The sequence below is a fragment of the Magnolia sinica genome, chromosome 3, assembly GCF_029962835.1.
Source record: "Magnolia sinica isolate HGM2019 chromosome 3, MsV1, whole genome shotgun sequence".
In the NCBI taxonomy this organism is placed as follows: Eukaryota; Viridiplantae; Streptophyta; class Magnoliopsida; order Magnoliales; family Magnoliaceae; genus Magnolia; species Magnolia sinica.
The window spans coordinates 42,387,248-42,459,336 of record NC_080575.1 but is presented as its reverse complement, the minus strand read 5'-3'; the positions used below and the strand labels follow the sequence as shown (position 1 = coordinate 42,459,336).

Here is a 72,089-nt window from a genome sequence, read left to right as displayed (position 1 = left end):
CTAACCAGAGTCTGATAAGCAAGGCCTCATATTCCGTTGTATTGTTGGAGGCTTAAAATACAAATCTTAAGGCACACTACATACATGTAAAGTCTGGGGTCTCCAGGACTATCCCAGCCCCGCTTGCCTTAATATTGGAAGAGCCATCAATGTAGAGCGTCCACTTAGGTGGGTCGGGACAGACTAGGGAGTTGGACGTTTCGACAGCTTGCTGGTCGGTCATGTTCTCTGGCACGAGCCCTGCCCTGCGTGCATTCAGTGTTTGATCAGGCATTAAAGGTAGCTCGATGATAATGTCAGCCATCGCTTGGCCTTTGGTGGCGGTCCGAGGTTGAGACTTGATATTGAATTTGCTTAGCTCAATTGCCCATTTGGTCAGTCTTCCCGAAGCCTCGGGCTTTTGGAGTATTTGGCGCAATTGTTGATCGGTTAGGACCACTATGGTGTGGGCCTAAAAATAGGGCCGCAGGCGTCGGGAGGAGATGACCAAGTCCAGAGCTAATTTCTCCAAGATAAAATACCTTGTCTCCGCTGAGACTAAAGCTTTCCTGACGTAGTAGACTAGGAACTGCTTTCCCTCATGTTCTTTAATTAAGGCTGAGCTAACTGCAGCATCAGAGACGACTAAACATAGCAATATAGATTCACCTAGTATGGGTTTGAAAAGCACCGGCAGCGACCCTAGGTACTACTTGAGTTGCTGGAAGGCTACCTCGCATTCTTCTATCTAGTCCGCGACTTGTTTCCCTTTCAAATGCTTGAAGAATGGGAGACATTTGTTTGTAGCTCAGGACACGAAGCGATTGAGGGCAGCTATTCTTCCAGTGAGCCTCTGTACGTCTTTTGTAACGACCTTGAAAAATTTGTGCTAATCTTTCCTTAAGTAGTTGTTTTTGGGGTAATTAGCGTTATGCTCGATTGCTTGTGAAATTCGCATCAATCACTTTAAATTCGATCTGCATGACTCTAAACTTGTAGATTAGTTAACGTTATGTTACTCTGAAATCTGAGATCCATCGCTAAATCCAGTTGTTCTGGGGAATTTTTAGAAGTTCTGGATCGGACCTGGATCGCGAGGCTGTTGCGGTTACTATGTTAGACTTGACCATCACCTCGAAAATCAAGTCCATGTGATGTTCTGGGTCGATTTGATTGAGTTCGGAGTGAAGAGTGTGAGAACGGTTGGAAATTTAATAAGCTTTTATGAAATCTGAGTCGTGTCGCTTGCGCGACAATTTTAAGCTATCTGACCGTTGGATTCTGACCCAATTTCACCCTTTGATTAGGGAAGGTAGCCCAGGCATATCCTTGTGCTTGTGGACCAGATCGAGTTTCCATGACCGTTGATTTGAGTGTGGTCCGCCACAGCCTGACCTAGATCCATGGTCAATGAGCTTAAGTCCGACCTTTCGTGGTTATAGGCCCACCAGAAGTGCTTCGTTGGATCGCGAGAGTCAGGTTTTGGTTATACCTTAAATATACCTTGGCCCTGGGGTTATTTTCATCAATATGAGGCCTATTTATAGTCCTTAAACCCTAGCTCTCTTTTCCATACGAATTTTCTCTAACCCTAGCTTGGAAAGAGAGTGGAAAAGAGAGAGATAGTGAGAGAGAAGTTGGTGAATCATCTTGGATTCTTTCCTATTCTTCTGCATCCTTGAACCTTTACTTTGAATCGTTATTCTGACGATTCTGAGTTCATCTTGGGGTAAGTTAACCTAACCCTAATCTGTGTTAGAGCTTAGAATAGTCTTGGTGTTGCTGTATCTCATTTCTATTCTTTGTTTTAGGGTATTCTATCGCCGTTGACGAAGACAACTCGTCTAAATCAGTTCGGTGTTTCTTTTCTGGCTTAAGGTGCGGACTTTAAGTGTATAGGTTATGGTTTTCAAGGCTTTCAATGCCAGTTAATGATTTATTCTTGTTATGGATGAGATTTCACATGCCAAATGTTATGTTTTTGTTGCGTTCCCGATATGCATGTGTTATATTGAGATTTGTGTATTCTATGTGTATGTATAAAGTACCCTATACGTATAAAATATGCACTTGTGTTTGCCATGATTATTTGTCGTGTATGTATGCTAGATGTATGTATGACAACTCCTTGGTAAAAGGAATTGTCCAAATGCTTGTGGTTTAACATACGTCATGTATGTTGATCATGTATTCTAAGTGTTTGTAGAAATGCCTGAATGATCTAAAGTGTAACTTATTACACTAATTGCGGGCGTTGAGAAGTGATTCTCAACACTCCTATTGATGTGCATGATTTCCTTCTTGCTAGTTACATTCCTTGTTATTTAATTTCAAGCATTGCTTATGCTTACATTTATGTTAAGTTGATATTCTTCAAATACTTAAGTACCACATGAATTGAGTTGTTGCTCCATTACTGTTCTACATTTAATATGATTATCTGTTGTAGTGTACTGTGTTTGGGACCATGAATAGTCCAGGAAATCGGTAATCTGCCTTAAGGTTGTGGCTGATATCGCTTTCGCCACAAAGGACATGATTAGATGAACCCGAGCCGTATTAGAGTTGTCGGCAGTGGTTTGGCCACGCGGAGTGTTTGCGCACTCTATGTCGTTCAACTCAACGTGCGCTCGTGCTAGTCGAGTTCGTCAAGTAACCTGATTTTTCGATGTATGTTCACCATGTATGGACGCTACTGTTTGAATCTAGGGTACCGAACTTACAGTTGAAATCCTAATAACCATGGTACCTTGATCCGCTAAGACTCATGAGCCAGACATGGTGGTATGGGACACCGTGGTCGAGCTGTCGGCCTACGCTGGGGTGACGAGCCTCCCCGTAGTGACCAGTGAGCAACTAAACTCGTGAGCCGATTATGGTGGTATGGGACACTATATTCGTGCTATCGGCCTACATTAATTGGTGACGAGCCCTTTTGTAGTGACCTCGAGCATACTTGGATACCGCAATGAGGTGACGAGCCGAACTGTGGTAATAAAGGTATGAAAGGCGTGCATTAATTGGTGACGAGCCCTTTGCAACGACCTACAACAATATGATCGTATGAGATGTCTAGGATTGACGACCCTAGAATGGATCACTGTTTGGATGGTGATATGAGGAAGGTATCTTAGCTTCCCAATCCTGCTGTATGAAAAGGACTAATAACAACTCGGTAACCATATTCATGCACCGCATTTGCATGTGCTTTGTAGATGTGGCGCACTTTGAGGTGGTGTCATACGTAACGTAAGATGAAGACGCTGAGGGTGTACGCGTGAGGGCACGCATCATTCTGCATGCATCCTTGCATTAATAAGAGTACTTAGGATTTATTTAATTTTCTGCTTTATCAACCTTTGCATTATTGTTCCAGCGAGTTGATCACTCACTCCCACGTTCGGGCGTGTTAAACACCCACCCCTTAGGTTCGATGTGGGAGATGGATGATGATGAGGCTGCTTTCTCCTATATGCAGTTTTCAGACGGGTTCTAGCGAACTTGTTCTGATGCGCGGGACTCTGGGATTATTTTTAAAAATTAAATGATGTAACTTGATACTTGTAATTTTGTTAATGCAACACTTTCATACGACCTGGTTGGTGAATGTACTTCAGGGATTTACACTTGTACACATATATTTCTATAAGTCTTCCACTTGCTTTATTCACTTATCCCTGAATTATATATGTGTTTTGGCTTAATCTATTCCATGTTTTATGCACTAATACAGTCAACATACATCCATCATTAAATATGTTGCATAAGTGATGTTTTGGAACTCGGGAGCTGAGTTATGCTCGACCCCCGAATTTCAAGGTGTTACATCTTTGGTCATTTTCGGTGATTGCATCTCAAGGAGAGCTTTAATATTTTCTAGATTGGGCTCGATCCCTCGTTGGCTGACCAGGAAATCGAGAAATTTCCCCGAGCTAATGCCAAAGGCACATTTATTCGAGTTCAATTTCATTCGATATTTGCGAAGGGTGAGGAACATCTCTTCTAAGTTAGTGACATGGTCTGTCGCTTTTATGCTCTCGATGAGCATGTTGTCGATATAAACCTCCATTGTCCACCCAATTTGTCGGGCGAACATTTTGTTGACTGGTCGTTGGTAAGTAACACCAACATATTTCAACCCAAATGACATGACTCGGTAGCAATAAAGGCCTTTGTCAGTGATAAAGGTAGTTTTTATTTCGTCATGAGGATGCATTGTAATTTGATTATAACCAGAATAAACATCCATAAATCTGAGCAATTCATGTCCCGCCTTGCTATCGACTAGTTGGTCGATCCAAGGGAGAGAAAAACTATCCTTGGGGCAGGCCTTATTCAGGTTCGTGTAGTCCACATAGACCCGCCACTTTCCATTTACCTTCTTTACTAGGACTACATTGGTTATCCAATCTGGATAGTAGGCGTCCTCGATGAATCCGAATTTGAGGAGCTTGTTGACCTCTTCTCCTATGATTGCGTACCTCTCAAGACCGACAACACATCATTTTTGTCAGATCGGCCAGTGGGCAGGGTTGGCATTCAGTCGGTGCATAATGACTTTGGAGTTGATGCCGGGCATGTCTTTATGAGACCATGCAAAGACGTCCACATATCGTCGAAGGAGCGCCATTACGTTCTCACGCAATGATGTAGTTAAGGACGACCCGATTTGAATTGTCCTGGGATTCGTCCAATGGGATCGGAACGAGGTCTTCCACAAGGCGGCCTCTCTCCTCTGACTCTTCGCATGGATCCAGGGAAGCAATGGTCATTACCTCGTGCGGGGTTTTCAGTGTCATCGCATAACACTGTTGAGCATTATGTTGATCGCCTTTCACGGTCCCAACACCTTGTTCGGTTAGGAATTTCATGGCCAGGTGGTAAGTCGACATTATTGCTCGCAGGAGGTTCAGAGATGGTCGTCCCAGAATAGCATTTTAGATAGCGGCTTGGTCGACTATAAGGAAGTCGACCATCACGGTGGTCTGGCTTTGTCCATCTCCGGCTGAGAGGGGGAGCTGAACGACTCCTTCTGGCATGACCTGTCCACCTGAAAAACCAAGCAATGGAGTTTTGATAGGTCAAAGTAAAGACCGACTAACTCCGGTCTTATCGAAGGCTTGGGCGAAAAGTACATCTGCTGATGATCCAGTGTTGACGAGGATTCGAAATACTTTTCGATTGACTATGGTTAGAGAAATTACCAACGCATCGTCGTAGGGGTGGTGGATACCTTGGTGTCTTCTTCAGTGAAAGCTATGTTGTATTTTCCCACCTTTTGCTCTTTCGAAGGTCGGCCGAGGAGCAGAACTTCCTCCTCAAGGCAACTAATGCTTCTTGCACGCACCTTTCGAGCATTATTCGAGTCACCTCCACCTCTGCAGCCTCCAAAGATGGTGTGGATTTCTCCAGTTGGCTGATTATTGATTGGTTGTTCCTTAACGGCTATGATACGATCTCCTCTATTGCTGACGTATTCTCCAAGGTGGCCGTCATGAATGAGCACTTCGATTTCCTGCTTGAGGTCGAAGCAGTCGCTCGTATTCTGACCATGATCCCAGTGGAAGAAGCAGTATTTGTTCTTGCTTCTCTTATCAGGTTTGGATTTCAATTTGTTCAGCCAATGGAGAATGCGTTTGTCCTTAATTTCCATCAAGACTTGCTCCGATGTCTTGTTGAGAGGAGTGTAGGTTTTAAACTTACTGTCCGGCCATTTGTTCGGCCTACGGTTGTCTTGAGATCGGTCATCTTTCCTCTTCTTATTTGCATTGGTTGAGCTAGGCTCGGCCTTCGCATGCTCTTTGGCCGGAAGATTCTTGCTTTGGGCAGCGTCTCATAAGATCCGAGACTCTTTGGCATTGGCGTATTTTTGCGATCGATTCAGAAACTCAGCTATCGTGGCAGGGGGGGTTCTTGTCTAGAGAAAAGAGGAATGACTTATCCCTCAGCTCGCTCATGATAACGTTTAGGGTGACCTTGTCCGAATGCTTCTGAACTTATAGTGCTTTTAAGTTGAAGCGCTTGATGTAGTCTTTTAGAAGTTCGCCCTCTTTTTGAACCACATGTAGAAGATGGGCAAGTGCTTTGAGTCTTTTTTTCCCTCCGATGAAATTCATGACGAAGGCTTGACTAAGCTGACAGAATGAATTGATGGACTTCGGTTTCAGTTACTTAAACCATAGCCAGGCAGCGTCGGACAAGGTTAAGGAGAAAGCTCGGCACATGACCGCATCTAAAGCATAATGAAGTCACATGTAGATCCGAAAGGATTCCATGTGTTCTAAAGGGTCGGTGTTTCCTGATAAGGGGGTGATCTAAGGTAAGCGAAACTTGTCTGGCAGTCGTGCCTGCAGGATGTCAGCAGTGAATGGGGACTCGGTTTCCTCCACCATAGTCATTGTCGCATTGGCTCGGTATGTTTGTTGTACGTTGCCGATCTGATCTCGTAAACTTTTCAGTTCGGCTTTCCATGGTTCTCCACTATCGACAGTAGTTTCGATCGGGGCTTTGCCGCGCCTCTTCCGATCCAACTCGTGTCGTAGGTCAGAGGCGGGCAAAAGGACGATCCCAGAAACGTGAGATGGGACAGGCTTGGTCGAGCTACCTTGTTGGCTCGGCTGGGGGGCAGTATATACGCAGGAAAGTCGAGGACTATGGCTTTGTTGCCCGTCCTCTCCATTAGCTCTCAGTGTATGTTGGGGCTGCATCTGCTCCAGCATCTGTTTTCGTAGCCCATGTTTGCCCTCATGTGTCTGAATTCTCTTTCCAGATTGTTCAGTTGACCGTTCCTGGCACGAGTTCGCTGGCCACGTCTACATGAGCCAGAAGTAACTTGATGCTGCGATGAAGAGCCCTAATGGCTCTCTTGTTATTCTGGTTGTCTTGGCTGCTCTACAGATTGCGAGGCTCGATCCGGCGCAGGTATGGTCGTGATCGGAATCGCCACTGTAGGGGATCAAACCTTCTTCTTTCCCCTATCCATTGTAGAATTTAGGGTGATCGTTGATAGAGGTGGAACGACTTATGACGTTGTTCCCACAGAAGGCACCGAACTGTTGATGCAGTTTTCCGGTAGACCGCCCTTGGTGGACCCTTCTGGACCTACACACGTCAAGAAAAGAGACAAAGGAGACCCTGACTAGTGCAGGGGACCCTCCAATGCTTAAGTCAGGACACTATGTCTTTTAAAGGGGATGATCTCTTAGAAAAGAGTCACCAGATAAGTATTAGTATGAGTATACATACCTTTCAAAGGTTTAGAATACCTTTATTTATAGGAATAAGATGTAGGCGTCGTGATGAATCTTTCTGATAATTTGGAAGGGGATTCGTTTGGATCTGGGATGTGTACAGAGATTTTATCTTAATCTCTTAATCCCGAAGATCTTAGGAGAGATATTTAGACCGTTGGAGATACTTCCGGACTGCTTAATTCGTGTATGGATCGTAATAGGCAATTTGCTATTGTTGAGTTAAAGCCGAGCTATTGTACTGATCCAAGGTTGTGTTTTGGCCGATCTATTACCAACCTATGGGTTTGGTCGATAATTGGCTGTATGAGTGACTTTATGATTGCAATCTTTTCTATGGTCCTTATAGTTACATCGACCTCCTTAAAGGTCAACTTGTTTTTGAATATAGAGGCCCTTATTGGCTCGGATTTTGAGGGCCGTGATGTTTTGTAGAGTTGGTCCATTTCATAAGTCGACCTATCTGACCTGAACTACTTTTATACCCAACAGGAAACATGTGTAGGACCCACCTGGTTTCCACAAGTAAGCCCCAACGGGGCATATTCAACAGTGCTTACGTTTGAAGTACTATACTTATCCAAGGTATGAAATATTCATCCTCTTCCACCACAAGCCCTAAAATCACCACTAAGGGTGTCAACAACCTGGGTCAAGCTTTGTCGAGCCTCTGCTCACGTCATTCAACATAGGCTTGAGTTTGGTTTGGTATGTGATGGGCTAAAATAGGCTAGCCCGAGTCTGACCTGAAACATTTTATGCTTAGTTTGAGCCTAAGATCAGGCAATGTGTTTCTCATATTTGAGAGAGAGAGAGAGAAACCAATTTAAGGTCGCTGTTGTAATGGGCACAAGGCCATGTGGTTGGTCTAGTTAGTGAGAGTGGCGTTAGACTTGAGGCAGATCTCGGTAACAATATGATAGTTTGGCCAGAAGTAATGATTGAATAAGAGAAAAAAAAGTTGTTTTTATATTTAAAATAATACATAAATGTCCTTAGGGTGTGTTTTGGGCGGTGGGATTAGAAGGGATTAGTGGGATGGGATTCAAAAAACATAATTATCACCCATGGCAGGGATTGTCCCTGCTGCCATGGGATAAGATTAATTCTATGCTTTGTTGGTAATATAGTGATACATTGAATGGATATACCCACCATCATTTGAAATGACTGAGAATAACACACGTGTTATATTTAAGCTGTTCATTTGTTTTGTAACCTCATTTTTATGGCATGGACCTAAAAGTGAGGCAGATCTAAAACTTATGTGGCACCAAAGAAGTTTTCAACTGTAAGTATTCAATCCCCGTTGCTTTCTATGGTGGGGTCCACTTGAGCTTTAGATTTACCTGATTTTTTGGTCCATGCTCTAAAATAATCTCGAAAAATGGGTGGACAGTGTGGATATAGCCCACACATTATGGTGGGACCTACACAACTTGCTAACATTGAGTGAAATTGACACGGGACCAATGCAATTCCATCTAATCTAATTCCAAGCTTTTCTATTCTTCCCAAATATAGAGTGGAATTGGCACAGACGAGATGCAATTCCATCCCACCTAATCCCTTTTAATCCCACCGCCCAAACACGCCATAAAAGTTAGATTTAGGTCTGGCTGACAAGCTTCTGTAAGTGGTCCAAGCTGGGCTCATTTAGGCGTCTTTGAGTGATGGGATTAGAAGGGATTAGGTGAGATGGGATTCAAAAAATGTAATTATTACCCATGGCAGGAATTGTCCCTATTACCATGGGATAAGATTAATGGCATGAGATTAATGGCATGCTTTGCTGGTAATAAGGTGGTACATTGAATGGATATACCTACTATCATTTGAAATTATGGAGAATAACACACGTGTTATATTTAAACTGTTCATTTGTTTTGTAACCTCATTTTATGGCATGGGCCTAAAAAATGAGGTAGATCCAAAACCTATGTGGCCTCAAAGAAATTTTCAATGGTAAGTATTCAATGGCTATTGCTTTCTATGATGGGGTCTACTTGAGCTTTAGATTTACTTGATTTTTTGGGCCTGTGCTCTAAAATAATCTCAAAAAATGAGTGGACAGTGTGGATATAGCCCACACATCATGGTGGGACCTACACAACTTGCTAACATTGAGTGAAATTGGCACAGACCCGGTGCAATTCCATCTAATCTAATTCCAAGCTTTTCCATTCTTCCCAAATATGGAGTGGAATCGGCACACCGACCGGATGAATCCCATCCCACCTAATCCCTTCTAATCCCACTGCCCAAATAGGCAGTTAATCAACAGGCTTGAGTTTTAAGCCCAAATCAGGCCTCGAGCTTGATATTGTAGCCCAAGTCTAACCAAAGGTGGGCCAGGCCCAAAAGCCCAATGGGCAGCCAGCCCACCGGCAAGCCTAATCAACCATATCACCGTCACATATCAACTCCAGATAATCAAATGTGCAAGGGGGAGATTTCATTGGAAACTGCCGAGTGGGCAAATTTCATTTTTGTTGATCAAATGGAGAATAATCAAATGTGCAAGGGAAAGATTTTCCAAGAAAAATTTTACTCTTCTGCAACTAAATGCTAGTAGGAGAAAAAATGCACCCTCCATAGCCCTCACGTGGGCAATATTAGTTTAGATGAGGTAGAGCCGTTGAGGTAAAATGTGAAAAGCACCTGTTTGGTTTTCCACGGTACATGTAAGTTTATGGTAAATAAGTAATTAATACTTTTTCACTTGCTTTGAAAATGGGTGAGTTATTCCACCTTGTAAACTGGTTCAAAAGCATTGACTTAAATATCCAGGTCTCATGTAATGTATATGATATATCTATTCCATTCATCCATTTTACAAAAACATTTTGGTATATAAGTTAAAAAATGAGGCATATGCAACACTCAAATGGTCCACAAGGAAGGAAAAAGTGGCTTTAATTTTTCCACCATTGAAATTTATTTCTTTCACTGGGCCTACATTGAGGTTTATTCGTCATCTAACCTGTTCATAGGGTAACCCATACATAGATAAGGGGAAAACACAAATATCATCTTGATCTAAAACTTCTAAGGGCCCTAGGAGGTTTTTAATGGCAGACATTCGATTCCCATTATTTCTTATGGTGTGGTTCACTTAAGCCTTGGATCTGCCTCATTTCTGGCTCGTGACAAACAAATGGGCACGGTGGATAAGCCACATATATTACGGTGGGCCCCACATTCACGTTGTGAGTTTCTAGATTTAGTGTTGAAAGAATATGTTTCTGGTGCATTCACGGAGAAAAAAATGCAGTAATTATCCAGATAAATAATTATTACTCATATACAAGGTAATTATTGTTGAAGCAAAAATTCAAACAGAAAATGAAAATGAAGCGGGCTTTCTGGTAAGTGGAGACTGACGAGGGAGACGGAGCGAGCCCCTCGAGAGGTTTCCATGGGAAAAACGGGAATGGGAGACTTGGAAAGATTGACTTGATTCGATCGCGATATCAACTTTGCCAGTTGTATCCCATTGCTACCCGGTTGCAACTAAAAAGCAAGCACATCTCGGCCGTTCCTTTTCATTTCGAACGCACGCGAGCAGAATCCCAGCCAAAACACGCGTCATCATCCTATACAACTCAAGTTGGCGAGGGGACGCGGAGGCGGTGGTGTGTGATGTGTCAGGCGCTCCGGGATCCTTTGATGTTTATCCACACCGTCCATATCTGTTTTGCTGCATCATTTTACAGCATAAACTACAAAATAAGCAAATCTGTCAGTGGACTAAGCTATGGGAAGTAGTGCAGACAATAAAACCAAGCTATGGAAATCTTCCAGGACTCACCGTGATGTTTATTTGTCACCCATCAGATCATACAAATGAATGAACGGAAAACACAGATATCATATTAATCCAATCACCACTATTTTCTATGAGCCATGAATCTGATTCATTTTTATGTTGATGGCGTAAAATGATTTAAACGACGGATGAACGAACAGCATGGATATAAAACAAATTGATAACGGTGGGCCACCACACGATACCACCTAATCCGGAATTAGGTGGAGTAGCATTGGTGTGGAGATGTGTTGGCTGTGGGGCGAACATGATGTATGTGTTTTATATCAACATCATCCATCCGTTTCACTCCCCATATTAGAGTATGAATCCCAACACAAGCAAATCCAAAGCTCAAGTGGGCCATACCACGAGAAACAGTGGTGATTGAATGGCCACCATTTAATTACTTCTTGGGAGACACAAAAGCTTTAGAGCAGGTTGCTATTTGTGTTTTCCCTTCATCATCTAGATTTGAGTGACCTTATTAAGGTGTTGGATGATAAATGAACATTACGGTGGACCCTTAACAGGTTTCAACGGTGGATGTCATTATTCCACTGTTTCCTGTGGTGTAGTCTTGATCTGCTTCATTTTTGGATCCATAAACTAAAATGATCGGAAAAAATGGATGACCGGCGTGGATATAAAACGCATACACCACGTTGGGCCCCACATCGTCCAACACATCAACAAACTGGCGGTGTTAGCAACACCACTTAATCCGCGTCCAGAGTTGTGATTGGATTATAAGGATTAAGGATCCCGCGTGCACCGTACGCGGTTTGGCTGATGACCCCGATCAGCAAGATAGCTGTGTCAAAGATCTGTGGGCCCTACCATGATGTATTTTTTTTTTCATCCACGCCGTCCGTTCATTTTTTTTTTCAGCTCACTTCAGCATGTGAGCCCAAAATTCAGGCAGGTCCAACGCTCAAGTGGACCATTTCACAGGAAACAATGGATAGAATGATGTCTACCGATGAAACCTTCCTAGGGCTCACATCGATGTTTATTTGTCATCCAACCTGTCTATAAGGTCACGCAGACCTGGATGAAGGTAAAACAACAAATATCATCTTGATCCAAAACTTTTGTAGCCCCCTAGAAGTTTTCAACCGTAAACGTTTTATCTCCATTATTTCCTATGTTGTGGTCCACTTGAGTGTTTGATATTCCTAATTTTTATAATCATGCACTAAATGATCTTAAAAAATTTATGGACGGTGTGGATAGAAACAAATACATTATGGTGGGGCCCACAGAGTTTGACATCAGCTAGCTGGCTGATGTTGGGGTCAGCATCCAAACCGCGTCCTGTAACACACGTTTCATTTGATGGTGCCCCTCCCCCAAGGCTACTCCCGTAATTTCACAGTGGATAGATATTATCGGGAATTTCTTCGGGAAGAAGGAAACAAACGCAGAGAGAGGGAGAGACGGAGAGAGAGAGAGAGAGAGAGAGAGAGAGCATTTTAGTCGTAGTCATTAGAAAAGGAAGGCGGATAGAGCGCGCAGTGGAACGCGCGTACAGCGGCCTACGTCCGCCCGCTGCAAGCTGTTTCATCTCCTCCAAATCGCTGAAGAGTTCTCAACCTTTCCCTTTCTTGTTTTATATACATATTAACAGAAAGCTCGTGTGGGCTGCGGTACACAGCCAGATAAAGAAATGGAGTTGGATCTAGTGATCAAGGTCAATCACCCTCTCTATCTTTTGATTTTCTTTTGTACGTTGTTAGACTTATAATAGGGATTTTTATTTGTGTTGTTTTCCTGATTGTTTTTTGATGTTCTATTCTCTCCTAGTTTTAAATCCCTATACAATCATTCTACATCTCTCAGATGTAGATTTTTTTTTTTTCCTTTTGGAAGATATAAAATTTACTTATTATTTCTTAATAATATTTGGAGTATTTATAGTTTTGATACAAAATCAATCTTTTAGGGGTCGTTTGGATGTCTGTAAATGGTTTACAGCCTGTCCTGTTTGGCTTTAAGTTGTAAATGATTTACAGGTAAATGAATGATTGTCTGTGTTTGGATAGCCTGTAAATTGTTTAAGTCCTGTGAATGGAGAGCCAATCTTTGAAAATATAGCCATTAGGCTGTAAATGGAGAGCCTGTAAATGAAATCCCACCTTTTTCCCTGTAAATGAGATGGGGGTAAATGCTGTAAATCATTTATAGGCAAAAAAATGCCATCCAAACGCCGAGTGTAAATGATTTCTCATTTACAACCTGCTCCATTTACAAGCATCCATACGACCCCTTAAATTTCAATGGTAATGAAAACACTGTATGTGGTTTATCATGTCAATTCCGTTTGTGATATTAATACTTGGAAAAGGATCCCAAGCAAAAATGTGCATCTGAGATTAATTGATTAAAAAAAACAAAAAACAAGTGTTTCATTAGAGATGGAGGAGAAAGGAAATTCCTTTGACATTTCATGAGAAGGGAGAACCCATGTTGTGAATTTCTTTTATTAGGATTCAAAAAGGCGAAGGATACATCTAGGGGGAGTTCCTGGTGAAAGTGGAGGGAAGGCAGTGCCGTCCATTAGCTAAACCATCTGTGACCCAATTTGGCTTTTCTATGAATTTGGTTAAGAGAAATGTTTAGCCTCAAGGAGAGAAGGCAGATTGATACTACCATGGCTAGTCCATAAAATGAAATGATACAACCATGGTCAATTTTTTTAATTAAATATTTTTATACAACCACGGTCAATTAGACATACGAGCACTACATGAAAATAATGAAATAAATCTCATAAAGGTCTGGCAAAACCAATTTTTTCATGCTAAAATCATATAAAAAGGAAATGCGCCAATATAGGTGGTAGGTTGGAGTGGTCAAGTTGAACCTTAATGTTAAGAGCATAACATGCACGGGCGTGACCTGCTCAGATGATTTTGAGATTTGGATGTTGAAGGTGCGAACCAAATAGCATTGCCTTTAGGGAATATGCATGGTGGGACCTCTATTCAATTCACTTTTTGGTGCACAAGGAATTTTTAGACATGGCCTCGTTGGACACTTTAAAGTTGTTAATTGAGCACATAAAATGCATGTGTCACATGCGTACAACATCCAAGCTGCTAAAAAGGTGGGCCCACCTTGAAGATAATTGGGTGCAAAAGTGAGAAAGATCCACCCATTATGTGAGGGTACATTCAGTCAATCCCCTGTCTATCCATTGTTTTCTGCTGTGTGGTTGATTGGATCGATGGATTGGCCTGCCTTTTGCACCCAATTATCTTCTAGGTGGTATCTACCTTTTCTAGAATGCTGTTTTCACATGGCATATTGGCCATAAGCGCTCAATGGATGGTAACTTTATGGACACAGATGGATTTGAACATTCCTCTTGATGCAAATGCTAGTAGGCTCTGTATCATGAAGTGATATGGTAATGGAGAGAAACATACATGATATGGTAATGGAGAGAAACATACACTAGTATATTATTGTTTGGGATTATAATTATTGTTATTATTTTTTGCATATCCATATTTTCACAGATTGTACAACAAAAACAATATGCTAAGAAAGAAAACATGATGTGTGTATCCATTCATTTTGGACCGTATTATGGATTCATTGGTTCAATAACTTTTTCAATTTAAACTAACGTGTCTTGAAAAAGGTTTGTTTTGTGGATAATAGATTCATGGGTTCCAAAGTTGTTCCAATTCAAATCAATGTGGCTCGAAACAATTGGTTTTGTGGATAAGGTAACGGAGTGTCTCTCAACTAATGTTGAAGGCAAAGCTAGTAAAAAGTTGGCTCTTAAACTTAGTCATCTAAATTGCAAGATTAAAGAACACCGGGAAAAGAATTTCGGGGTGATTGAAGAAGTTTAGGATGGAAACATAGGACCTAGATAGAATTGAGGTGAAATGTGGATTTTGTTAGAGGAAGAGAGCCAACCTGTCTTTAGAATCTCGAAGATGAGTACAATAGGCAAGTTTGGAAGAGGAAGTGGAAGTAGTGGTCAAGGAGCAATGGGTTTGAGGGTGATAAAAATACTCCATTCTTCCATGGTATTACGTTAGCAAGAAGAGGTCATAATGTTGAATCTATAATGGGGAAGAAGGCTGGATAAAAGATAAATGCCAAATTTTGAGGGAAGTGTTAAATTTCTTTAAGATATGTCCAATGTAAAAGTTGGATTGCACGAGCTCAGCAATCTTCAATTTGATCAATGTTCTAATGCCCAATGAATCGCTTTGAAAGCCAATTCTTTGAGGACGAAGTCAGGGTGGTAGTGCTGCCACGAGTTGTCTTTGTTGTTTGCAATGAAATTTGGAAAGGGCACTCTTGACAATATGAATCACTTGAAAAAGAAAGATATTTCTTTTGTAAAATATCTATTACGTGATTAACTTGTATTGGCTCTGGTTTGTTTAAAAAAAATGCAATATGAGGAACTATATATGGAGCAATCCAGCATATATTGATACCAATTGCTCAAAATTTGTTACCCGACTAAATTGAAAACCACTTATGAATTGTTTTTCACCTTTTAAGTGTTCGTGCTCCGGGGCTTGGTGATTTCTCGTTCACATTTAATCAATTTTTTTGGAAAGATGTCAATATGGATCTTTTCTATTTCCATTGGAATTCCATGAAAGAGGGAAGTTAGGGAAGGAGGAGATAGGTGCTTCATCACTTTGATCCCAAAAAGGAGGGAGTAGGGGTGTCAATTGGCCGAGTTAGGGCCGGCCCATGCTTTGTCCAACCCCGGCCCACATTATTTAATCTAATCCCAAACCCGGCTCGGGCTCGTGAGGAGCTAAGATATTCTTTGGTGGCCCCTGTAGTAGAGAGAGAGAGAGAGAGAGAGAGAGAGAGAGAGAGAGAGAGAGAGAGAGAGAGAGAGAGAGGTGAGTCTGTTTCAATGACCCAACATGCTGCTACTGGCAACAAGGGCTTGATTGGAGTGTAGAGAGATGAAAGGAGTGGGTTGGAGGAGAGATAGAAATGGTAGGTTGGAGGAGGTGAGAGAGAGGGAGACGGTTCATCGGAGGAAGCTCCTATATTGATAGTGGACAACCGACCAGCTTACTAAAAGCTCTAGAGCTGATGGGAAAGGACCAGTTTATTTGTATATGTAGGTCCTCCGAGGCAAACCCAGGTGAGACCTCCCTGTGGGCAACCCCCGCTTCGCGCGGGTCCTTAAATCACACAGTCCCATAGTGGGCCCTACCTCATGGTCATTTTGCATCACACAGGCCCTACTTCGTGGGTCACCTCACCCTGGCGTGGAGATACAGTACATCCTTGGAATCACACCAAGATGCCCCCGCATCATGTATTATATTTTATTAAGTATTTCTTTTAATTAGAAAGTCCAACCGATTAGGGTTGCCGGCTTAGGTCGGCCCACGATCGTGTTTATATGAAATTCACCCCAAGCACAACTTGTTTCACCTTATGTTAGGGTTCAGGGTCCAAAAATCACCCCTGTCCATATTTCAGGTGGACCACACAATTGAAAAACAATATATAGAGCAACACTCACCCTCCAAACTATTTCCCTTTGTTTTGGCTACCTGAATAATCTATGGGGCTTACATTTGGGCCCCAGGCCTTAGTTTTGGTTTGGTATTGAATGGTTGAAGTAAATTTACCTAGCTCATTATGGTGGCCCCCATAAAAATCAATGGCGGGCATCCCTCTCTCTATTGAAAGCTTTTTGGAAAAAAAATTACGGAAGGCACACCTTGATTTTTATGGGTCCAAACATGATGTCTATATGAGATATACTCCAACCATTACATGTGCAATCCTACCTTAGGCCATGGGTTAAAAAATTAGGCTGACTTGTGATTCATGTGGGCCACACAAAAGGAAACCGTTGCGAGAGACGTCCACCCTAGATTCTTATAGGGACCACTGTGATGATTTTACAAAATTTACTCTACCCATTAGATGTCACACCAATATTTAGGCATAGGGCCCATAAATCAAGCCCATCTATGATTCAAGTGGGCCACACCAAGGGAAATAGTTCAGAGGGTAAGCATTGTCTTATTTATCGTTTCCAACGTGTGGCCCCTTTGAATTACGGATGGTGATGATTTTTAGGCCATGGGCATAACGTGGCGTGACACACTTGATGGTCGGGTGGATTTAACATTAACACTACCTGCTTTTCAAAAATCATATGAAAAATCTAGACCTGTCTTCAGTGAATCCCTAGACCTATTGAAGTGGGTGGATCCCTAATTGTGGGGTCCACCTTGATGTATGTGTCTTATATCCATGTCGTCCATCTGTTTCAACTGCTCATTTTAGGGAATTGGCCTAAAATTGCAGTAGATACAAATTCAGGTGGACCACACCACAAGAAACGATGGTGATCGAACTCCTACCATTAAAAGCTTCTTGGGAGCCATCGAAATGCTTATTTGCCATCCAACCTATTGATAAGATTACAAGACCTGGATGAAGGGACCACACAAATTTTAGCTTGATCAAAAACTTTTGTGGCCCACAAAGTTTTTAATGGTCAATCATCACTATTTCTTGTGTGCTCCACCTGAGATTTGGATCTCTTGAAAATTTGGCTAATGTCCTAAAATGCAATAGCTAAATGTATGGACGGCATGGATATAAGACACATTAAGGTGTGCCCCACAATCAGGGATCCACCTACCTCGGTGGATCTGGGGATCCATTGAAGCTGCGTTCAAAAAAAACTCATCCGGACAGGAGCAGATTAGGTTAGGCTCGACCTCACCTAAGACCTTACCATGGGGCCCCACCTTGATGTATGTATTCTATATCCATGTCGTCCATCTGTTTTTACAAACTAGTTCAGGGCGTGAGCCTAAAAATGAAGTAGATCCAATTCTCAGGTGGACCATACCATAGGAAAAAGTGGTGATTGAACATTAATGGGCCATACAAGTTTTGGATCAAGCTGATATTTGTTTTCTCCCTTCATCAGGTTTATTTGAACTTGTCAACAGGTTGGATGGCAAATAAACACTACGCAAACATTAGCGTGGGCCCTAGGGAATTTTTTAATGGTAGAGTGTCCGATCACCACCGTTTCCTATGGTTTGGTCCACCTAGAATTGTATCTGCTTAATTTTTTTCGGATTATGCACTAAAATGATCTAGAAAAATGGATGGATGGTGTGGATATAGAAAATACGCATTAAGATGGGCTCCATGGTAAGGGCTGCACACCCACCCACCCATGTGATATCTGTGTACGAAATAACTTTCCTCAGGAACCACCCTTTATTTTTTAGGGGACCCACCATGATGTTTATGTGAGATCCACTTCGACCAATGTATGTGCAATCCTATGTTATTATACTAAGGGCCATAAATCAGGATGATCTGTGATTCAGGTGGGCCACACGAAGGGAAACAGTTGGGAGAGAAACGTCCACCCTTGATATTTACAGGGCCTACGCTGATGATCATATAAAATCCACTCCAAGTATTAGATATAAAAGGGGTGAGCATTATGTTGTACACCTTTTCCAATCGTGTTGTCCACCTGAAACACGGACGGGGCTGGTTTTTGGGCTTTCGACCTAAAATGGGGTGACACACTTGGTGGTTGGGTGGATTTTGCACGAACAACATGGTGGGGCCCACCCCAACTGGCAACTCCTTTTGGGTAACTGTGAAATGGCCTTTCCTTCTATGCCTTTTGGGTAAAAGTTGAAATGGTATTTGAATGTTTGAAAGTGTTTTAAACTTTAATAGGCTGGGATGGGTTGGGCTATCAGGCTTTTGGATGTCTTAGTCCAAGCCTGGCTTGATTTAGAAACATGCCTGAAACTTAAGCCCGAGCCTTGCTCTCAACCCTGATACTCCAGCCCAAGCCTGGCCTTCTTGACGGCCCCATTGACACCCCCAGTGAGGGAGTGATTGGTGTGAAAGAGTTTCAGTCAATCAGTCTACTTGGATGTCCTTACAAAAATTTGGCTAAAATCTTAGTGATGAGGTTGGCTAAAGTTCTTTGTAGGGTGGTTTCCTTTTCTTAAGATGCCTATGTTGAAGGAAGATTTATCTTGGATGGGGCTTGATTTTGATTAAAAAGGGGGTGAGCATGGTTACCGCTGTAGGCCCATGGCCCATGACCCACTTTAAGGCCCAACATGTGCTGATTTTGGACCATTTGTTGCTAGATTTAGGACCTAAATATCAAGAATTGCAATTTACTATTTGTGAAAGATATTGGAACTGATTTGAAGATGTGATTGAAGATTTTGAGGATTATTTTCTAGATTTTATGGGAACTGATTTGAAGATGTGATTGAAGATTTCGAGGATTATTTTCTAGATTTTCTTTTGCTATTATTAAGCTTGTTGCTGTCTTGGGTCGATTGGATTGATTTGAAATAAATTAAGATTGATTCAAAATCAATCTAATAGTTAGGGGGATTTTCATTAAAGATTCATAGGGTTGTCTTTTGGATCTATAAAGGAGGATGGTGTGGGAGGTAGGCATTCTACATTTCTTGAGTGTGAGTTTTCGTAAAGTATTGTAAGAGAAGTTTGAATCTTAGTAGGCTTTTCAGCTAGCAAGCAACGATTGCTGTAAGTTATTTCTCCCTCTATGTTCAAATATTTTTTGTGAGTGTGTACTTGTTCATCTGTTTGTGATTTGGATCGAGATATCATTGACTCGATAATCGGCCTACACCATTTTGGTATCATAGTGGGTCATCTTTGGGGATTTTTGACTCTATATCATCCCCTAATGGCTTTAAAGGGGGTGACATAGGAAGAGTTCAAGCAACCCAATTGATCCACGCTCATAGAGTGAGTGGAGGTAGATCCACTCTTGCATATGGTAGGCAATTTTACTTACTAATCAAGTGGGAGAGCTCCAGTGTGGAGGGAATTTGGAGATTGCTATTGGAGCATGTGGACACATAGGGGAAAGTTCTCATAAAGTTCCTAACCAACGATGGGTGGCCTGGCTTCCGAAGACACCAATGACCTAAATCCTTAGATTGTTTCAACGTGACAGAGAGCTCAGAATTAATGTAGGAAATTTGGAATTTCATGGTCGATTGTATATTGATGATTTCATCAACTGGCTAAGCAAGGTGTAAAAGGTGTTCGAGTACATGAAAATCCTGGATGATTGGATTGTTAAGTAGCTATGCAGTTTTCCAATCACGCATTAACATGGCGGGACAATCTCCAAGCTGAGTGAATCATGCAATGTAAGGAAAAAGTAAATGCCATCGAGGTGGGCTCCTACGGTCAGGGTCTCACCCACATTGTTGATTTCAAGTAGTAACCAATTCGTAGTAACCAATCCGCGCCTGTACGAAAGGCACCCCACAAGAATCCTGTGCTAGGAAACTAGGTGGGGCCCACCACATGTCTTAATTATTGTATGCTAGCTGCATTGTATTATATAAATTCATTTGTGTTACTATTGGAGTGATTTCTCATGGCAACTCATGCTGTTTGGGCCCCATTAAATGAAAACTTATTGTGTAATGCATTCTTTTTGCAATTTTTTTATTACCAAATATTTAAATGTGTATTTAGGCATGTACTGAAGTTTCAGTGAAAATTCAGCCGTTTTCCCCATGCTTCCCCATGTTTCCCCGCATTTCCAGTTATTTGCGATAACGATATTATATCTTTTATCTCCGGCCAAAGAAATTGGTAGCGATACTGACAATTGGAACATTGGGTGCGACGTGGTCCTCGTGGATGCTTGCCACATTTTGTTAGGGAGGCTGTGGTTGTGGATTGAGATATGGTGTGTTTTACTCAATCTAACAGCTATTCTTTCTTCAATGATAATGTTAATATCACATTGCTCTCAATGGAACATCTTTCTAGATCCAAATTTGAAAAAAGAGGAGTGTTAGAAATTGCTCAATGTGTCTGAAGAAGAAATGAAGGAGATAGACATCATCTTTGTCTAAGTTGCTAAAGAAGCAAAATAGTTGGCTATTCCACCTCTCATGTAGAAGCTCCTTCATGAATATCAAGACGGTGCTTGAAGAGCTCTTAGTTGGATTAACTCCTATGGGCAACATTCAACACCTCATTGACCTGTTATCAGGTTCGAACATATGCTGTATCTTGTGCATTACCAGATGAGTCTAGTTGAGCAAGCTGAACTTTTGTTGATTGATTGGTTCAACATAAAGAAGCTCAAAAGAAAAAAAAGAGAAGAAAAAGAAGCGAAAGGATATTAAAGAAAGCGGAGCAAAGTACCGAGAAGCTGAAATGAACATCGCCGCAAGAAGATACATTAAGAAGGTGACTTGGTTATGGTTTATCTTCGTAAAGAAAGGTTTTGGATTGATATTTACAACAAGCTCAAGTCTAAGAATGTTGGACGTTGCTGAGTCACGAGAAAGTTGGGTGGCAATGCTAAGATCGAGTTGGTAGATAACTTGGATATCTCGTTGACTTTCAATGTGGGATATTTGTTCGAGTATCATGGCGAGTTGCTTGATGTGCAAGATGAAGTTATATTGATAAAGACAAACAACTCCCTAAGAAATAGAAAAAAAATGTGGACCAAGCGTTGCAAATCAGGACCATTGGCATTCGATGAGGTCAATGAAAACAATACTTGGTTAAATAGAAGAACAAGTCCAATTCTAAATGCACATGGATCACGGGTGACGAATTGAGGAAGATTGTATGCATTCCTCTACTACTTGTAAGTAGTGTTCGAAATATTGGTATCGTGTTACGTATTGCATTCTTGGGATACGAATACTTATCGGTTATCACATGGGATGTTTCGGTTGTATCATGTAATGTATTGCTGTTGTTGGAAACATGGGGAAACATTGGGAAATTGGTTGAATTTTTCAATGGAAACTGTGATTGTTAAAAAAGGCATCAATACACCTATAAATCAAAACATTACAAAAAAAGTACACATAATAGGTTTTCTTTATATGGGGTCCTAATCTATGCATTGTCTAATGAATTGATGCAAGTATATTCAATGTCTATTCATATAATTTATAAATGTAAAAAGACCGTGTGGAAACACAAGCAATACATTCAAAAGCAAAAGAAAAATCACTAGATTAGGTTACATACTTGTTTGATTTGATTTTTGGATACATATTGCAAACGATTTGCAAGAAATTGGGAAATTTTGATTTCTTTCAATTTTCCGCAACTTGGCCCATCTCCTCCTTATCTTGAAATCGAAGCTACCAATTCATGATTTTTTCATGCAAAACATGAAAAATCATGGATTTGTAACAATTTGACACTAATTTAACATGATTTACAGAAAATAAAAGGATCAAAATTCGGAAATACTCGCTAGATCGAACATGTGAGATATATTGCACTACTTGTGTGTTTCGTATCACATTGGTGGGATACAAGATATATCGTGGGATATATCGGCCGATATTGTCGATATTTAAAACACTGCTTGTAAGAAGTGTCCCACTTGCTAGAGTTGAGTTCTTTCCAATCCGGGGTGAATATAGGCCTACGACTCACCATAAGGCCCAACATGTGCTGATTTTGGATGATTTGTTGCAAGATTTAGGGCCTAAATGTCAGTAACTACAATTTACTATTTGTGGAAGATATGGGGTTGATTTGAAGATGCGATTGAAGATTTTGAGGATTATTTTGTAGATTTGCTTTTACTATTATTATGCTTATTGCCATCTTAGGTAGATTAGATTGATTTGAAATTAATCTAATGGTTTGGGGGGTTATCCCTAAACATTCATAGTGATTGTTTTTAGGGTTTACAAAAGTGGGATGGTGTAGGAGGGGTAGGCATTCTATATTTTATGAGTTATGTGTTTTCTTAAGCAGTGTTTTGAATAGTGCTTGTAACATATGCTACAATGTTTTTTTTTTTTTTTAATTTTAATTTTTACCATGCAAAATAGTGGTGAACCATTCTTATTAAATGGTGTAGAACGCACATTTTAAAAATAACTTAAAAATTAACTGCAAGTTTTTTTTTTCCCTCATGTAAGATGGTGACGACCCATTTTTATTAATGGTGTATAACTCATAGTTGAAAAATAACTTAAAAGTTAAGTTCAAAACAAAAGGCTTTCGAAAACCCCTCTTTCGAAACCCTAAGTCAGCGCAAGCATCTCTCCACCCCAAATCCCTCTCTTCGATTCTGTATATTTATAGAGCCATTGAAGGGGAGATTTTGGCTGATTGATCAACCCTGAAAGAAGGTCCATTTGCTGTATATTCGTGATTATTGGAGCTCAAATTAAGGAGAAAATCAGATTTCCCCCCTTCCACATCCTTGCTACTACGAGTCTCAAATATCTCTCTCCGTTTTTATTATTATTATTATTTTTATTATAATTGAACCTCTTCTCAAGGTTGATAGAGATGTTATTGCCCTTTAATATTTGTTAATGGGTTCTTTTTCACTTTGAATGAAGATTTATTATTTCCTTTAGGATTTTTTTATTTTTTTTTTTCATTTTAGGATGCCAGTTACCATGCAATTGTTGTAGGATAAGGGGTTGCTATCCATTTTTTTTTTTTTTTTTTGTTCTTTTTCTTTTTTTGTTTGTTTATTTTAGGGCCTGCTGTGGTGTGTGCATAGCATAGCACGATACTATGCAATGTTGTCAAAAGCGATCGCATAATCGATTATGTGATCCCATAATCGCATAATGCCATCAATGTGTGTGGATAGTATGCGATGGCATATCGCATAAAGCGATTGCATAATGGCATATGCAATCACATACTTTCCATTTTTTTTTTTTCGATTTTGTTTTCAACTTAAAATTTTTTAATTTTTGCAAAAAAAAAAAAAAAGAACTTGTGTGATTGCATAAGCGATTAGGCATAAGCAATCGCACAGGTTCGCTTATGCCATTTGACAACATTGGTTGCAGGATAAGTGATGCTATGCAAATTTTTTTAGTGGCCCGCCGCAATGCGTGTATTCGATGCAACCCAAGCTTTTTTGGAGGTGTTTAAACATGCTTAGATTTGAAAAAAAATGAATCATTTTTTTTGGCAATTATATATATTTTTTCTTTTTTACCCCCTTACTTTTTATCATATTTTTTCTATTTTTAAATTTAAAAAATAGAAGTATCGTATAACTTACTCTACACGCTATAGAGGGTCGAACACTAACAAACATGCTATTTAAAACATTACTTAGGCATTGTAAAAGAAGTTTGAATATTAATAAAGTTATTTCTCCCTCTCTATTCAAATATTTCTTGTGAGTCTATGTGTTCGTTGCTTTGCGATGCGAGTGTTGAGGTCTCATGGTTAAAAAAAAACAATTGTTGGACTTTGGGGTTAAATGTTCAAGTTTCACAACTTCAGACTGATACAATGATTTCTTCTGAAGGCTCTAGAGAGTAGGCGTGCTATGAATGGAAACTATTTTAATGTTCTTTAAAACAGTTTCATGTCAGAAAATGAATTGGTCCAAGACAAAAATGCTATGACTAGGGTTTCAAAGGGTGATGCGGCAAGCTTGGCTTCCACCTTGAGCAGCCAATTGGGGACTTTCCCTTTTGAATAAGCAAATGGGAAATCCTCTTAAGGGTTTATGGGTTCTAGTAGTGGAAAGTAGAGGCTATGATGGTCTTAATTGGGCATTTTTGTTTTATCTTATTCCCACGCATGGGATTTGTTGGGAGACGGCTCCGCTAGATTAAAGCATGTATATTGTTGCCGTGGTATTCAGTTATCATTAATGGCTGTCCAAAAGGGTTTTTTAACTCTTTTTTTTTTTTCCCCAAAAGAATGGAAGGAGTCTCAGGCATGGAGATCCTTTGTTCCCTCGTCTTCACTACCACAGGAGAGGCCCTATCTCGAGTTCTTCGCTGGTTGTCAAATTTAGGTTTAATTAACGGCATGTCAGTGGGTAATAATGATATGGAGGTTACAAATGCGCAATTTGTAGACAGTACAATGCTTTTTGTTGAGGGATCATTGCAGGAAGGATGTTTGGGGATACTCCCATTTGCTTTGAGATCGTCTTGGGTCTCGAGGTGAATGTTTCTAAGAGCTCCTTCATAGGAATCAACTTGAGTCTGGGGCAAGGTATTCAAAATCGGTTATGTTTCGGCCATAACGGTTGATATGTAACAGTAATGGTATGAACCGTTGCGTGATATGGCCCTGAAACGGGGCACCTCTGTTTTTTCGGTTCGTAATGGCCATTACGGGGCCGTAACAGCAGTTACGGTACTATAACAAACGTTACGGGCCATAACCTAAAGAAAAATGGAAAAAAAAAAACATACCTTTTTTTTTTTCCTTTTCTTCTTCTTCTTCTTCTACTTACTATTATTATTATTGGGCTGCTGTGACTGCGGCGGCAGCAGTTGCTGCCCTTCTTCTCTCTCTCTCTCTCTCTCTCTCTCTCTCGTTTCGGTCCCCTCTCTCTTCTTTCCCTCTTTTCTTTTCATTTCCTTCCCTCTCTTCTTTTCTTTTTCCAGAAAAAAACGAATGGACTTCACAGCCACACAATTTTCTTTCTTCTTTTTTAGTTTTTTAATTATTTTTTATTTTTTATTTTTATACTCTGCAGTGTACGCTGCATAGTGCACACGCACTATTTTATTATGTGGGGTGGGGCCTATCTTGATTTATATATAGTAAATCCATGCCATCCATAATTTTTCAGGTTCATTTTAAGGCATGATCCTTGAAATGAAGGGATCAAAATCTCAATTGGATCACGCAATTGGGATTGAATGCCCACCGTTAAAATCTTCTTAGGGCCCATTATAATGTTTATTTTCCATCCAACCTGTTGATGAGGTCACATGGACCTTCACTTTGATGAAGGGAGAACACAAATAACAGCTTGATCCCAAAATAAAATGTGTTAAGAAATTTTTAATGGTGGGAATTAAATCCATATTTTGTGATCCACCTAAGATTTGGATCAGCCTCATTTTTTTGGTCCATGCCCTGAAATAAGTAGGCAAAAAGGATGGACCACATGGATATACAACAAATGCATTGATGTGGGCCCCACTTTTAAAGGCATGCTCACTAGTGGTCCACTGAAGATTTAGATCTACTTGAATTTTTGGACCATGCCTTAAAATGAGTTGGCAAAACGGATTGACGGCATGGATATACAAATACATCAACCTGAGATCTGGATTTGCCTCATTTTTTTCCAATACCCTTAAATGAGTTGACAAAACGGATGGAAGACATGTATATATAATACATAATCGAGTGGACCCTGCATACATGGCCCTAAAAATTTATACATGAGGTATATATCAACTCAAAATTAACCAATTAAATTTTGGGACCATCGTTGCTAAGACACAATCCCAAAATTAAATTGTTTGAACAATTTTCACTATTAGTTTGCAGACACTTATTTTTTGAAATAGGACCATTTGATATTTTTCAAATTTCACTGTCCAATAAATGTCCACCAATCCATAAGTGGTATAAGTGCCAATAGATTGCATTAATTTGAGGCTAGTTTAGGGCATCAAACGGTCCCCTAATTAGCCCCAAATTGATAACACTATTTACCCCAATTAAATTTTTTATTTTTTTTAAAGATCTATTGAGGAAAATGATATCAAATTGTTAGGTGTATGAATTACATAATAGGATACAAAAGTCCCTAAACTCTATATATTGAAATAAAATGTATGTGAGTCATGAAGTATGCAATGCACTAGCACTATAATTAAAAGGAAAACTTGAAAATATAAGATGTTTTGGTATTACATTCATTATAGTAATTTTATATAGATAGAAAACTAAATATAAAAGGTTTGCAGTTAATTCCAGGTTGTCAGGTTCATAAATCCATCAAACAACCCGATATAGCATTATTATCAAAGAGTGGACCGTTACACCACCATAAACATGTTCCAAATTATAAATAAATGCATATTTGGAATATTTAGAATATTCCGGATTTAATGGATATTTTTCCATAATTTTTTGACCCTTTTTTTTTTTTTTGGTGGCACCGTTACACACCCCGTATTGGCCGATACGGGGTGTATCCGTATCGGTAATGGTGGGCACTGTTACTCCCACTGATACCGCAACGGAACACCTTGGTCTAGGGATGGTTATTGCAATTGTTGGGGACATCGGCTGCTGTGATGCTAGTGTCTGTCCCAACCATCTGGGTATATGAATTCTGTTAAGAGGAAGAGGGGCTGAGTGGTGGGAGGAAATGGTCAAAAGTTTCCAGGTGAAACTTGCATCTTGATAAGGGGTTCTGTTATCTTTGGTTGGTGTAGAATAACACATAAAACCAACACTGTTTTGTATTCCTATATATCTTTTGTCTATTTTCAGATGTCTGGTGGAGATCGTCATGAGGCTAGAGGCAATTGGAAAAATCTTTTGTGGAACAGCAGCAAAGAATCCCACAAAATTTCAGTAGTTTGGAAGGATGTTCGCAAGCCAATTGAGTTAGGGGCTTGAAGTCAGAGATACCAGAACAATGATTTTTTTTTTTTTTTTTTTCTTGATATGCAGAACAATGAACATGGCTCTTCATTCTAGCAAAACGCTGGTGGAGACCTGGAAATGGGTAACCATCAATGCTCAGAAAGGTCCTAATTGCTAAATTCAGTTAGTTAATGGATGGGATATTTTGGGTGCATCAAAGAGGAAAGGCTCCATTACATGGAGGGCAGTTTCTTTAGTCCAGCATTTTTGTATCTTCATGAGATTTAGAGTGGGCAATGGATCCATGATCAGCGTATGGAATGATCTATCATGCAGTGAGTCTACCCTGCCCTGCATGGTAATTAATGTTGGTATTTAATTGCTGAGAGTAAGGAGGTCGTGTTCTCTGAGTACTTCCATAGTATTGGTGGGAAGGTCATATGGGGCCCTATATTTCGTTGTCATCTGGAAGGTGAGGAAATTGTATTACTGGTTCAATTGTTAAACTTACTTGACAAGATTTACATCCCCTTTGATGGGGGTGATAAAAAGGATCTGGGATGTGACTGACTGGAACTTGTCAGTAAGGGCCCTTGCTAAGGAGTTGGAGGGAGGTAAACAGGTCTAGGTCAGCACTGTTCAGCACTCTGTGGAGAGGTTCCTTACCATTGAAAATTAAGGCCTTTATGTGGGCGGCATCTGGCATGCCTAGGGAAGATTTTAACAATTGACAACCTGAAAAGCCTGGTATTGCTATCCTGACCAGGTGCATGATGTGCTGCAAGAACGAAGAGATGGTTAATAATTTATTATTAACATGTCTTGTTTTGGAAAAGGCATGGACTCATGTGGTTGCCAAATTTGATATTAACTAGGTCATGCCAAAGACAGTGGATTGCCTAGTTGGTGGTTGGTCTCTGACGTGTGTGGATCTATTGGAAGGGCTTTATGAAGGATGGTTTGCCAAGTAACGCTGTGGGCTATTTGATTGGAAAGAAATAAGCGAGTGCTCGATGGCAAAAAAGTTTCAAATGCAGGACAGAAAAATTCTCAGACTTGTTTCAACATGGAGCAGTGCTGATTTGAGCTTGCAGAAGATCCCTGTGGTTATGATGTCCGCCAATTGGAACGCTGTGCTGCAATTGAACTTCCAGATCCCTAAGCCTAAGACCTCCTGGAAGCTGCCTCTAAGTGGGTGTTTCAATGCCAGTTTTGATGGGTGCTCATTTGGGAACCCTATATTTTGCGGGAATTTGGGGCTGTGTTCATAACTTAGTGGCTGTTGGAATTCGCTGGCCCTATTGGAATCCAAGATTCTAATTTTGCATAGGTAGCCCTGCTGCAATTCATAAACTGCTTGTTGAGCATAGTCTATTGTGGCTGTGGTTTAAGGTGATTCGAGGAATTCTATCGCATATGCAGTTACTGTGAAGATTCCATGGAGAACTGCAAATATGGCTGATAGGGCCCTGCCATGGATTTGTGCATAGGAGGCTGATTGCGTTTTTGCAAGTGGAAGAGAAGCAAACAACATTGTTGATGCTTTGGTCAAAGAGGGAACGTCAAGATCCCAGCTCATGATTTTTGTCATAGTGCTAGCTATATGGTCTGCCAGGGCTGCCTTGCTGCCTAGCTTTGTTCTTCCCTCTGTTTAGAGCTGCTGTTGCTTTCTGAGTTGCTATGTTCAGATTAGACTGCCCTGATGTTGTATTAGTATGTTTTCTCCTTATAATTTGTTCTAGAATGTGATTGAAAGAGAGAAAATATATGAGAAAGAGTGAGAGAAGAGAGAGGACAGCAATAGCCTCTCATGCCCCTACTTTATTGTTATTAGGGTTTGTTCATTAAAAGCAAAAGTACAAAAATGCCCCTACATAACATTAAAAAAATGCCCTTCTACACTAAAGTTATTACATAACATTGGCCCATGGGCCTAAATCTCAACCCAACACATATGCCTAGAAATCACAGTAAACCACATGAGAGGACAAGCTGGCCCACGGAACCACATGCGGGACCACTTGTAAGATCAATACAGTCCCTTAACATAATTAAATCCAACTATCCATCAGAAAAGGAGAGAGTAAAGGCTATATTCTCTTTTGAAAAGCAAGTGATATAATTACGCCTATCAAATGTGTCTCTCGGACATTCTGATTTATTTCATGTTTCTGTTCTATTATCTGCCTAGTGTGATAGACAGAATGGAGTAACTTCAGAGGGTCTTTTGGAAGGGCAAGGATGCATCACACGAGGAACAGGCATTAGAAGCTTGAAGCCTGAGAGTAAATGATAGGAGATTATGGAAGGGAATTAAAAAAATGATATTTTGCAGTCCAATCTGTTTGTTGCATGCTTCAAGCCAATGGGGAGGCCAAAGCACTTATGAGGCAAGTATGGCGTCCAAATTCCCTCCCAGGGTGGTTGTGTTCTGTTTGGTGCCTGTTTTGGAGTTTGGAAAACAGATTGTAACTTTCAATCACCTTAGGGACTGATGAAGTGAGATTGAAAGATGTAGAACTAAACTGAAGGTCTTACCAGGTTAAGCTCCATATTCTTCCAAAAGTGCCACAGTGTAGATGAATAGGACAAACAATGGATTGTTTTTATGCACAACCAACCTCCCATTTCTTCAAAAGGTTCATTGTCTTCTTTCTAAGCCTCTTCTTCACCTTGCTTACATCCTCCATTCAACAAAAGACCCTAATCTTGGCCATTGTTTTGCTTCCCACCATCGTTTTTGCCTTATGCAGGTGGCAATCTCTGTAATATAGCCTGCCGCGTCCTCTGGATTTTGTCTATATGTTGTTGTATACTATCTCTGTTGCCTTTTCCACGTGTTCCCACAGCTCCAACCCCATTCCACGGAGTCCATGGCGCACCATGCTAGCATGATCTGAAATCTTATACATCCAATCAGCAAATACAACCCAAATCTACTTACTCTGATACCATTTTGATGTTATTTCTGTTGAATAATGAGATCATATCATAATCTATTGTTGGATAAAACTGGTAATATATAATTCTGAGAGCAAATAATGGTTTTGTGTGCTTGAGCCCTGACAAACCACTGACAGCTTGCACAAAGATCAGTGGGGAGCACTTAAGTCTCAATCAATGGCTGGATGCAAGGGAACCTAATGTCTAAAACCTTGAGAGGAAAATAAGTTCCTTGTTGTAATAAACAGAGTATCAACACATAATAAGAGTACATGTACAAACTGTTTAATAGAACTGTGTGCGCGCGCGCATGCGTGCGTGGAGTATCAAACTGTTGTAATAATAACAGCATCAACGCCCCTTTGAAGGTTTTTTTTTTTTTTCGTTTTTGTTTGGTCTTGGCATGGTGGAGGAATTGGAGAGGAAGAAAAAAGGCAAGATGGCAGTATTTATGTTGGCTGGAATTTGGTCACTATGTGAAGAGTAATAATAGATGCTTTAGGAACAAAAAAAGTCAGGTACGGGAATTATACAAAAGGGTAAAAATATATGTAATGGAATTGGAAAAGGCTTATTGAAGCCATAGTATAATGTTTTTTCCCCTTCTTTTCTTCTTTCTATCTTTTGTAATTCAGAAACTGTTTTATATAACCTCCCCATAAAGCAGCTGCTCCCTAAACAAACAAAACTCTCCAGAAAGTAGTAACTTACCCCCGTACATGCCAAAGACCTCAATAAGTAGCAACTACTCCTAAAACAAGCAAAGTTCACCAATAAAGTAGTGACTTACCCATTAAGAAGCAAAACTCCCCAATAAGTAGTAACTTATCCCTCACCATCATCATCACCATCATCTAAGCCTTGTCCCAACTAATTGGGGTCTGCTACACGAGTCCCTTTTTGATTCAGTACTAACAACTGTTTCATACCAATCTCGACAGTCTGCAATTGGTTAAAACTTGCACCCAAAACCCCAAGCAATTATAGAGCTTTCAGTAGTTTTTTTATTTTTTTATTTTTTTTTTATTTTTTTTTATATCACAGGTTCCTCCTATTTCTTTGCCTTCGGAAGTTCTGTTTATTATTTACTACGCATTCCTCCCATGTTTTTTCCTTTGAAAATTCTATTTATTACTTACTACAGTTCCCTTACGAGGTGGCTGGTGAATGGTCAGATCCTCCAAAGCTATGCCCCTATCTAGAGATGGGTCCCTTTTGTGTGTGTGTATGTGTGTGTTGGAATCCAAAACTACGCCCCTGCTTGGAGATTGGACTTGAAGACAACAATTAACAGATTGGAGACAACTATGGGCATCCCATTTCTAGAAGGGTCCAGAATGAATTTCCAGGCCATAACAGAAAAATAGAATACAAGGATAAGATGATACACTATATTAGGTTTCAACGAAGTCATGAGCATGGCTTAGGGATGTCTTTCTCCTAAAATATCCCTGACGCATAGCTACTTGCACAAATGTTACCATCCTCTGTCGTTTCTTGTGTCAGGTCAGAAACCTGAGTCATGAAATAACGACAAACTTGTGCTGGTCAAATACCTTTAGCAAGACTATATGTTTAGAATACTTTCCCTTTTTGAGAAAATGACCATGATCAACTTAGTCCATCACATCTTTTTCATTAATTAACAACATGATCACTTTGCGTTGATCTAATATTCCACGGTTAGAATCTTTGCTATCCTGTTTTTGCATTGTGGGTCTGTTTGGATTCTGGCAAAGTGGTGTCAAAACTAGCAATTCATGGCATGATGTCAGGGCTAGCTGGTCATGGACATGCTGTTGCTGACTGGATGTTCCATCCCTTGTTTGTTAAACACCCTGGAACATGGACAAGATAATTGTGTCACATATGGAGATGTGAAGGATTGGTTGGTGGCAAATTTACACGTGCATGTGCACATTGACACATGACACATGTTTTAGTGCTTGAAGTTTGATGGTGGCATATATTTGTTAAGAGTTTCCAAAACGCAGTGGCAGTGTTTCGAATAGCATCTGCAGTGTAGCTACGAAACTATGTAGCGCAGGTAAAATATAGTAAATCATGTAGCGTATGTACTGAAGTCTGTACACTATATTATTTTTTTTTCAGTAATAATTTGTTATTATATGGTGATAAACTCACATTTTGAAAAAAACTTAAAATGTTAAAGTAAAAAACAAAACAGTCAAAAAGTTTATTTTTTACTTAAGTGGTGCGGACCCATTGTTATATTTGGTGTGCAACTCACACGATAAAAAAATCTTTAAGAGTAAAGTTAAAAAATAGAGCTTCAAAAGAGGGTTTTTTGAAAACCTCTCTTTTGAAACCCTACTTGTGACGCCAAGCACCCCCTCCTTTCGAAGACCTTCGATTCTCTCGATCCATATGACCATTGAAGGGGAGACTTTGGCTGATCATAGAACCTGTAAGAAGGTCTATTTGCTGTATTTTCAAGATCATTGGAGGCTCAAACGAAGGAGAAAATCAAAATCCCCGCCTTTGCACATATGTGCAGTTACAGAGTTAAAAAATTCAGTTTATTGTTGATTGAATCTCTTCTCAAGGTTCATAGAGGTGTGTTCTTACCACTTAATATTTAGTTCTTTTTCATTTTGAATGAAGATTTATTGTTTCTTTTGGGATTTTTTAAATTATTATTATTATTATTATTTTCATTTTGGGAATCCGACTACTATGTAATATTGTAGGATAGGGGTTGCTCTCCATTTTTCTTCTTCTTCTTCTTATGTTTTTATTTATTTATTTATTAGGGGCATGGCACATTTGGGGTTACTATGTAAATTTTTTCTTTTTCTTTCCCCCCCTTGTTTTTGGTTTTAGGTGGCTTGTTGTGGTGAGTGTACTAGAGGTCATACATCGTTTTCTATGGTGTGGCCCACGTGGGGCTCACTATGGTGTGTGCATGGTATGGATTTAATAAAAACTTGTGCACAGGTGGCTGTGCATTGGTATATATATGTGGACTGGCTTTTGATAAATCATAATTAACAACTTGTTTGAATATGCTTATACTTGAAAATATGAATAATCTTTTAGGCATTTTTATATTTTTTGATTTTTTAAAACTATTTATTATATTTTTATTATTTTGAATTAAAAAATAGAAGTATTGTCAATTGTGTAGCTTACGCTACGCTACTTACTCTACATATTATAGAGGGTTGAATGCTACGCAACATGCTATTGCTATTTAAAACACCGTGCAGCAGAATTAAATTTTCAAAAAAATTCTAAATTTTGATTAACCAACTTCTACTGGGCCCCATCTAGATATTGTCAAGTTTCTAAGAATAAAATTCTACGACTATAATTACCTGGAAAATGTTGCCACTCAGAACTTGTGTAGGTTGTCGATGTCATTCCTTCAGTTGAGAAGGCTCTCTCAAATCTATCCTAGATGAGGAGAGAAGGAGAGCAAACATGCCACTCCGTAGAGTAGGGCTAGCTCTGGGGAAACATATGACAATAGTCTATCCGTGTACCCCACACTTGGACGTGTGGATAGGAGGAGAGAAGGTTTCTCTCTATTCTCCTCTTCCTCTTTTTCACTTTTCTCTCTTTTGCTCTCCTAGTGGTGACGCCCAAGGTGTATGGAATGTCCAAGCTCCGTCTCCAATCCCTCTGGCATAGGATCTATTTATAAGGAGGAACTAGGGTTATAAGGAGAGACACTAGTATTGTGATCCTCTATTGTACAAACTTTGATATGCCCTCCTACATTTAAAGTTTGTAATTTTGCCTAACCATGTACCCAAATTGACCCACTCCCTCCACTTATTCTGACTATCCATCCTCGATCTGGTGCAACCCGGTTATTGAGTCAATGAGATCTCGATACCCAAATTGCAAGAAATTAAAAAATATGTACTCACAAGAATAATGGAGTAGAGAAGTAGAGAACTTTTATTGATATCAACCTTTCTTCTTACAAAAGTTGAAAAACCACATTTAGAAAATATTCGAATCTACCAACTCCTACACCACTACCCCCCTTTAATAGATCCTAAAGGAATCCTTGATTGGAATCTCTACAACTAAGATAATCAATCACAATTTATTACTAGCTAATTTAATCTTCCTTTATATGGCAAAAGCCTTATGAAAAACAAACATGCAAAGCAATCAAATCCCTAAATTCAGCCCATATCTTCAATCATATCAATTACATCCTTATCACATCTTTAAATTAGTCCCCATATCTTCCCAAAATAGTAAATTATAATGTCTAAATCTGTAAATATTCAGCCCAAATATTCAGCATGTGTTGGGCCTACGGTGGGCTATTGGCCTAACGTTATTGGCTGATCCTACAATGGGCCTAGATGGACTGTGGGCCTACATTAATTCCCCCCGGGTTGGAAAGAACTCGACTCTAACGAGTTAGATACTTCATACAACAAGTAGTAGAGGTTCAGATCCAATCTTTTCAAATCGTCGCCCGTGATCCATGTGCATTGAGAGTAGGGTTCAGTCTTCCATTTCACCAAGTATTGCCTGTATTGGCCCGTCGAGTGTTAACAGTCTTCATTCGCAACACTTGTTCAACTTCTTCCTTCTTTTTCTTTGGGAGTTGTTTATCCATATAGATAATGGCTTCATTTTGCATGTTAGATGCCTCACCATGGTACTTGAATTAGTCTGCCACATCGAAAATCAGTGAGATATTTGAGTCATTTGGCAACTCAATTTCACAAGCATCCTCTTGACTGGGCATGAACCAATTTTCTTAGACTTAAAACTTATTGTAAGTTCTCCTTGAAAACCTTTCTTTGTGAAGATAGACCATAACTAAGTCACATTCGTCATATATCTTCTCATGCCAATGTTCATTCGTAGCTTCTTGGTATCTGGTATTGCTGGCTTCAATCTTCTTCTTGATTTGAACTTGTGAGTCTTGGACGTGCTTGGCAAAAGCATCAACATCTTTGCTCACTTGATCTTGTACCGGTAATGGTACTAAATCAAGTACATGATGTGGACTTCTCCCACTTGTGATCTCAAATGGAGATTTTTTGGTAATCTTTCAAAAAAAAAAATAAAATGGAGATTTTCCTGTAGTACAATTCACTGAGTTGTTTTATGCAAACTCGGCTTGAGATAAAGCCAAGTCCCACTAGGATACGTTGTTGCCTACGATACTCCTTAAGAGATTACCAAGGCTCCTGTTGACTACCTTAGTTTAGCTGTCTTTTTGAGGTTGATGTGCGCTAGAGAATTGAAGCTTCGTACCCAATTGCTTCCATGAAGTGCACCAGAAGTGGCCCACAAACTTTGAATCACAATCTAAGGTTATTGTCTTTAGTACCTTGTGAAGTCGTACAATTTCTTTGAAAAATATATTGGCAATATGCATAACGTTCACCGTCCTTTTGTATGGAATGAAGTGGGCCATCTTCGAAAAACGGTCCACCACAACGAAAATTGAGTTTGCTCCCCTTTTGAGTTTTAGGAAGATCCAGAATGAAGTCCATAGAAATATCCACCCAAGGTGTGATTGGAACGGGAAGCGGTGTATGATGGCTGGTGTTTTTTACATGACCTTTGGAAACTTGGCATTGACGACATGGTGCTCTAAACCGTTCAATGCCGCGCTGCATACGGGCCATTAGTATTTTTCCTCCACCATAGCCAATGTATTATCCCTTTTGAAGTGTCCACCCAATCCTCTGTGTAGCTTAGATATGATCTTTTCTCGCATTGATCTTTCCGGAATGCGTAAGCCAAAACCCTTGAATAGATATCTATCGTGTGAGATGAATTCACAATTTGGATCTCAACCATCCACACATCTGTCAAGTACTTTGTCAAAAATGGGGTCCTCTTTGTATTGTTTTTTCAATGCCTCGAATCTGACGACCTCCATGGCGAGAGTTCCTAGCATAACCTCTTTCATACTTAAAGCATTCGCCGCTTTGTTCTAGCTTCTAGCTTTATGACGCAAAATGAAGGTATATTCTTGTAGGAAAGCCATCCACTTCGCATGTCGAGCACTCAACTTCTTTTGAGAGTTGAGATATCTCAATGCCTCATGGTCGGAGTATAGAATGAACTCCCGATGAATCAAGTAATGTCTCCAATGTCATAGTGCTTGGACCACCACATAAAACTCAAGATCATACGTGGAGTAGTTCTTCCATGCATCATTAAGCTTCTTACTAAAGAAGGTGGGACTTTCCTTCCTGACTCAACACCGTGCCAAAGCCAACATTTGAAGCGCCACTTTCCACTTCAAAGGCTTTATTAAAGTCCAGAAGTGCAAGAACTGGAGCTTCTATCATCTTCTTTTTTATGGCACCAAAGCTTCAATCTGTCGCGTTAGTCCATTCGGACTTGGCTCCTCGCATGCAATCGGTGACAGGTGCGATGATGGTGCTAACGTTCTAGATAAATCTTCGGTAAAATGTTGCCAAGCCATGGAAAGAATGAACCTCTAAGAGGGTTCATGGGGTGGGCCACTCCGCAATGGCCTTGATTTTCTCTTGATCAACCTTGATCCTTTCTGGAGACATAATATACCCCAAAAACACAACACTATTGACAAAGGAGCACTTTTTTAAGTTAACAAATAGCAACTCCCTTGTAGTACATCAAATATTTGTTGTAAATGATCAAGATGAATAGATGCATCAGGACTAAAAACAAGAATATCATTAAAATGTACCACTAAGAACTTTCCATAAAAGGGTAGAGTACCTTTGTCAACAGCCTCGTGAAAGTGCTTGGCACATTCGAAAGACCGAATGGTATGACGAGCCATAAATACAATCCATCTCGAGTCTTAAATGCAATCTTCCAATCATACTCGGGCCGAATATGTATATGATGATATCCGCCCTGCAGGTCAATCTTTGAAAAGACCTTTGCTCCATGCAACATGTCTAGCATATCATCCAAGTGAGGAATAGGAAACTGGTACTTGATAGTAATCCGGTTGCTTGCACGACTGTCCATGCACATCCTCCAAGATCCATCTTTCTTAAGGGTTAATAATGCGGGAACAACATGCAGTGATAGGCTTTCCCGAATTAAGCCCTTCTGTAGTAACTCAGTAACTTGTTGGTGGAGCTCGACATGTTCAACTGGACTCATTCGGTAGACTCGAACTTGGCACTAAATCAATGTGATGCTAAATATTCCTCATAGGAGGAAGTCTAACTGGGAGTTCTTTGGGCACCAAGTCTTTCTATTCATGAAGAAGCTCCTGTATTGGAGGTGGAACATCTATCTGCTTTGTGTCTTCTTTAGCAACCAAGACATTAATGTTGCTAGTCTCCTTGCTTTCATCTTCAAATTTCTGCACACTGTGATTTTTGACCCTCTTCTTTATCAGATTTGGGTGTTGGAAGATGTTTCATAGGATGCAGTGTGATATTAACACCATCCTTTACGAAGGAATAAGTGTTGGCTCAAGTCATGTGCACCATATCTTGATCCCACAACCACAGTCTTCCTAAAAAAATGTGGCATGCATCCATGGGAACTACGTCACACCACACAACATCCTTGGATCTAATAGAGAACGAAACTAAGCACCTAGAGTTAATAGAAACTTCTCCTCCTTTTTTGAACCAACGAATCTGATATGGTCATGAATGCTTATTTATGTTATTTAGGTTTTAATTTGTTCTCCATTTCTTGTGAGACAATGTTCTCACTGCTCCCCCCCGTCTACTAAAATGGTGCATAACTTTCCGCCAGAAGTACAAAGTGCGAAAGATTTTGTGTCGCAACCATCTCCCCTCATCAACCATTCCAAGCGTCGATAGCATAGTTTGTTGGATAATCAACTACTTTACCCTATCATCATACACATCTGCTGCATCTTCCCCAACATGCACCTCATTTTCATATGCATGGTCTTTATATTTTGTCCTCTTCAATTTTGTTTTGCATTCGGTCGAGGTCTTCAACGTATTTTCCTTCCTCAACCAAGTTTACTTTAATTGTGGATTGATGTTTAGGACAATGAAATGAACGGTGTCCCGGTTGCCCACACTTAAAGGATGGTTGCTTTGTCCCATTTTGAGTGCATTAGCCCCTCATCCATAACCGCCTCCCCTCGAGTTGGGGCTTGGCTTTATTATTGGATGTTGACCCATTGTTCCTTGGCCTATGGAAAGCCCTATGGTTGCCTTACATGGAAAGTTAGCATGCTGCCCTGTCATCGATGACGACCCTCGTGGGGCACGAAATCGCTTCCAAAGTCCCCAATTAATTATCTCCTCGGCTTTCAACGCAAGTGTATATGCATATGTTTTAAAAACATCTTTGAAAGCCAATTCATTTTGGATATCTGAGTTAAGAGCATTAATATATCTCAAAATCTTTTGGTCTTCATACTCATGAAACCCTGCCAGTAATGTCAAGGAATGGAACTCCTCGGTGTATTCGTTTCCTGACTTGTTCCCTTGATGTAAATTGTGACATCTTTGATAGAGGTTACGGGTGTAAGTCGCAGGTAAGAACTTCCTTTTTTACTTCTTTTTCATATTTTTCCAAGAGTTATTTTCTCTTTTCCTTGACGGATTTTTTCAGCTTGGAGTTCATCCCACCATGCTAACGCGTGGCTGGAAAGCTTCACAACTACTAGCTTCACCTTCCGATTATCTGCGACTTCTTATACTCAAATACTTTTTCCACCTAGCTTGGCCAATCAATGAAATCGTCAATATGCAACCGGCCATGGAATTCCGGAATTTTTACCTTAATTCTGGGCTCTCTATCACTTTCCAACAATTGAATGATCCGATCATTGGTGTCTTCATAAACCAGGCCACCCGTAGTTGGTTAAGACCTTTGATGGGGACCTCCCCCGACGTGTCCACGTGCTTCAACTTCGGTCTCTAGATTACCTCTATGTTGGAGCTCACCAACGTGATTAGTGAGGTTGCCTACTGCATGCGTGAGTTGATCTACTCGCTCTGTGAGTGTATAGATCAAATGGGTTACTTGCACAAACTCTTCCAGTGTCACCCTCTTCGAAGCCATTAGAGGATGATGTAGAGTTGAAAATTCCCCAAAGACGACTTGCTCTGATACCAAAATGGTGCAACTTGGTTATCAAGTCAATGAGATCTCGATATCCAAATTGCAAAGAAATTAAAAAATATGTACTCACAAGAATAATGGAGTAGAGAGGGAGAACTTTTATTGATATCAACCTTTCTTCTTACAAAAGTTAAAGAAAATCCACACTTAGAGAATATTCAAATCTACCAACTCCTACACCACCACCCCCTTTAATAGATCCTAAGGAATCCTTGAATGAAATATCTACAACTAAGAGAATCAATCACAATTTATTACAAGATAATCTAATATTTCTTTATATGGCAAAAGCCTTGTGAAAAACAAACATGGAAATCAATCAAATCCCTAAATTCAGCCCATATCTTCAATTATATCAATTACATCCTTATCACATCTTTAAATCAGCCCCCATATCTCCCAAAAATAGTAAATTGTAATATCCAAATCTGTAAATAATCAGCTCAAAAATTCAGCACATGTTGGGCCTATAGTGGGCTATGGGCCTACGTTATTGGTAGATCCTATAGTCGGTCTAGATGGGTTGTGGGCCTGCATCACGATCCAAACTCATGGAAACCAAGTTGTAGACCACAAAATCTTATCTTAATGCATGAACCCAACAACACTCACTTATGAGCCACTAGAATTGACTCTGTGAGGTGGGACGAGGCACATTACATCAGGAACTTGAACTCTCCATATGCCCTCAGTTTTATAGATTAGTCAAAGCTAGTACATACACAAGTTAATCTAGATCAGGCATAATGGGTCTCTTGATCCAAAGACTTGAAGTGATCCTGCAATGCAAGAATCCTATTGGTCTAATAACAAGATCTCATATCCATGAATACCAACACTCCTATGTTGGGTAGGGTAAAGGCACCAAGTCGACATTGAACTCGATGGGGGAGAGCCTTCCATCCTACATCATCGGTTCCCTCACACAAGATTACCACCTAAGAATTACCACAGGTTAATCCTAAAACCTATTTGGTGGTCATGGAATGACAAGGTACTGAGATTCATGGAATACAACTTTCCCTTGATTGTCACCATTGTGCCCAAACTCAAGTTCCTAACAATAACAAAGGAAACCCTTTACTATGGATGTACGATTAAGATATACCCGCATATTAGTTATGGCATTAATAACATGTCAACACTGGACCCTGGTCATCATAATTTAATGTCAAGATCATCAACTTAACAGTTATGATCATCACATTGGCTTTTCAAGGCATACAGCTCAATCAATATGCACATGTGGGATGCTTGAACTTGGATGATTGCACACGTGGCACGTTGGAACATGTCATGCATGACGGGTGAGTGTTCCTCATGTGCACTAAAACTGTAATGTGTAATCGACAAGTAGTTCCACCTCTCCACTAGAGAAACTCAATCCATGGTCTAATAGTCATATGTCCATGACTACTTGTCCAAAAGTGCATCGAATCCCATGCACAAGGGTGTTGACAGACCGCGGAAATGTACGGTTGCTCTAAGTGCGTCTTGTGACACAACTTTGCTTAAATCCAAACAGCCCCTGTGTTGTTGCAATCAGGGGAACAGTTTACCTTGGGTGACCATTGCATGCCAGAATTTATTCCTCTAGTTCTTGTTAATGACCGCATGCATGTATGTGGATTCGCTCTTGAGTGTTTGCTACATTCTTTAAATGTACACATCTGTTTTAATTTGATCTGATGTGCTCTCTCTCTCTCTCTCTCTCTCTCTCTCTCTCTCTCTCTCTCTCTCTCTCTCTCGTATTTCTTCAGGTAAAATATGGAGATACTCTTAGACGTTTTAATGCCTATGGCGTTGGAAACACGTTCAAACTCAATGTGGATGAACTGAGAGCAAAGATCCTTGACCTTTTCAAACTCAACCCAGATGCTGATTTCACCCTTACATATGTTGATGAAGATGGTGATGCTGTAACACTTGTGGATGATGATGATCTGTGTGATGCTGTTGTAACTCAGCGCTTGAATCCCTTGAGGATAAATGTGCTGTTGAGCACTAATAAAATTGGGACACCTGGCACCAGATCACTCGCAGAGAGTTCAACTCCCACAAGGTCTCCAAGTGTTGGGATTCAACTGCCTCCTCGCGTCAGTGCTGGTGTGGATGAAGCTTTGGGATCTATGCCACAGCCATTTCGCGATACACTTTTGAACCTCTCTAGTGACATGACGACAAAGGCTGCATTGTCTGCACCAGCACTCACTGATCTTGTTGAATATTTCTCGAAGTTGGGAAAGTCATACCTTGGTCCTCTTTCTCAGGTTCAGGATGGTGGGGTACTGACCACAGCGAGTAATTCTTCTCATCCCATGGATCTTAATATTACCGTAAGGCCAGAAGGTTCAAGTGATCTGATTGCCAGTCCGAAGGGGCTGCCAACCACCAGATCTGTTGACCAAACTTCATATAAAAATCTGAATGGGAAAGACAGCAGCACAATGACCACAGTTGTGGGAGCAGCAGCTCCAACTACTCCTTTTGGTCTATTCAATTTGGATAATCCCTTCATTCCATTTTCATCAGATTTCTCAACTGTGGTTGATTCAGTTCCATGTGTGCGCGCATCTAAGGAATCTGCAGAAGTTGGTGATGGCCATCATGATGGGAAAGCTGAAGCAGTTGTTTCATCCTTTGTGCCCCTTGTGGACCATTTTAGGGGTCTCAATCCACATTCTTCTTCAGATTCAAGCGAGTCATCTCTTCCAGCAATTTACGGAAGTGCAGACGTGTTGGAAGGCGATAAGCATAAGAAATCTACTGATGGAGTAGGCCCGTCTGCCTCACATGTGGGTTCCAGTGAGAGCAAATGTCCTAGCGGTAGCCAGATGGCAGCAGATGCTTCTGTTGTTGTGCATCCTCGTGGCTTGTATCCGGTTGTCCCTCCATTTAAGGTGAACACTGTCCACCACAACATGCTTCGAACTTTCCATAGGGGTGTCCGATGTGATGGTTGTGGAATGCACCCCATAATTGGTCCTCGGTTCAAATCAAAAGTGTAAGAAGATGCATCTTTTTATTTGGTTAGATTGCAGTTTCAGAGGTTGATTCTGCTATATGTTGTTTCTATTGTTGCAGATCCTTTGAGATAATTCTGATTTGCTTCTTGATTTCTTCTGCTGGGAACTCTTTGCAGGAAAGAAGACTATGATCTGTGCAACATCTGCTTCTCAGAGATGGGAAATGAGTCTGACTATACCAGAATTGACCGTGCGGCCTATCGGTCGCTGCGAATGAAGGAGTTCTACAATCATGTATGGAATTATTTTGTCAACTTTTATTCCCTTTTATTTTGATTGATTTTATTTGCCAATCGTGTCAATGCCAGCATCATCCTCGATTCCAAAATACGCATTCACGTGTTCGAGTTGGTGGAATGAAAGTGGGTAAACAGAAGCTCGAGAGTAGCTTTGTTCAAGACGTGACCGTCTTAGACGGGACTCTGATGCCTCCGCTTACTCCTTTTACTAAAATATGGCGGATGCGTAACAGTGGTACTGTTGTGTGGCCACCTGGTACACAGCTTGTATGGATTGGGGGGGATCAATTTGGGGAGAGAGGCTCGATTGAGTTGAAGGTGAGCAAGCCACATGTCTAGCATATATTTTTCTTTGATATTTTTATGCCCTTTTGCATTTATTTATGTATTAATTTTCAGCCAAGGAAGTTGGATAAGTTGTGATTAGGAATCTCCCATCGAGAAAGAGCTTTTCTCTTGTTTTTAGTTTGTCCTACAAGTTGATTTACCACATGATGCTCCCAATTGATTTTGAGATGGTGAATTGCTTCTTGACCCATGCAGATTCCCCAGAATGGTTGTCCTGTGGATGAGGAGCTTGACATTGCAGTTGATTTTACAGCACCATCACGCCCTGGCAGATACATTTCTTACTGGACGATGGCATTGCCTTCTGGTCAGAAGTTTGGGCAACATGTTTGGGTCCTTGTTCAGGTCACTATCTATTATTCATATATATATATATTTCACAAAGACTTCTTTTTGTTGTTCTCAGCTAGATTGCCTCTGTGGGTGCAGGTGCATGAATCCCAACAAGATTCTGTGCCTGATGGCGCCCCTCCTGGCTTGAACCTGAACCTGCCTCCTGGAATTAGTGTGAAGAAAGGGAATGGGGTGGTCATAGATGTTAATGTCGAGCCTATGGATGGTGGTCACATTGTACCTGACGGCTCCAACGTGGCTGCTGAAGTAGTGAAGCCAACAGTTGAAGAATGCCCGAGAATGACACAAGAGCTCAATCTTCAGGTAGATGATGCTGCTGTCTTGCTTGCTTGCAGTGGGGTTACACTACCCCTTGCCGAGACAGCAGCTACCTCTGGGTCGCATCCACTAGTTGATGTCACAGAACCATCCACAGCTACCACTGAGGAGGAGGTTACACTACCCCTTGTTGATGGCAGTGGCACAACCGAGGAGGTGCTGCTGCCATCCCAATCGGAGGTGAGTGCAGTTGAGCAGACCCTTCTCAAGGAGCTGGAAGAAATGGGTTTCAAGCAGATTGATCTGAACAAGGAGATTCTGAAGTTGAATGATTATGATCTAGAGCAGTCTTTAGATGACCTCTGCGGAATTGCTGAATGGGATCCAATTCTCGAGGAGCTGCAAGAGATGGTAAGCTTTTTAAGTTTTTGAAATTAAAAATAACAAAGAAAAGAGCAGAAATTAAAGATAAATGTTCATTCTCTTGGACTTTGTTTTGGCGATGATAATTTTACCTGGTATGTGGAAGCTGATACATAGACGGTGGGGCCGGTGGTGTTTGCAGGGATTCAGCAATAGAGAAGTGAACAGGAAATTACTGGTAAAGAATGGGGGAAGTATCAAGAGGGTTGTGCTGGATCTCATTGCAGGTGAGAAAGCATAGATCTCTACTCTATATAATGCGAGAGTGTAGCTATTGACATATGTATATAAATAATATCAACCAGCAGCACCCCCTGAACTCGAAATTGGCAATCTTATAAATAATTTGGCTGGGATCAACCGCACCCCGTACTGGAATTATTATTATTATTATTTTGGTTTGCTCCCCTACTGGAAATATATTGTTATTAGTTTTTCTTTAGTTAGCATGCCTAGTAGATATGATGAAACTGATACTCTCTCATGGCATAACTGATAACCCAAAATTTCCATCAGCACTAGGGAATGAAAGTGAGGAGAATGGTTGAAGTCTGTTAATCAAATGGGGTTGATGTTGCTAAAAAAAAATACATCTGGTCTAAATGTGAAGCCTCTGTCAATTTGTTTGGATTATTTGGCGGGCTGCTGATAGGTGCTGATTGCTCTGTTGGACATTTCTGGCTTTGGATCATGCCTGGATTCCTCAATTGGTCCCAAGCCTGTTTATTTACTGGGTTGGGCTTGTGCTGTAGTTGAAAGGCCGTTGGCCTAACTCGAGTCCTTCTGGGCACAGGCCACTGGATAAAAAATGAGTGGCATTTTCATAAACCATGGAGCCGTTTTCATAATTCAAGAATATATGCATTCGTTCACAACTATGTATGGGATGTGAAATGTTCAGGTTTATAGCACAGATTTAACTTGGAAGAGAGAGAGAGAGAGAGAGAGTCTTATCTTATTTAAGGTTGGTTCTTCTATGAGTTCGCATAGAATAAGCTTCTTCTACACCCTGATCCATAGCTCAAGTGTAGACTGAGTGAAGGATACCTCATTTCGACACTGAGGTCTTGGCATTGATTCCCTAGTGGGGGTGGCTAACTGTGAACTGACAGTGGGGTGTACTAACAAGCTAACAAAAAGAAAAAGAAAAAGAAGCTTCCTTCTACAATATTTTCACCTGCGCCTACAAATATACATGTTCGCTAAATAACTCCACACCGCTTAAATTCGTTAAGTGAAAGCTGGATCTTACAACTCTCTATGGATTAAGAGTAATTAACTTCTTCGTGTGTGTGTGTGTGTGTGTGTGTGTGTGTGTGTGTGTGTGTATATATATATATATATATATATATATATATATATATATATATATAACAGAGGCACCCACGCACTCACACCACAATGGGTACTGGGATCCATGACGCCGTGTTGAAAGTCTTGTGAGTCTTCCACCGAAGCATGAGCAAGGACCCCCACTTGTCTATTCACCTATTATGCATAATTGCTGACGCAGGAGCCACTGCACTGTGTATGCCATCCAGTTCATAAATTAAGTTAGAATAGTGACATGCCCCCAAAATCAGGTTTATCCAACCACAATATTTACAATTTACAAACACCCCACAGCAAACAATTTACAAACACCCCAAAAACCTTCATATTCATGTGGTGGCCCTCATGATGTTTTGATCAGCTCGATTTTTAGGCATCCAACACTCATGGTGGGACAGCCCTTGTGGATGATCTTATTTTAAGAGTACCAGTAGGACTCGTGAAACTCGCCAGATTTATATTTGATACTATAACAGCAAATGACTTGATATGCAAGAACCCAAAATTGCATACCTAGCATACTTGAATCAAACTAAACTGACTAAATTGTAGAATCCACTCTCTTATTAACAGTCTCAAAGTCAGATGTTTTTATCAATCCCAACCTCTAATCTAATGCTTGGCCACTTGTTTGTTGAAATGGGACCATTAGATATTTTTTCATTTTTAACCATCGAATCAGTGCCCACCAATCAGGTAATCAGATAATCCTAACTTTTTATTCATGATACATCTAAATTGGGAGCTATAATTTAGGCAGTTTAACATTGTTTCCTAAGTATGCAAATTTCAAGTAATTTCTAAGTGCTTGCACATCATCCATCACATTGTCGGACTATCAAAGTTTTGTATTGGAAAGAGTTGGTGATTTTTTTTTTTTTTGTTAGCTTGTTAGTACACCCCAATATCATCAGTTCACACATCACTGTTAGCCACCCCCCACTTAGGGAATCGACACCAAGACCTTGGTGTTGAAACGAGGTATCTTTCACTCAGTATACCACTCGAGCTATGGATAAGGATGTAGAAGAGTTGGTGAATCTAATCAATACATATAAGAGATTTGTGTATATGACACACGTGCCAAGATCTGGACCACTCATCAGATAAAGTACACCTTGAACATGTTGGTGGATTTTCAAAAGATGCAAGAATAAATTTAGAAAAATTTCCAAGTTTTAATTTAATGACGATGTTTCGTTAATTGCTAGACTGAAAATTATGGCCCTCCTAATGACCCGAGACCTATCCCTTACAAATGAGATATATGAAATTATTATTAGAATCATGGTCAATTGAATGAATGTTATTATGCCCAAAATTATCAATCAATTCCAATCCTTCATAATATTTCTAATAATATTCTTCTTAGTTATGATCTCATTCATAGTCTTCATCTTGATGAAGGTCTGCTTAGAATCTGCATTAAAGTTAACCTTAAAAAGGCTTTCGACTTTACTTGATGGGATTTTCTTTTTCCAAGCCATCATGCTGTTAATTTTTAAGATAAGTGGATTAATTGGATCATACTTGCATCTCTTCGCAACTTTCTCGATAACTGTTAGTGAGGAGGTTTGCGGCTTTTTCAAAAACAATAGAGGTCTTCGCTAAGGAGATCCCTTCTCTCCTTTCCTATTTGCTATTTTCATAGAGATGTTTTTGGCTCTCCACGACGATGGTTTGATTGGATCCCCTTCTACCTCGGGTCAATCACCATTTCCTACCTTCTCTTTGTTGATGATGTGATGATTTTTATTGATATTGATCTCCTTTCTATTATTAACTTAGAGGTTTTTTTTTTGGCCAATTTTAGTGATAACTCTAGGCTAGGAATAAACCTGCAAAAAAGTGTTGTTTCATTTTTTGAATCTTGTTAGTGTAATGATACTATAAAGTGAAATTGCGTGGATTATCTAACACAATACTACGACATGCAAAAGCTTGCGGAGCTTAGAATTATGGCTAAGTCTTAAAGGGGGGTTATACACCAACTTACATAAGTTAATCCACAAGGTGAATTAGGTTCAAGATCATAAACTATAAAAATATAACTAATTGAGCAACTAGTTTATGATGAGAGATAGCTATATCAAGTGTGTGCAATGCATTAATCACTTAACATATAATCTAATTATGTATACATATGAATTAAACAAATCACAACATAAGTATAATAGAATTGCATCCACATAACAATCACAAATACAAAGATATATAGTAGTTTTGTTAAATACCTACTCCACTCCCGGTGGACGCACTCAAACGCGAGTGTACCAGATTTCAATATCTCAATTGGTTTTCCATAGGTTCATAATTTTTTTTTTTACAATAGTTTTCAATAGATTCACCACAAAACTAAACGTATATACTCATGTCAGTGGACACATACACACCCATGACAATGACAATCCTACATAAGAATTTACACGTACACACCCATGTTGGTGGAAGATGTTTACATGTGTCGGTGGCTCCCTCGGAGATTACAAAGGTTTTCTATAGGTTAACCAAGTACCTACACGTATGCACTCGTATTGGTAGCTTTCTTAGAGACTTATAAGGTTTTCTGTAGGCTAATTAAGAACCTATGTGGTTCTACACAAGGACCTATTTACACTCCCACCGTAGACGGTACTATACAAAGACTTACGTATACTCCCATTTGATGTGATCCTACATAAGGACCTATTTGAGTTTGGGTTTCAAACTCGACAGACTCCAAATAAAACCTTACATGTTTTGGATGATCCCTATTGATAGCACCTTTGTAGAAATGCATCTTCACTCTTGAATCAACTTCTTTTTAGCTCCCTCGATCTTAATGCAAATCTTCTTCAGCTCCAACGATTGACTAATTGCTTTGATCTTTCTATTGAGAGTGCCAATGAATGTGAGAGTGATTGGTTGAATTTCTTATAACTAAGGGATAGTTAGTTCTAATTAGGGATTCACCTAGATGGGTATTCTAGAGGATGATCGACAAAAGATTTATTTATTAGATTGATGTCTAATCTTTAGAGAATATAAGATACCATTTTCAATTTCAAATGAAACTTAAAATGCTCATTAGAGTGATGAATCACAATGAAGATGACATAAATCTATTTGTAATAGAGTGTATGAATAATGGAAAAGAATGGGATACACTAGAGCTTTCAAATTACCAAATTCTATCTTTCCAAAGATTCGAATGTTAAATATATATATAAAAAAGCTCCAACGGATCTATTATAACTAGTACTAATCGATCGAGTGAACCTTTGATCGATCAAGTAAATTTGATTTATAGGTAGAAAGTTGTTGAATGTTTTTGAGTACTTTCGATCGAATCAAGCAGGGTCCTTCTATCGATCGAAATTGATTAATGGATGCTTGATTGGATCGAAGACCCATCGAATTTGTGTACTTTTTATTTCTTTCTTTCTAAGCACTTTGCAAATATTCTAACCAATACAAACCTAATCAAATGAACTCTCAGGGTAGGGTATAATGGCTTAGGGCCTGTTAGGATTGACGGTTGGGATTGAATTGTATTGTATTAAATGTGGAAATATACAATATATAATGTTTGAATTCGAGTTGAAGTCTGTGGAGTACGAAGCGTGAATACCTCACAGAATCAAAATTTTCAAACGGTGGTACTGTAAAGTCAGACGCCAGTGCATCGTGCAGTGTAGTCTATTCATGAGGCACTATTGGTGTGAGAAATCTTCTTTCTTTTACAGGGGGCTATATCTATGGACGACGAAATCTTTCTACTCCCTCATCTCTTCGGATCATCTTCCTTCTATTGCAGTCTATTGCATGTGGCCAGTTAGCTCCTCCGATTCTCTTTCGAAGGTTTGATATTCCTACTACAGTCGATACTCTTTTCAGAGAGTTTTATCGGGGGCGAAGTGGGATTTCATTTACCAGATTAGAGGCCTGAAGGCAAATCATTCAGGTACTGATATCCGCCTTCCCGATTCTATTGGGATACGCATCTCCCCAGAAAGTATGAGCCGATTTAGGAGAGAAATGGTACCTGACTCTTCGAGTGCAAGTAAGCCCTTATTAGCGGGGTGTATACGGTCTGCGTATACACCTCTATTTGTGAAAGACTTATTCACTTTCCATGTCTGGCTATACTGCCAACTGAGGAGATTTTCAGGTAAATCTCAGGACGTCGTATCATGAGGTTTTACAATCTCCGGTCTGCTATACTTGGTACGAATCAAAATAGTGGGCCAGATCATGATGGGTCCCACAATTAGTAGATGCACGGTTGGAATCGGATCGCCTTCCCAAATCTGAAAATGTTACTGATGATGGATCCTATATGTGTCACAATACTCTTCTCGAACGGCATTGATTGGCTACATAGCCTTAATTCACACACGATTTGACCACTGTAAAATAGATGGACGGCCTGGATGGGTCACAGACATCAGTGAGGGGCCCACATAGCACTGACAATCAAGCCTGAGAAGCTGGGCGATGGAAATAGCCAGCTTTATTTGGCGTTAATACAATACGTATATACACTACGCAGCCCTAATACGTTGAATCCAAACATTGATCATTGGACGCATTTGTATACCTACCCAAAAAAGCACTCTGATCCAAACATTGATTTATCATCTGTTGATTTGGATGTATAATGATTCCTGTAGAATGTATACATGAACAATACATGGATACAATACAATACAATACACTGGTATATGTCAATCCAAATAGGCCCTTAAGGTTTTTCTATATAGATTAAGTCATCTAATGGTAGGTTGTTTTGGAACTAAGGGATCTAAGGCTAGTATCATCAAGGCACTTCAATTTTACCTGTGTTTTTAAGCCTTGATGTTGTAAGTCTTTTTACGTCTTTGGTCTTCCAACGTCTTCTAATGGGGCTTAACAGGCTCAAGACTCCCTAGCGCACATCATTGATAAATCGCATTAACAATCACCTGCTTTGTCATTTACATGACAAAACTAAACTAGACCCTGTCATGGTCTAGACCAATGATAAAGCCAAACAGCTCAAAATATTACATATTAAGATTACAATGATTTATAACATAAATACAAGACATTACATGTAGACACTTGTAATGCTCCCTCTAACTCCATCAAATCCCTGCAACAAATAGAACCTGCAAAATAACATTCAACTTATTTTGGTGAGACTTGATCTTTCTCTCCCCTTTTTGTCAGTAAATGACAAAGAGACAATTTCATGAATATACCAGTAAGAACAAAAATATGAAAAGGTCTAATAAATATAATTATATCTATAAGCGCATGCTGATAGAGGAATGCATAAAGTGTCCATATAATCATTTAAAAACATGGAGCATGTATATTATGATTATTCAAAAGATATACTTATCAAGCAATATGACGAATAGTTTAGCAATATAAAAATGAGAATGAAACAACTTATGCTAAATTAATAAAAGATAAAGAGCCTATAATCCTCAGATTTACCTATTAGCGTCAAAGATTTTTAGTTAGTGAGAGAGGTTTCTCTCACTCCTCTCGCGTCCCCTTTTTGGAAACACATTTGTAGGCTTCGGCCAAGGGTCACTGCAAGATCTCGCGGGTTAATAGGGCACGTACACTGCTTCTTCTGGTACACGGACTGGATAGGCCTTGACCCTCTATCAACTTGGAGACTCTCCACAGCCCCTACTGCAATTCAGCCAGCTACAGTGGCTGATGCGATCGGCCTGAATGGATGGCATGCGCACAATCAAGCAGAACACCTCGCAGTCGGTCCTGGACCACATTGAAGACGAAGGTATTTGCACTTCAACAATTGAGGACAAGTGCGTTTGGACAAACTTGAATTTGGGGGAAATGTTCGCTGGTTCAGCTTGGCAGAACATCAGAGCACACGACTCCAAAATAGCTTGGGCTAGGTGGGTGTGGCACCCCAAACTCCCGCCAAAACTCTCCCTGCTGGCCTGGAAGATAATCCACAAGGCTATACTAGTGGATGATAGGATTCAAGGCAAAGGTATCTGCTTAGCCTCTAAGTGTGAGTGTTGTCCCTCCGCTTCTTCGCCCCAACCTGAGACGATCGACCACCTATTCGCATCGGGTGTAACAGCTTCCCATGTGTGGGGTCATTTCACTCGTATCTTTAAGATCGGCGGGTCGCTCCCTTCGACAGCGGTAGGGACATCCAATGCTTGGTGGGCTGCGGCCACGACCTCCAACAGAATTTTCCCTTTGAAGGGCCTCGTGTCTGTCATCCCATAATTCCAACACTTCATCTTGTCCTTTCCTTTTGATTTGCATCACGATCTAGAATTGCCTCTCCTTTTCAGTATTCCTTCCCCTGGCAACCAGTGCATCTGTATAGGTACCTTCATTATTGTCTTTCTTTCTTAACTGCTTCTTATGAAGGGCTGATATGACAGTCTCTACATTGATGCTATCACTACTATGGATCAACGTATTTATCAAATTCTCAAAAGATGGTGGAAGAAAATTTAAGAGAATTAAGGCTTGATCTTCCTGTTGGATCTTAACATCCGCATTCCTTAGTTTATATAACAACTCGCTGAAGGTGTTCATGTGTTTATTAATGTTAGACCTCTCTATCATCTTAATATTATATAATTGCTTCTTAAGATACATGTGACTATCTAAGGATTTTTGCATGTACAAACCATTCAGTTTCATCCATACCCCTATGACGATCTTTTAATCTATGACCTTACATAGGACATTATCCATTGGATACATTTGTATCAAGTTGTAGCCCTCTCGTCTAGTTTATCCTGCTCTTTATCAGTCATAATTGTAAGATGCTTTGTCTTGCCAAAGAGAGCATGTTACAATCCTTGCTGAATTAGGAGGTCTCTCGTCTTAACATTTTATAGTTCAAAGTTATTTCTCCTAGTGAACTTTTCTGTTTCATACTTAATATTAGATCCCTTAGAAGACACGTTTTCAGATTAAAAAAAATTAAAACCCCAATGTTAGCTCTGATGCCACTTGTTGAGGGGATGCGCTGAAAAAATCCCAAATTAGAATAAAATAAACCAAGCATACAGAGAACATAAGGTTTTACATAAAAAACCCTTGCGGGAAAAAAACCATGGCACAAAGCGACAATGAATATACTATGATAGTTAATGTTATAAGAGATGGAAGAGCTTATCGGTCAGGGAATACACCCAAAAAAGCACCCAAAAAACCCTAGCTTTGATCTCCCTTTACTTATTAAAAGCACTAAGAACATTTTCAATACTTTAATCTCCGATTATGGATCCTTAAAAAAGGATTAAAACCGAATTAAGAAACAAAACCCGCAATTTCGCGAAACTGCTCAAGTCAGTTAATATGAGCTTCGATCATATCGAGATCCATTGACGACCCATCGCTGGGATTGAAGCCACCTTCGATTAGATCAATTTAGACAAAAAAATTGTTCAGTGAGCAAAGGTTAAAAAATAGAATTTTTTCATTGGGATGGAGTGGGCTGTCGATGGCATTGATAGCCGCTTGATGGAATCGAGTGGTCTGTCGATGCCATCAACAGACCCGATTACAGATAAATTAAAGACATTTGACATTAGTATATCTGTTAAGATCTCCTACAAATCTTTATAGATATCCCATCTCTTCTATAAATTAATTTCATTCTCAATAAAATAATACACAAGATTAGTTACTGTTGGCTGCTCAATTTGCTTTTAATTATGCAAGTGTGCCAGAATCGATACAGTGGCTCGATCCAAACCGATCAACTTTGACTGCAAGTGGTAAAATAAGCAAATACGTCCAATATGAATGTATATGACCAGATTCTGAGAAGATTGGTCGCTTACTCAACCACTTGCAGAAGTTTATATTGATCTGACAATAATCAGAAGGCGGGGTTCTTCTTCTGAAGATGGGTTACTTTGTGCCTTTCATAAGAAAGAACTTTTAGAATACTAGTGCAAATCAAATAAAAGGAAAAAATCACAATCAATTATTAAGAGAGACTGTAAGAATGCGTCTCTTAAAAGAACAGCTTGATATCAGATAAATAACAAATCCAATGTATGAGCGTATGCTTGGATTACAACAAAAGATTATAGCTAAGAATTATCGCTACTTTTAGGATAAGCTGAAATAAAGTAAATTAATAAGATAAATTTGTTTGTTTTGTTGGATTGGATTATTTGGTTGTTTTATGTTGGATTCCTTTGCTATTTATAGAGTTCTGTTGTGGCTTGTTCTTTTAGATCCTTCCTCCATTACTGCAATAGTTATAGTAGTTAAAAAGTCTCTCTAGATCATTATTTTTACTATGTTTCTTTTTCCTGACCGTTCATCTTCTTTTGACCAAGCTCTACTTTGGTCGGTAATCGTTCATCGGCCACACATTAACCATATTGCTTTCGTCGGTCGTCTAATGATGTGTAATATTAATTCTTCTAACCACTTCTCTATTTAACATGACAATTGAACTATTGCCATGTAGTCTTCCAAATCCTTTTATCTTTCTTGATATGTTTCCCTTTGCCTGTTCTGCTTTTGAACATTTCTCGGTTGCTCGTTTTACTTTTGGATGCCTTTCAACCGCTCGTTCCATTTCAACCGCTCTTTGCATCTTTCCATTTCAACCACTCTTTGCATCTTTCCGTTTCAACTCCTCGACCGAGCTTCTCAGCCGTATTTTGTTCTTTGACTTTTCTTGATCGCTTGATTTGCTGTTGGACACCTCTCAACTGCTAGATATGCTTTTGGACACCTCTTGGCCGCTCTCTATTTTGTCATCCTGTTATCTGTGATTATATAAAAAAACACTCCAAACATCTTTAAATATCTTTAATATGCTTTATATATATACATACACACACATACTATAACAAATAAGTGTCATTTTCAATTGTGCTTCAAGAACAGTGAAAGATAAGGTACAACAGTTACCACCACACACGTGTTAGGGACATAATTTAGTATCGATCGTCAACTCATCCACAACCCGAACTCCCATTGCATATTCCCCTAATGCCACTATATTCATCCAGATCTGCAGGTCGCCTCTTATGGTTCCACGATAGATCCATACTGGGACAACAATGGCTTGAGGTTTGGGAAGAGAAGCCGGTCCATATCATATGGATTGGATGTATGGTGATCAACAAATGGACTTATTTAAAGTATCTACATACACAAGAAAATTGCCTCATTAAATTAACCATGTGGAAACTATATACCTCATGTTAGAGAATATATTTTAGGCAGTATTATTATTATTATTATTATTTTTAAAATTATCATCACACATGAATGAGTATCTTGTTTGTTTTCTCTAATGCTCACGCATGAACCATTAAATTCAAGCCATCAATCACATCATGTCTCGAATATGAATGAATGGCATTGTTTCTTTTTCACCTTGGCATGCGCGTTCCACAATCACCATCGAACACATGCTCATATAATTACATGCATGACTTGGTGCACGCTTTAAATCACGCTATTGAATATGACTACCCAAGACATCCTTGGGGCCGTGTATGTCTACAAATGCATCTACATGATACATGTCGTAACCTAATTATTAACCATCCACTCTAAGATCAAATAGAAGGATGTATGATGCTTATCTCAAAGCATCTCAGCGTACAAGCGTGTGTATCACCTGTCCAAACTCAATTTTAGTCAATCCCTAGGTTGATCTGATCCATCCAATGCGTTAAGAACATCATGATTGGGCTATCGTTCAAGTTTTAGCTTAATCAAATGTCCGACGAATAAGATTCGTTGAAAACAATATCAATGGCCAGATTCAACCAAATCCTGATTTAGACAGAAACTTCGAGATCCAATCCATTCATCTTGTAGAGCATAGTAAGATAAGCTATCATATCAATTTTCAGGTCGTTCCAATGTCGGATGTAGGAGATCATTCGAATAAGTTTGGAAAATCTAATCCATCCAGAATCATGCACAATCCGTACAGCTAGCAACTTAAATATCCACTGTAGATGAGTTTCCAGCAATGATCAAACTCCCATCGACTTGTCATAGCTCAGATTATATAACCAAGCCATCAAGTAGGGGCATCTATCAATTAATGGTGTAGATCACGCTTGATCAAGTGGGCAACATGTTGAACAAGGTTCTCGAAGTTTGCAAATATGCTGGACATGGGACGTTATTGCTCTTCAAGTGCTCATATGTGCTTCACGCGTCCCTATGATAGGCATCTGAACACATTTACACTTTGCAATTTGGAAAAAAAGTAAAATAAAATTGAATGATATGCTGAAAATTGGATGCCTTAAATATATGCTAAAACCTTGCCAGTTGAACAATATTAAAAATATTCTTTGAACTATTTTTAAAGTTTTCGATAGGTCGTAAACTCTGGTGGATAAGTTGACCTGGATTGATGGATTTTGACCCGTCAAATCGGCAGGTCGACAGATTGCACAATTTGTGATGTTTTGTGTGATTTATTTATGTTTCTGTTTTACCTTAAATCTTTGGTTGTTATTGGGACTAGATAGAGGGCTAGACGTGCTTAAGGGTTTGATAGGGTTTTGGAGAGAGAGTAAATCTAAAGTTTTTCTCACGGGGCTTTGACCGGTAAGGTTTTATCTTTTGTAAATCTGTTATTTATAGTGCATCATCATTTTGTACTTTGGTTTTTTCTTGTAAGGATTTTCCATGTAAATTCGGAGTATTCTCTATTGTATTTTTTTTTTTGGTGCAAATGTGATTACTTTGTTTGATTTCTCTATATGTGTTTCATGAGTCCTAGCAAGTGGTATCAGAGCAAACGTTGGGAAGCATATCGAATATGAAGATAAGGTATATATGATATCTTGCATAAAGTTTGATGTAGAGAAGTATTACGGGAAAAACAACTTTGAATTATGGAAGTGAAGATGAATGACCTTTTAGTTTAATAGGGATTGAAAGACGCACTCCTTTGAAGCAACCTGAAACTATGAAAGAAGAAGAGTGAAACAAATTAGATAAAAATGCCAATATCTCAATCCAGTTGTGTCTAACGGATGAGGTCCTCTACAGTGTTATGAGATAGAAGATTGCGGTTGATACGTGGGCGAAGTTAGAGAACATTTATGTGAAGAAATCTCTTGAGAATTGTTTGTATCTGAAGTTATAATTGTTCAATCTAAAGAGGGTTGAGGGGGTTGACGTTGAGACCCACATTAGTAACTTCAATAGGCTTGATTGCAAATTGTTGGATGTGGATGAGGCGATGAAGGATGAAGATCAAGCATGCGTTCTATTGAATTCTCTTCTAGGATCGTATGATTTGTTCAAAAACTCTTTATGCATCGGTAAGATAACCATTATTGTCGAGACCATTATCTTAGCTCTTCAGTAAAAGGCAATGAAAAAGAAAAGCGGTGATGTGAGTTCTTTTTACAGATGCACTAGTTACGAGGGAAAGAAATTCTGACCAGGATAGAATCTTCGCAATCGAGATCCAAATTCAGGAGCAAGGCCAAAAGCAAGCTGAAGTGTTGGAGTTGTGGTAAGACAGGGCACATGAACAAGGATTGTTAGAATCCTAAGTCTATAAAGGAGAAATTAAAGGGTTCTTACAGAGAGGCTAACATTGCAAAATCCAGTGAGGACGCGAGTTGTAGTGACAAGCTGACCTCATCAAAATCCTGGTATTTCAATGGTGAATGTATTTTGCATACGGGGGCTTTGTATCACATGACCCCTTATAGGAGTTGGTTCACCAGCTACAATGAGTGTGATGGTGGCCATGTGTTTGTTGGCAATGACAATGTCTGTAATGTGGTTGGTGTTGGATCGGTGCTTATCAAGATGTTTGATGGGATGAAGTGTATCTTAACCAATGCAAAACATGTTCCTAGTTGAGGAAGAGTGTGATATCTCTAGGTGCACTCGAGGCACCTGGGTGCAAATTCACCGGGTTTGATTGTGTCCTTAAGGTTTCAAAAGGGGCACTTATAGTCATGAAAGTATAGAGGAATGGTAACCTTTACAGGTTGATCTGTAGCACTTCATTGGGTGGAGCTACATCGTCTGTAGCGGGTTCCATGTTTGCACATGTGGCATACACAACTAGGTCACATGAGCAAGCGGGGTATGAAAGATTTTCTGATCATTTTTTGATCCCAGCCTTTAAAAGTATTGATTTAAGTATATGTGAGCATTATATATATGGTAAATAATCAAGGTTATATTTTAAGTGTGGGAAACATATTTGTAAGGCAGTTCTGGATTATGTGCATTCTGATGTATGGGGGTCATCGTCGATACTTTCTGGTGGAGGGTTGTCATGGTTCGTTACGATTATTGACGACTATTCCAGAAAGGTGTGGGTTTATTTTCTGAAAAATAAATCCAAGGTCTTCACCAAATTCAAATAGTGGAAGGCGATGGTGGAAAAATTGTCAAGGTGAAAGGTAAAAGTGTTGAGGACAAATATTTGTGGGGAATTCAGTTCTAAGGAATTTAATCATTTTTTTTTAAAGATGAAGGGATTGTGAGGCACAACACAATGTGCCACACACTAGAGCAGAATAGTGTGGCTGATCGGATGAATCAAACACTCTTAGAGAGGGCTCGATGCATGATAAGTAATGTTAGGTTGGGTAAGGAAATGTGGACTGAGACCGTTAACACAGCTTGTTACTTGTGAATCGGTTCATTTCTACCACTATTGGTTGTAAACTTCCAAAGGAAGTGTGGAGTGATCAGCAGGTAGACTACTTGGGGTTGCGAGTATTTGGTTATGATGCTTACTCTCACGTACCATCAGTTGAGAGAGATAAGCTGGATCAAAGGGCCAAAAAGTACATTGTTCTTGGCTATGGCGATGTTGTGAAGGGGTACAGGTTATATGACCGGGTCGCACCAAAAATCATCCTTAGTCGTGAAGTCAAATTCGACGAGGGATCGTTGTTCCATAAGGATGAGTACAAGGGAGTAAAAAAGTCAGTTGTGGACGTTCAGATAGACATATATGAGACATGAAATTGATATTAAGATGCAAACAGAGGTACACGAGCATGTAAAACAGCCACATGTGAGAAGGAATCCACCAAGGGATCATAGGTTACCAGTGAGATACATGGATGACTCGAATGTTGTATTTACCCTCATTAATGAGGGTGATCTATCTACTTTTCTAGAGGCTCCCGACCATGTAGATGTAGAAAAGTGAAAAGTGAAAAGCGGCAATGCATAACGTTATAGACTCCCTGTACAAGAATGAGATGTGGAAGTTGGTGGAACTTCTCATTAACCATAAAGTGATTGGGTATAAGTGGATTTTCAGGAAGAAACGTGATGGGTACAAGGAAAAGTTGGTAGCAAAGGGAGATGCATAGAGATAAGGTATCGATTTCACTGAGATCTTCATGCCTGTGGTGAAACAAGTATCTATCAGATTCATATTGGTGTTGGTTAACCAATACAATCTCGAGTTGGAACAGATGGATGCGAACATAACTTTCCTGTATGAGAAATTGGAAGAGTAGATTTACATAAAGCAACTAGAAGGATTCAAAATACAAGGGGCATAGAATAAGGTTTACAGGTTGAAGAGGTCATTGTATGGCCTGAAACAGTAGCTTAGGTAGTGCTATAAGAAATTTGATTCTTTCATGATGAGTCAGAGATTTACCAGGTGTGAGTATGATCATTGTGTCTATTTCAAGACACTGAGTGATGGAAAGTTCATTATCTTAGTATTGTATGTTGATGACATGCTCATCACTAGTCATAGCATGTTTGAGATCGACATATTGAAGACTCAACTCTCAGGAACATTTGAGATGAAAGATCTGGGGGCTGCAAAGAGGGTTTTCGACATTTACATGCATAGAGATAGGAAGAGGAGCATGCTATGGTTTTCTCAGGCTGAATACTTTGAGAATGTATTGGTGAATTTTTGTATGGACAAGGCTAAACCGATCAGCATTCCCCACACGATTCATTTTTTTTTTTCCGAGCAGTATCCTGAAACGGATGAAGAAAAGTAGGTTATGTTTCGTGTGCCTTATTCGAGTGCGGTTGACAGCTTAATGTATGCCATAGTCTGTACGAAATAGGATATTTCACATGCCGTGAGTGTCATTAGCAGATACATGTCTAGCTCGGCAAGCAACATTGGGAGGCAGTGAAATGACTACTTCGATATATTTGAGGTACGTCGGACTATGTTTTGATATTCGAAAAATCAAGGGACAAGTTAGTATACTAAGTGAATTCTGATTACACAAGCAGTGTTGATAATAGAAGGTTGACTTTCGGTTACTCATTTGTATTAATGAATAGAGTGATCAGTTGGATGTCAAAGCTTCAGTCTGTGGTGACACTTTCCAAAACCAAAATTGAATATATAATAATGATGGAAACATTCAAGGAAGCGGTTTGGTTGAGGGAAATGATAAATCAGTTAGGGCTTCAATAGGATGTCATGCCGGTTAATTGTGATAGCGAAAGCGTGATCAATTTATGAAAGAACTCAGTTTACCATTTTAGAACTAAACATATTGATTTTTGTCATCATTTTATCTAACAAGTGTTAGAGGAAGGCGGTGTGACTCAAGAAGATACATACAAGTGTGAATCCGACAGATATTCTTACCAAGGTGCTTCCTACAGAGAAGCTCAAGTTTTGTGGGACTTCTCTGGGTTTGGCAAAGATTGAGTGAATATGGAGTTGCACGAGAAGCAATGATTGTAGAGTTATGATAGAGTCGAAGTAAAGATAGAGGGTCGAACATAGTGTGTTGCAGCATGAAGATTAGAGTCATGGTGGAGATTGTTGAAAATTGGATGCCTCAAATCTATGCTAAAATAGGGGTCATCGACCTGTCGACAGTCTGGTCAACTGGTCAAAGGATATCGAAAATATTCATTCTTTTGTAAAACTCTCTAGACTATTTTTGGAGTTTTTGATAGTTCAAAAGCTCTGGCTGACAGGTCGACCCGACCGATCAACGAATTTCTACCGATCGAATCGACTGGTTGACGGATTGTGCATTTTACGCGATCTTACGTAATTTTTCCTATTTCCTTTTACATTAAATACATGGGTGTAATCGGAATTAGGGAGAGGGATAGACGTGCTCAAGGGTTTGAGAGGGTTTTGGAGAGAGAAAAAGCTAGGGTTTTCCTCTTGGGGCTTTGATCGGTAAAGTTTCATCTCTTATAACTTTGTTATTCATAGTGCATTATCTCTTTGTGCCGTGGTTTTTTCCCGCAAAGGAGTTTCCATGTAAATTTGGAGTGTTGTTTGTTGGATTTTCTTTGTGCGATTGTGATTACTTTATTTGATTCCTCTTTGTGTGCTTCTGTGAGTCCCAACATTATACACTAATTCGAAAATTGATAAAAAATATTATTAATTAGAAATACATGGGGTTAAAATTTTGGCTACTTCTAAGATTTGGAAATTCCCTTTCTCTGATAATTAAAAACATTGCAAAACAACAAAGTGGGGAGAGGAGTTTCCAAATAAGGAGACTTGAGGAAAAAGTATCGAGGCTGAGAGAGAGAAAGGGCATCACATTGCTCACCCCCTTCATCAACACGCCCATGCCTAAGTGTCCGCATATATGTGGGGCCTAAGTTCACTTTCTACTCTATCCATCTCGCTCTAAGTGCCAAAGAACCCTACTATCGACGTGAGCTAGTGGGCCATCTGTGGTTTTGGTATGGGCAAGTTGATTTGTGAATGATTTTTTTTTGAACTTCGATTTGTCACTAACTGAGAAAGCATGGAATCTACAGTTAGTTTAACATTGTAGAATCACTATGAGTTGGGGAATTGAAGACTCTTGAACTTGAATGACTCTTGTAGTTGGTGTGCAGCTGAACATTCCAAGTAAGGGCCTCAGAGACGGAGAAGGAAAGTGTTGGGCACCCATCTCCATCCACATAGACATGCGGTCTTTACTTATGGGGTTAAATTTTTTTTTTTTTTTTTTTAGATTATTAAGCTCTAGAGAATTATTGCATAATGATATCAAGATTATGAAGATGAATCACTCAATGTCAATTAAGACCTCGAGGACAAAAAGTAAGGAATTAAAGGAAAAATGAACTAAACTAGAACAACTTGGGATCATGATTGCGGAGACGGAGCGTTCAATATTGATCTTATCCTCCTGACTGAGATGTAATTAATATAATAAATTAGAAGACAAATGATTTTCACTTTTTGTTGCGTCAGGATCTGATTAATCATCAAGATACAGAGCATATGCTAGGAAGCTAAAATAGAAATGTTGCAACTAAAAGAAAAGTTAATGTAGCCATATTGCTTAGAGATGTGAGAAGGAAAATGGAAGATTTAATACTCTTTGGTGAAAGACATGATCAAATATTCCCAATTCCAACCCTACTCCGATTAATCAAAGTCACAAAAAATGGCACTTTTTTTCTATTTATTCTCTCTTTTCCTCTTTCTGTCTTCCTCTCTCTCTCTCTCTATCAATCTCTTTCTCCTTTTTCTCTCATCCAACCATCTCTATCCAACCTCTTGGCCACCTCTCTACTCTATTTCACCACTTATTGATCCTATTTAGCCCCCTTGGTCAAGTGAGGGTGGTCTATTTATATAGAAAGATTTAACAAGAATCATATTCTTGCCAATAACCACCGTAGATGATCTTGAATCCCACGGTCTTCCTCGGTTGTTATGTGCTCAGTAGAGGTGGCTTTGGACACTAATGAGAATTAGATTCCTGCCGCCATAAAAAGGCCATATTTTGAAATGCATTTCCACACAGAAACTTAATACGCCATGTGCCAAGCCTTGATTAGTGGGTGGTGATCGATGGGAATAAGATTCATGTTAAAAAGATCAACTCTGATTTTTCATCAAGCTTAGGTTTGAAGGATATGGGAGAGATCTTCGACTAACTAGATTAGGGTTATAAGTGTTTTTGGGATTAGCCAGGTGTTTGATTTGAATGCTAGTTAGATCACACAGAGTAGTTCTCTTATCTTGGGTAATATGTCCACAAATGTCTCTCTTTGGTAGAGGTTTGTGCAATCGAATGCCAAAGTGATAGACACTGCACCACCTTGGTCATGCATAGACGTGCAACAAATTATTAGGTAAATAGATGAATTCAAGTGTACCTAAGAGTTGATGGGAATGTGATAATCGCCCATGCGCTTAGAGTCCTTTTGGGGCTTTGACCATCGACTTCCACTCGTGGCTGATATTTCTTTAGAAGCGTTTGTAATCTATCCAAAAGGATGATAACCCCAAGTACAAGGCTGCGATGTAGTTTTAACTTAGTGAGACCAAGATCAAATCCATATGGATTATAATTGTGCATTCTCTTGAATACTTTAGAACTAAAACTAGGACTAAACTATGTAATTTGATTATAAGATGTAATCATTGAAACTGAGAAGAAATCAATAAAGCAAAACATTAGAGCACCAAGGATCCACTTATACCCATTCTTAATGTCTAATTCACTTGATTCAATTATATTACTTAACTGGAATCAAAGTCCTATCTTATCCAGCCGAATTATAGAGCAGTTAATTTATAATTCATAAACCAAAATATATTTGAACTTCCATTGATTCAGTTCCCACATAAGGCACCAAAGTATTGATCGTAATGAATTCAAAGCATTTATCGTGCCCTTAGTATACGATAGATCAATGGATCTTACAGATTAATCCTTTGCAAAATAGATAAGCAATCAATCATAACTTTCCTAAGCATTCAATATGCCCGGAGTCAATAATTGATTAAAGTAAACTAAAAATAAAGCTTTATTCAACCCAATAATAATGAATTGTTTAACATTTAAACCAAATATTTTAATCAAAGTAAACTAAGGCATTAAAAACTACTACAAGCTTCACCTCTTAGCCCCAACTAAGAGGTTGAGCCAACCATAGAAATGATTAAACTAAACTCAAACAAAAATATGAAAAAAAAACTTAGAACCAAAAGATTAGCGAGGAAGAATGGCTTTGTAGATGCTCTGCTACTCCTTATTCTCTCTCCTAAACCCTAAATCATACTTAGAAAAGCTTAGAACATCCCTTTAAATAGGAAAAAATCCACACTAACTTGGAACTGACTTTGAATTTATGCACTTTTATTACACTTCGGTCGCACCGAAGTCACGTTGAGTCTAGCCGGATATTCCTTCGGTTACATCTAGAGCTGGGCATCGGACCGAGTTGGATCGGATTTGGTCCAACTCGGTAGGGTCCGAAAGATGTCTGAACTGATCCGAATCCGACCCGATCCGCGATCGAGTCCAGAAGACCTTACCCGAACAGATCTGTTACATGCTTGGCCTGACCCGAATCGAGTCCGACTCGTTCAAGGAAACCGAGTCGGATCGGATTGGCGAAGGGTCGAATTTTTCAATGGTGAAAATCATTATCCTCGCTGCTATTTTTGGTGTGGTCCATTTGAACTTTAAATACGATTCATTTTTTTTCCAAATGTTTTAAAATTATCACAAAAAATGATAAACGGTATGGATATATTAAATACATCATTGTGGCCCATGTAACATGGATCTCATGGAAGCAGATTGCGTACTGAGTAACTCAGTACGGTAAGCGTACTGAGTAAACTCCATGGGCCACAGTGTCATTCATGCATTATATCCACTCCGTCCATCTCTTTTAACACATAATTTTAGGGCTTTATCCCAAAAATAGAGTAGATCCAAACCTCAAGTGGACCACACCACTGGAAACAATGTGAATTGAAATCTACCGTTGAAATATTCTTGGGGACAACAGAAGTTTTAGATCAAGCTGATATTTGTGTTTTCCCTTCATCCATGTCTTTTTGATATTATGAACAGGTTGGATAACAAATAAACATCACTGGGGCCTTAGAAAGTTTTCAACGGTTGAAATCAATACTTCCACTTTTTCCAGTGGCATGGTCCACTTGTGGTTTGTATATGCATCAATTTTGGTTTGAACCCATAAAATGATCTGGAAAAATGAATGGACGGCGTGGATAAACCACATGCACTCACTGTGGGCCCAACTGAGTTTACTTAGTACGCAATCTGATTTCGGATCTCATTTGAGCCGTTCGTACAACTCGGAGCTCGAGAATAGCAGCTGGCCGTATTGACGTGCACGACACGCTATAAGGATGCGGATTTCCTGCGAAAGATAAAGTTCGTGTGTGGGATCTAGGTGGGGCCCACCGTGATGTTTTTCAGGAATCCACTCTGTTCATCCGTTTTTTGAGATCATTTTAGAACATGAGACCAAAAGTGAGCAGGATCCAAGACTTAAGTGGGCCGTATTAAAGGAAAAGGTGGTTAGGTAAATTCCTACTGTTGAAACCTCCTTGGGTTCGACGGTGATCTTTACATGACATCCATACCGTTAATAACGTCATTCCTACTGGGATGAACTGAAAAAACAAATATTAGCATGATTCAAAATGTCTGTGGCCCTACGAATATTTCAACTGTGGGCGTTCAATTATCACTTTTTCGGCCCACTTGCGCATTGGATACGGTTCATTTTTAGCCTCATGTATTGAAATGAACTCACAAAACGTATGGACGGGGAGGATTTTGCAAAAACATCGCAGTGGGTCCCACATGGGTTCCCAGCGCATGAACTTCCTTTGGCAGGAAATGCGCATCCGTCTTGCCACAACATGTCTTTTAACCGACAGCTGGCTATAGCTGGCTTTGTGTGGTGGTACACGAAAACGGATGGGCTACTCCCCTGCTACCAACCAGGTGGCTGTGGTCGGTTCTGTGTAAGCCCCACCATGATGTATGTCGTACATCCATTCCATTCATCCATTTTTACAGATCATTTAAGACTTGATCAACAAAATGAGAGAGATATAAATCTCAGGTGAACTACACCACATGAAAACAATTGTTATTGGATATCCACCACTAAAATCCTCCTAACGCCCACTGTACTGTTTATTTGACATCCAATCTGTTGATTAGGTCATACAGGCTCAGATAAAGGGAAAAAACAAAAATCAGCTTGATCCAAAACTTTTATGGCCCCAAAATGTTTTGAATGGTCGATACTCATTCAAAACTGTTTCTTCTAATGTGGTCCACTTGAGATTGAGATATACCTCATCTTTGGTCTCAGGCCTTAAAATGATCTTTAAAAATATACAGACGGCATGGATGAAACAAATACATCATGGTGGGGCCCACAGAGCACCGACCACCAGCCATTGGCTGGTGTCAGGGGAGTAGCCAATCCGTTTCGTGGTACATCGGTGAATCCTCTTATTGTAGTGAGTAATCTCTGTTGGGGTCCACCCTGAATGTATGTGTTTTATCCACGCCGTCCATTCATTTTTCCATATCATTTTAGTAGTTGAACTTAAAATTGATGAATATCCAAAGCCTTAAAATAAGCTTGCCAAATGGATAGAAAGTTTGGATATAAAACATACCTGCTACTCTATTTCTCTTTCCCTCTTTCTCTCTTCCATACACAATATCATTTTTCAATATATCTCTTTCTAGCAGAGATATCAGAGCTCCGTAACCCTCTTCTTGTCTTCTTCTTCAACAGAAATAGAGAGACATGAGGAGAGAGAATCAAAGATATGGAGAGATAGAGAGATATAGAGAATACATCAGGCGGGATTTTTTGGCGCCGAACGTAAAGTATAGGTGGCAAAAGTTTTATATATATACACACACACACACACACGGTTCGGATCGGGTTGGTCCGAATCGGATCCAATCGGATCGGGTTACGGATCGGGTCGGTTCGGAACAGGGCTTACCCGGATTCGACCCGAAAATAATTCGAATCTCGATTATGCTACCTAATCCTGACCCATCCTGACCATCGGTTCTGTTCGAATCGGGTCAGATCGGGTCTGATCGGGTCGGATCCACCTGTTCGGGTATGAAATGCCCAGCTCTAGTTACATCCAAATTTCATCAAAATCTATCTAAAGTCTCTGTCTTTGTCTCCTTTAGGTTGCATCAAACCCTCATTCGATGGCACCAAACCTGTTTTTGGTCACACCTAATGTGGGATCCCATTCCTTTATAACACTGCTCATGCGCACACGTATCCCATCCGTACCTTTGGTAGACCATATATTGCACCCTAGTTGTAAGACCCGTATCCTAGTCTGTACTATTCCGTAGGCTTCCGCGGTCCTCCCAGTCGAATTCTGGCAACCCTCAACCTGTATCTGACGTTTGCGCGCGATCCTAAGCTAAGTCCTGCATACTGAAGTCGACTCGACTTAAAACTTGTACCCTAGCGACCGCGCCGTTGCCGCGGTTCCAACGCCGTGACTCGCGCACCAATCTAATACTTGGGCTAGGAGATGTGGGCCCGCGTTCATTCCAAAGAGAACACCGTGCGTGCGAATTCCCAGAGAATCTCTAGAACTTATCCCATCAATCAATCAATCAATCAATCAATCAAGTACACACCATACCACAAGTATAAACAACGCATCTCTTCTCATTCCCAAAGTCAACTCTCTTTCTCTCTCCCTCTCTCTCCACTCATCCCTTTCTTACAACCCCATCACTCCACCCATCACCCATCACCCATCATCCCATCCCTTTTCATCCATCACTTCCCTCTCTCTCTCTCTCATTCCCTCTCTTCACTCCCAAGCAACAAAATATCCCACGTCCAAGCCTTCCCAAGCTCTCTTCCAAAACAACAAGTGTGGCCCACTTTCTCACCCTCTTATCTCACATCTCAACCATTCATTCATCATCTACCTCCATCAAAATTGAAGGCAAGGAGCATACAAGCCTATGGGAGCAAGAAGGAGGTTAATAGGTGGGTGATCTACTGTCAATTTGCATTTGAGGGCCCACTTATAGGTGGGACCCATTATGATGTATGTGTTGTAATCATGAGGGGCCTATAGTAGCGGGGCCCCTCCATCACCGTCTCTCTTATTTTTTTTTCTCTCTCTCTCTCTCTCTCTCTCCTTGTTTCTTTGTGATGATGTGGCTGTGTGGTCCACTCGGATAGACCCCCACCACGAAGTATGTAACCTATCCACGCCATCCACTTCATGGGACCCACCTGATGGATGTGTTGGATTTACACTGTCCAGCCCGTTAGCGAGCCTAGTTAGAAGGAAAAACACAAATTTCATGTCGATCTAAATAGGTGGGCCACTTCCATGTGGGACCACCCGTGTTGTTTCCACACCGTCCAGCGTCCAGGGACGCTGGACATGGCTTTACAGTGAAGTGTGAATTGGATAGTGTGGTGTAATGACGGTAAAACAAAAATATTAGCTTTGGTTCAAAGCTTTTGGGTGGACCACTCATGTAGGCCCCACCTTGATGTACAAATCAAATCCATGCCGTCCGTTCCATTTCTCAGCCCATTTTAGGCGTTGAGCCAAAAAATGAGGCCAATCCGATAATCAAGCGGGCCATACCATAGAAAACTGTGATTTCTATCGTTCAAGACTGCTAGGGCCCACTCTGATGTTTCTATACACCAAAACACATCGCATATTGAGCTCATTTGGTCGATCATGAGTTGTATAATCCAATGGATGGAGCGGATCCACCTAATGCGGGCCCTACCATGGAAAAACCACGAGAAAACATAAAAAAAAGGTGTAGCAGGCACTGCTGCTGCTCGTCCAGAGGACGTTGTAGCAGCGTCCTGCTGCTGCGCATGGACAGGAGGACGGGCAGGGACATGGGTCCCAGCCGTGGGCCCCACCGTGTGTTAGCATCAACACCGGGCATTTGGTAGGCCCCTTAGGGTAATGGGCCAGCCCAAAAATCACCTGTAAATCAGAGCTCAGGTGGTCCATGCCATAGGAAATGTTGTGGGTTGAACGTCTGCCATTGAAACCTCCCTGGTTCCAGACGTTTTGGATAAATATACAATTTTTTTTATGTATATGGGTCTGTGTGACCTTATTAACAGTTTGGATGGCAGATAAACGTTATGGTGGGCCCCACGTGGGATCCACTGATGTATGTATGGTATTCCATATGTGTGGACCCCACCTTGAGGTATGTGCTTTATCTATGCCGTCCATCACTATGGGACCCACCATGATGCATGTGTTGCATCCAAACCATCCAACCATTTTGAAAGATAATATTAAGGCTTGAGACTAAAAGAAAAATGAGACAGATCTAGGATCAGGTGGATCACATTATAGAAAACAGTGGGTTTGAATGTCCACCATTAAACCCTTGGGCTACTAAGTTTGGACCTATATGATATTTGTTTTTCCTCTAAATCTATGTCTTTGTGACCTTATAAATAGACTGGATGAGAAATAAACCCTATGATGGGGCCCACTGGGATTTAACCATGAAAATCATTATCACCATGGTTAGATATGGTACGGTCTAGTTGATCTTTTGATATGATTCATTTTATATATAATGATTTCTAAAATTAGATGAGTTGGGTTCGGCCTATTTAAACTCAGCCCATTCAACTAGGTCCATTTAACTCGGCCCATTCAACTCGGCCCATTCGACTTGGCCCAGTTGATTCGGCCCATTGTTTCGGCCCATTTGATTAGGTCCGATGTGATATATGAGGCCTGATGTTGAGGCCCACTTGGATATATATGAGGCCCATGTGATGCGGCCCATTTGATGTATTTGGGGTCCTTGGGTCGAGGCCCAACAGGATGTACATAAGGTCCATTGCAATGTGTGATTCCACCATGGTTTACGTAATGATGTCTATGGAGAGCCATGCCTTGGGAGCAATGATGGTTTGACGACCACATTATGAGAATAATGTTGGTTAAATATCTGCATTATAACTCTCCCTAGGACCCATTGATAGGCCCATACTTATTGTGTGTAGGCCATCTTAGCCCATTTTTGTTGTGAGGATAGTTCATCACCTTATAACATGTTTAGTATAATTCCATGACTCATACCCATACGCATCATATATATGCTTGATATGAGTAGTGACTGATCATAGGATATGCCATTGGACAGATTATTCATTAGACTCATTGATAGGAGTTACCCACATGGGCGCGCGGTACGCGGAGGATTGCTGTATGACTGGACGGTGTGACTCATGCATCTTGCATATGTGTGACATGATCATTGTATGCCCTAGCGACATCAGGGCCATGGCCTCCACAGGCACATCGTGGGTGGTTGGATTGGATACCGAAAATACTATTTCTAGCATAGGGGCGCCATAGATGTCCCTAGGTAAAAATTCCTAAACTTAATGGTACCAAAGGATGACTCCAACGTCAAGACCGAGTGGATACACGAGCGCGTGAAGGCCGTATACTAGTAAGCCGTGTCTCCCATTGTATCATGGTCGGTTGGAAAGGGGTGTGACCTTACCCGCCTAAGTGAGGGGGCAATTTCTAGGTTGAGTTTGACCAGCTTGAGGAATAGGTTTGTTATCGACGAGCCGATCCCAATATTGGCAGGCGGATAGTGAGGTCTCTTCCACTCACCCGGTTGTGTGTTTAGATAGGGACGACAAGTTGGCGTAGAGTGTACTAGACCCCTGTGATTATCCAGAATGAGAACTGTACTGATATTTGATGAGCTGTTTTGATATGTGGATTTGGATGAGGATTGACATGCTTGATTTGCATCTCGCATCGCATGGTCTTGATTGGCCGATAGCATTCATATCCTGCACGCATAACCTTAGTATGGCTGATTGCATTCATGTACTCATTAGCATGATTTCGCATTACTCTGACCTTGCATTCTGAGCACGTTTATATTGCACACACACTTACAGCGCCCTCTAAGCTTTCCATAAGCTTATGCACGATTGATGCGTGCAGGTGGCGCCCAGATGCAGCCTTAGCCTCGTCACAGTTGGAGCATGCAGTCGAGCTTTTGGAGTTTCAGTTATTATCATTATCTTGTATTTCCCTTCATACGCATTGTACTCAAAGTTTTTGATCATAGTGGATTTTGTGATGGTCTTCTTGTGGTTATTGTTCGTGGGTTATGCTTATGGTTTTGCTTATACTGAATCAAAATCATGTTTGAAATCCTCCTTGTAGGATCCTAGGATTGAAACCTGGTGTATGGGTGCCAGGAGCCGAGAATGGGATATTATGGAGGCTGTCGGCGCCGGATTCGGCGATTGAAAATTTTGTGAGCCCGGTTTCCGAGTTTGGGGCGTGACACTAGTGCACCCAGCAACCCCACTCGAGTGATCTGTACTGGATGACCTTGAAACCTTATCATGTGGACCACGTCGTCACTGTAGTCGCAATGGTGAAAACTGTGCATTAATCAGACCCTCCATTAGTGAGATATGGGCCATCGAATCCATGACCCAAATTGCTATCTTGTAACACAAGTAACCTTTATTATGCTAGGGCTATTGAACTTAGGCCCATGTGGGCCTAAAGTCCACTTTCTAAAATATATAAATTATCACTAGATAGGACAAACACTACATGACAAATGTAAAGCTAGCACATATAATACAATGTACTATAAGACAAAAATGTGTTCTACCCCAAAATCCATCATTAGCCATCTCCTTATGCCTCAGAAACTAATTCTGGCCCATGTCCATATCATCCTATACATGCATTCAATGCATGTCTTATTTTGTGACACATCACTTCAAACAACTAATTGAAACACTTTACTTCATCATCCACCATGCATCACCTATAACCCACGATCCTTATCCATCCACTAGCCAATGCACGCCTAGATTTATTCCACCTTGGCCAATGTATGCTTAGCACCATCCGCCTTATCCATCTACTACCCATAACATATATCACATTCTACCTCACTTTTAGTACCAATAAGACCCCATAAATTTGTCACATAATCTTGCCTCCTCAACCCCCATTCTTTACAAAAGAGTAGGAGCTCTCTTACACTCATATTTTTTCTATGCTTAGAAATTTCTAAAATTTTGAGAGAGAGAGAGAGAGAGAGAGAGAGAGAGAGAGAGAAAGTGGGGCCAAGGTATGGCCCACTATCAAACCTAGAGGGAGTGGACCACTCATCATCATCCAGCCATCCATTTATTCGAGGTGAGTGTATGCCCCCTCCCCTATTCTCTTCCTCTTCCTTCTTTTTTTTTTTTGTATTTTTATGATGTTTGTGGGGCCAACTAGTGTGTAGCCCCTGTGTGCATATATGACTGGCCATGGTAGTCAGTAAAGTGGCCTTCGTCAGTATGGGCAACCATGATGAACATTATATCCATACCTTTCACATGTAATCCCATTTTCCTATCTAGACAATAACTTGTAAAAATTGTATAAAATCAACCATATTAAGATCTAAACTAAAACTTGGTAGTAATATGAACCAAACTATGAGCTAAATATGGACCAAAATTTGTGGCCATCTAATGGTCCAATCTTATGTAGCATCAACTTTACTTGGTAGTTGTCCAACAACATATAGATGGTCTTGATTACATGGGCTCATTTTTCGTCCCTTTAATGAACCCATTAGAAATATATATTCCATTGGATTCATAGTAAATCAAAGTATCTTTTCAATGGTATATAATATGCATTGATCAGAGTTTGGATGACTGAGATCTTGGCCTTGTACGAAAATATATTTGGGGGCTTATTTTGGCTACATATTGTGTTGGACATATTCATGATTCCAACGATCAGATCTATTTTATATTTTTTATTTTTTATTAAGCTTTCTTGAGTTAGTTAATAATCATATATATGGTCTTCATGGTCAGATTCATTATT

At 40.0% G+C, this 72,089-nt stretch overlaps 1 protein-coding gene across 1 annotated transcript; it reads left to right on the top strand.

Annotated features, from left to right (window-relative positions):
- Positions 1 to 12,457: 12,457 nt before the first annotated feature.
- On the top strand, positions 12,458 to 44,531 carry LOC131239846 (protein NBR1 homolog). Its single transcript, XM_058237731.1, has 7 exons — positions 12,458 to 12,730; positions 41,202 to 42,445; positions 42,584 to 42,701; positions 42,776 to 43,024; positions 43,250 to 43,399; positions 43,484 to 44,077; positions 44,232 to 44,531. Exons 1-7 carry the CDS (start codon positions 12,707 to 12,709, stop codon positions 44,328 to 44,330), a joined length of 2,478 nt encoding a protein of 825 aa, XP_058093714.1. The 5' UTR covers positions 12,458 to 12,706; the 3' UTR covers positions 44,331 to 44,531.
- Positions 44,532 to 72,089: the final 27,558 nt, after the last annotated feature.

Bases quoted from the DNA above. Each gene is read 5' to 3' on its own strand.
- LOC131239846 (XM_058237731.1), top strand. From the start codon at position 12,707: ATGGAGTTGGATCTAGTGATCAAG. The intron at 43,400-43,483 runs GTCACTATCTAT...CTGTGGGTGCAG, and splicing joins ATGTTTGGGTCCTTGTTCAG to GTGCATGAATCCCAACAAGA. The intron at 44,078-44,231 runs GTAAGCTTTTTA...TGGTGTTTGCAG, and splicing joins TCGAGGAGCTGCAAGAGATG to GGATTCAGCAATAGAGAAGT.